The 60948-nt window shown below is 40.1% G+C and overlaps 1 protein-coding gene across 1 annotated transcript; it reads right to left on the minus strand.

Moving 5' to 3' along the window:
- Positions 1 to 10376: 10376 nt before the first annotated feature.
- On the minus strand, positions 10377 to 60456 carry sdc2 (syndecan 2). Its single transcript, XM_053335005.1, has 5 exons — positions 60002 to 60456; positions 19680 to 19794; positions 18743 to 18915; positions 16656 to 16782; positions 10377 to 12947 (listed from the first exon to the last, which is right to left on the minus strand). The coding sequence occupies exons 1-5, from the start codon at positions 60059 to 60061 to the stop codon at positions 12784 to 12786; spliced, it is 639 nt and encodes a 212-aa protein (XP_053190980.1). The 5' UTR covers positions 60062 to 60456; the 3' UTR covers positions 10377 to 12783.
- Between the last annotated feature and the right edge of the window lie 492 nt (positions 60457 to 60948).

Raw genomic sequence — 60948 nt, forward strand, 5'->3', positions numbered from 1 at the left:
CATTATCAGTCAACGTTTAATCAAGGAACTCAAGTGATTAAGTGGAAAACTGAGCAGCTTGTCGTTTCTCTAAATTGAGTTTGTCGTGTGCGTGTGGAAGGTTATATTAACCATTTCTAAATTGTGCCAATCAGAGTTTTGTAACATGCATTGTTCCCCTTGCGACTCTACAGTTTTATAGACATCATCTTTTGTTTCTGGTGTATTCTGAGAGCACGTACTTTTAGCTACACTGGTGTGTTTTGCTCTAGGGATGACAGTTTTGGTCGGTTGGTCCACCACTCTTGTCCAGACTGAAGTAATACAACTTTTGAATGGATTAATATGAAATTTGGTACAAATAGCCATGGTTACTGGAGGATGAATAATTATGAGAGCAGGAGGTAAAAGCATTGACAATAACTGGAGTGGAAGAAGGACCAGAGCTGTCTCTACTTACTGGCTGAGGTCCTTAAACATTTTCCAGACTATGCTGCGGATGTGTTATGAGTCTGTGATGATCAGTGCTGTCCTGTTTACTGTTGCTGTTAACCTTCGTGTCGTCCTCAAATTGACCCCATCTGTTTTGACTGTTCCTTCCTTCCTCCCTTCCTTCCTTCCTTCCGTCTGTCCTTCCTCCCTCCCTCCTTCTCTCTTTCTTTCCTTCCTTCCTTCCTCCCTCCTTTCCTTCTTCCTTCCTCCTTTCCTTCCTTTCTTTCCTCCCCTTCATTCCTCCTTTCCTTCCTCCAACCCTCTTTCTTCCCTCCTTCTCTCTTTCTTTCCTCCCCTACCTTCCTCCCTTCCTTCTTCCCTTCCTTCCTTCCTTCTTCCGTCCTTCCTTCTTTCTCCCTTCATTCATCCTTTTCCTTCCTCCATCCCTCTTTCTTCCCTCCTTCTCTCTTTCTTTCCTCTCCTACCTTCCTCCCTTCCTTCTTTCCTGCCTTCCTCTTTTCATTTCTCCCTCCCTCATTCTCTATTTCTTTCCTTCCTCTCTCTTTCCTCCCTTCCTTCCTCCATCCCCCTTTCTTCCCTCCTGTTCTTTCCTCCTTTCCTCCCTCCCTCCTTCTCTTTCTTTCCTCCCCCCTCCTTTCTCCCCTCCTTCTTTCCTCCCTTCCTCCCTCCTTTCCTTCCTTCTTCTTCCCTTCCATCCTTCCTACCTCCCTTCCTTCTTTGACTCAAGAACAACAGGAGGGTTAAAGATAGTAAACGCCAACAGACTCCACAAACTGATCTTCAAGGGCAGTGACATTGTGGGGCTGAGGCTGTACCCTCTGGTGGTGCTTTCAGAGAGGATCATATTATGTGTCATCTTGGACAATGTCTCCAACCCACACCATGATGTGCTGGTCAAACACAGGAGTACATTCAGTGCAAGGCTCACTCCACTGAGATGCACCACGGGGCGCCACAGGAAATCGGTCCTGCCTGTAACTATAAAAGCTTTCAACTCCTCCCTCAGAGTGTCAGACACTGAGTCAATAGACTGGCCCTTGGACTTATTTCACCCTTGTCAGCAGCTTCATTACCCCATAATTGATATTTTACAACTGTGCAATACTGACTCAACAGTACAATCATTTGTGTGAGACTCTGCTCCTGTTTTAGTGTTGTATGGTTTGTTTGTTTGTTTTTGAATTATTGTTTTATTGTTCTGAATTTGTTTTAAAAACAATAAACAATAATTTTAGTATGTATTTCCTGTTAATTGTTTTATGTTCCTGTGTTGTGTTTATATATTTATGTACAGCACGCTGTTTCAGCTGTGGTTGTTTTAAAGTGCTGTATAAATAAAGTTGAAGTTGAAGTTGAAGAAGTAATAATTCAGCTGTGCAATACTGTATAATTTTATATCATATTTCTTACTTACTCTATCTCTATCTTGCATTGTATTGTATTCAAACATCCTATTTCTCACAATTATTATTATTATTATTATTATTATTATTATTATTATTATTATTATTTACATTGTTATATATTGTATTTTGGTGCACTTTTATTTTTTACTTTTTATTTTTTATTTTTTCATTGACATTTAGCACAACTAAAAACAATTTATGATTTACAGTATCTTATGGTTTTGAGTTAAATACTTGGACGAGTATTGGATGGATTATCTTCAGATTGAACACAGCCTTTAAGTCCCCAGAGTAAAGGATCACTAAATCAAGATAGTAAACATAATAAACAACATACCTACTAAACCTCAGCATGATAGCATCTTCATTGTGTGCCTGTTAGCGTGGTAACATTAGCATTTTGTAGAGACTCAGAGCCATCAGCATGACTGTAGACACATATTCATTTTGCTATATCTGACGAAACAGTAAGAGTTAATATTAGATTGAAGGTTTATGATGGCGTTTAGAGATTGAATGTCTATCTGGGAGTGTTTGTTGGGAGCGTTCCAGCATTCACGTAACATCTGTATTTTATGTTTACTTGAATCAACAAAATATAAGGTTAATAAAATAAATAAGAGCAACTGTGAGATTCAATAGAGTTTGACATGAATGAAATCTATTTTTAATTTCATTGAATAGGCTTAGCTTTTATAAAACACTTAAATTTAAAAAAGAAAAAAAGAAAAGAGGTCACAAGGCCAGTGGTGTGCTCACAATGCAATCTTGTTCTCTCAATCCCTTATCTAGTCTGTCAAATTGCCCTGACCTACATGAAAATGGATCAAAAATTGGATGAAGCCGGATCAAGACACAATTCTGCTCTTTGAAAATGGTGCTTATTAAACAACGTTAAGTTAGTTATAAGTGTCTGTGTTCTTTTACAAAGCTCAGTCAAATCTAATTTGTTATCAGTCCAGAGAGAAAAAAAAATTCATCAGCACATGTATTTTCTTAAACAAAAGTGAGAACTGTTTTGAGAGAAAGAGAAGTCTTAAACAGTTATTCTGTGATTGTTGCATTAACAGGGCGTTGAAACCCTCTTTTCTCCTGTCGAGAATGAGGCTATCAGTTCCCTTAGCAAAAAGTAGTATACCTGAAGTTCATGCTTGAGTGTAAGTATATATAGCAAGTATACTACAGACCATGTACTTGTAGTGTACTAGAAAGTTTACTAATTTAATACCTCTTCGGACTGAATGGGAACATTTTTAAGTTTATAAAAGTATACTTTAAGTATATATACTAGTGTACTAGGTATATACTTCTAGTTCACATTTTAGTTTTTTGAAGTATACTTAAAGTATACCACAAATACACTCTTCTATATACTGCCATTGTACTAGTTCTATATGATATGATCTTGAACATTTAAGTTTATAACAGGGGTAATACCTCAAAGCAAATGTGTGTAGTGAAAAACATTATTATTCTGCTAAATTAAATGTAAGCACGAGTCAATGACTTGACCTTATTCTGTACTTGGATCAAGATATACTAAGTATTAGTACTTTGTGGCAGAAAGAAGTAAAAAGTATACTAAAGTACAAGTATAAGCTTTAGTATTAAAGTGTAGTATAAGTGTAAGTCTTAGTATTAATGTACTTAGTCTCAGTATAAGCCAAGTATACTTCACTATACTATTCTTAAGTATATAAAATATAGTATATAAAAAGTAAACTTCAAGTATACTGCTTCAGTTTTAGTATAAAATAAGTATACACATAGCACACTTGAGAAAACTACTTTTTTCTAAGGGTTATTACAGTTATTACATTCTTCTTTCATCCCACTGTTTGAAATATACTTAACAACTAACCTGGACCTGCTTCATTTATATTTAAAACCAAGGAATTAAAATTGTTCAAATTCCCCAATGGATCATCCAAACTAAGCAATAATTTTGCATATTTAGTTCATGCTTCCCTCCCTAATGTAAAAAGCATCATTACGCTCTAAAACCTCAAGACTAATTTCACCTTCTTTTTTTAAATAAACGACTCAGAATATGAAGAGCTCTTTAAAAAGTGGAAAGATAATAAATGAGATGGAGAGTAATCCTGCACAAAAAATGGGTACAAATTCAATAGCAGTTCCTTCACAACATTTCATGATTTACCTCTTAAGCATCTCCCAGCATTAAAACCTCTGATCCTAAGAAGTACTCAGCTGAGCTCACCTCCCTCACAGGAGTGGATTACACCAGCTCTGAGACATTTTTGCCTGTAGGAAAAAAGAAGAAATACAGCTCATACTTATAGCTCCTCTGTCCTCTTTGACCACTCAAATCCTTAAATCCAGTAAAAAAAAAGATGAAGAAATCAACAAAAGAATGGTTAACATCATCATTTTAGGCATGACAAAGACAGAAGAGGCATGGAGAATGGGCTTTATTTTACAACACGACAGTCAAATGTATCAGCTAATGTGACATATGATGTAAAAATGTCCTCCCGTCTTGGCTGGATCCAGATTTATTTCTTCTTACACCATCCCACTCCTGCCACAATTGCCTCTGCCTTCTCTTTTACTCTGCCTTCTCTAATTATACTCAATGTTGAGCTGGACCAGAAGAGCTTACTTCCAATGAATTTGTGTGTAAATCCATTTATTTCAAGTGTTGAGGTGCAAATTGGCACTCACTAATCTGTACTGATCTTGCACTAATGGGTGAAAACAGACCTATACACAAATAATCATATACATACATACATTATCACACTTCTATAACATATAATACAACCGCGATAGGTATGTGTGTATGAATATGTGGGTTTGTATGTGTGTATATATGTAAGTATGTGTGTATGTATATGCATATATATATATATATATATTTATATGTCCCTTTTCAATTATTACTTATTATGATTTTATTTTGTCTGTTTATTTTTTTATTTTTTTATTCTATTTTATTTTTATTTTTTATCAATCTATTAATTTTATCTTATTTTATTTTGGGAGAAGGTGTGGGTTAACACATCCATCAATGACATACTAAATCTTAAATTACCTAGGGAGGGGGGAAGGGTGGGTGGGGTGGGGGCGTTCATTGAATGTTATAAAAGGAAAAAGAAGAATGCTTACAAAAAAAACAAAAAAAAAAAACATAATACAACCGTATTATATGGACTGCTTGCTTTGACTTTTAAAGTTGGGTTTTCTCCTGTGGCTCTGATGAATGTAACGGCATTCCTGCATCTAATCTGCGTCATCATGCTCTCCACAAACACTTGACCTGTATCTTTGGTGTGAATGTTTATTTTTTCTGTAAGCTAACAGGAATTTTTGCACATTGAGTGGCTTTTAATTTGAATATTTGATGTGTTGGTCTTTGCTCAGTATTTCTTTATAATACTGCAGGGCATACTTTGAAGTGATAAAAAAAAAGCTAAATAAAAACGCATTCTTGATTTCCATGTTAATTGTGGTGGTGTGTCATTGAAGTTTTCCCTTCGGACAGCGAGGCACAGATACTATGTAGGTTAGTGTACATGCAGGAAGGTAAACCACTTCGACTTTTTGTTTTTGTTTCCAGTCAAACTTTTAAGAGTTATCTTGCAGCTGTCTTCTCAGCCAGGTATGTGTTTTGCTATCTCACTTCCACTTCAGTGCACTGCAATAAAATAAGTTGTCAAGACAGAGCACTGGCTTTCTTTGAGGCTATGAAGCATCATTATGCGTCAGTGGCTGTATAGCTGCAGCTGGTAGAATTGAGGCTTAGGCTTGTGGCAACGACATAAGACCAAAGTCAGCCCTAGGAAATATAAAGCTGAGGTTTGGAATGGAGGTTGGATCTTGGACTTCAAGACTTCAAGCGTCATCATCGTACTGTAATTATCACTGTTTTCTTTGCCAGGCGTGGGCTTGGACCGGGTGCATTGGCCTGATGCAGTCCAGTGTTGTGTCTGCTTGCTATGCTGCTGTACTCTCTGTTTGGGTCAGTGAGGTGCTACGTGTCCACCCTAGTCAGTCCCGGGCTTAGTCTCCAGCCATGAGCTCTTATGAGGCCTGACAGTCTGTTTACCTTGGACGCCATTTCCTTGACGTTTCTGCATGGTTTGGCGCTGACGACGAGTTGATGGCCGACAGCTTTATTGAATTAGCTCTGCAGTTACAAAGAGAGAGAAAAGAACTGAAAAGAAAGAGACAAAGGAAAAGATAGAAAAATGAAAAAATAGGGTGATGAATAGGGGAATATTACGAAGTGGTCTAAAAGCTACACACCTGTAAAAATCTCTCTCTCTCTCTCTCTCTCTCTCTCTCTCTCTCTCTCTCTCTCTCTCTCTCTCTCTCTCTCTCTCTCTCCTGAAGTAAACGCATGATACTGACCCCTTCACATAAACCTAAACAAAACACAAACAACATATAAATCCTGGCTGCACTTTGCCACAAACTGGAGACTTAGAAGGGCAAACACATGCAACACAGCTGCACAGAGTGTAACAGACAGATTGGGAAATGTTTGTGACTGCAACAACTTCCATAGAAATGTCTTTTTCCTATTGGTTCTCTGCTTCACCACCTCCCCCTATATTGGTCCTATCCTGGTGGGATGTCTTGTACAAACTGCCCCTGGGCAAATATCACATATCATATTAGAACATACTGACCCGATTCCTTAGAAAAAGTGCAGAAAGAGGAGTATTCACTTAAAACAACATATCGAGAACGCAGGGGTCACTTTATCTTGTCCCCTGTGAACCATGCAGACACTTTTAGGAATTAGCATTGATGCATGAACCTTCAGCTCCCCTGTTCCTTTCTCATCCTCAAAGAGAACATCACAGAGTGGCCCTTTTCATATAGCATGCAGGTCTTTTAGGGCTCTCTTCAGTATGAATAACCCCATTGTGATTAAGTAGCCCATAAAATCACAAGCCAATAGATAATCAATGCTACAACACAATTTAAAGGAATAATTCAACATTATGGTGTGTGCACTTATTTGAGATCAATACCATTCTTTTGTTTGTACAGTAAATTTAAAGCTGCAGCAGCCATTGTTAGCTTAGCTTAGCACAGACTATAAACAGTGGGAGGCAGCTAGTATGGTATTTTCTAAAGGTAACAAAACCCACCTCCCAGCATCTCAGAAGCTCTCTAACATATTATATCTTGTTTGTTTGGTGTGTATGTAAGAACGTCACGTTTTGGTTTACAGGGAGGGTATGTGCTGTATTATTTCTTGGTGGGGTGTAGTGACTCCCTTGAATCTTGTTGTCACAGTGCGGTCTGTTAATCTCAGCTGTGTCTTCCTGTTTCCTGGCTTCATATTTACTCTATAGGCACGCATGTGGTCTTTACAAAAAACATATAACCATATTTTTTATTTTTAGTGTCTCTATTCCTTTAATCTTAATTTGATTTAGATGAAATTAGATGCCTTTCCACTTCTCCCACAGTTTTTTAAACAATTGCTACATTGGTGTTGTTTTAAAGTATACCATGCAGGATTTTCCTAAAAACAAAACAGAACAAAATAAAACAGAAAAACAAAAATAATCCCTCTCAATCATCACTTCAACTAGAAGTGTGTATTTATTGCTAGAGACTTTGCTCTCCGCATGTATTTCCTTATTATTTTGCTGTGCTCCAGATGCTTCTGTGCATCAGCCTTTGGGCAGTGGGTGTGTAGCCCCCAGCCAATAACAGCGCACAGTGTGCATGGTCAGGACTCGTAGCATAGAGACCATGCTGGATATATAGCTCCATTTATATTTGATTCAGTGCTTCTCTTTCTCTCTCTCCTCTGCTGCTCCTCTGCTGCTGTGAAACAATCACAAAATAATGTTTTATTTATCTGATTCGCAACTTTGTTCTTGCCAGCGCCGCTCCCTCTCTCTCTCTTCATTCACGCTCTAGCTCGCTCTCTCGCCCTCGCTCGTTGGACCGAGGAGGAGGAGGGGCCAACTCTGAATGCAGCGTGTTTACAAACACCAACCGAGAATTCCTGCATAATTTACCATCTAATGAACATAAAGTGAAAAAGAGAAATGTTGCTTTTTCTTGATGAGCAGCACTGCAACTGTAAACACGGATAATCTAAATCCTGACGTGTTTAATGTGATGTGACGAGAAAAAAACTTGCGCTGCCCCTCGACAGTTTAGTCAGAGTTCACTGGATTCTCATTCCACTCAAGATGTGCAACCCTGTGTGAGATTAATCCTCACTGTTACTCTAATCTCCCTCTGTAACAGGGTCAGATTAGGGCACTAAAATGACATGGTGGAGCACATAACCACATAAAGATTACTCATCTGCACATTGATAATCCCCTTTGACTTTAAGTAATGGTAAGGGAGCAAGAGTATTAATGGCAGTGCTACATTTTAAATATTTTACTTCTGTATTCTATATATAGTTACAAACCAGGGCGCTGTAAATTGGAGGTCCAGGGGGGCCACTGGCTCCCCCAGTTGACCTCCTCCTACATCCTTTTTAAAAGTGGAGTGTAGTTAGAAGCATGTAGCGAAATGGACTTGGCAGAAATGGAATATGATATTTATAAGTACAGTATGTTTTAAGTGTATAATTACATGAAAATAAGAATAATTCATGTTAGAACATTGCATTGACTTACATTCATGGTCGACAGCCATAACCGTGACCTTAACCATCACCAATTCATTGCTTACCCAAACCTGAACATAACCTTACGTCACATTTGGTCCATAGCCTTAACCAGGACTTTAATAATGATGTATTGCCTAATTAGGACTGGGCTTTGGTCCCCATGAGGACTACTGGTCCCAACAAGGTTGGTGTTTATACTGGAAACGGTCCCTAAGGAGAAACAAAAACACGCACACACACATGCACACACACATATACACTTTTCGGCCCCTGCACTTCTGAAATGAATCTGGTGCCTCTGGATACAGGACACCCTTTTTTTGAGGGCAGCTTTGCTCTGGGGTATTTTTGGCTTTAGGGTAACATAGTAAGAAAGGCTTACACTTGAATAATTAGCCAAATGAGCACAAAAGTAGATAATGAGGCATTTGTCTCAACTTTTTTACACAGTAACACTTGGTAATAGATCCCAGCAGGAAAATTTGCTCAAAGATATAAAAATAGATAACATATAAACGGAAAGCAAAGAATCTTCCTTAATTACAACAGAGCAGCATGACTGATACAATAATTGATAGTAATACTAATGTGGTTCTGTATTTTAAAGAAACATTTTGTGTGAGTTGTTTTTGCAAAGAGTAAAATGAGAAGATACCACTCTTATAGCACAGAGCTGGAGAAAGGCGGCAATTAGATTAGTTTAGCATAAAAACTGTGAGCATAAAATCAGGCAGAAACTGTGAGACTAGTTCTGTCCAAAGCGAGCAACAAATACCACAGTTTGAGGCTGAAGCCAATTTAGATGTACCTTTAAGTGCAATGCCAATGACTGATGCTTGCTCCAAAAAACATCCTTGGCTCAAACTGACTCTCATTTAAAAAGCATCAAATTCTCTCTAGGAAAACTTTTGGAAACTTTTGCTCTGTTGATCAGATTTGAAGATTTGTAATAAGCTGTGATATCTACTGCATGGTCATTGATTGAAAGCTGTGATTGACAGTTCGCTAACCTGTTCTTCCTGGCTCTGATTCAATGTTACTACTTGCCCTGTTAGCACAATTTGGCTAAAGTAGCTCCCTTTAGGCTATGCCAAGTAGGTCTACCTATGTGTTCAGAGTAGGATAGTGTTAACCTCAATCTGAGGTAGTGATGCGTGTTTCCAGAGCATGAAATGAAACACCTGGCACTTCTTTTATGGAAGTCAATCATAAGCAGCATCTCAGGGTTTCAAACCAATTGGTGCTACTTCCATTTTTATATACACTCCATGGTCCAAAGGTAAAGAAATCCTATTACCAGCACTTCTAAAGCTCATATTATATTTAATTAGTCACTTTGACAGAAGGGCAAGAACTGATAATGAGCCAAGGTATCTGCTCTCAATATTTTTTTTACACAAATATACTTTATAGAGTTGAAAAAAAAGCCTTCCAGCAACCCTAAAGCTTACTAATTAACACATTACATCTTGTTTATCTAACCTGTACACTAACAGAATATAAAAAGGTCAAGTTGTGATTTTACAGTAATGTGGTGTAACTATTTCTTAGCAAAAACAACCTCTGAAATCTTGTTGCCATGGTTACCTGGGTGCCATATAACCAGTGGAAATAAGTTAATTTGTGAAGTTTACTGATGCTGGAGGTAAGCCATTTTTGTTACCTTTTGAAAGCTGGGCTAGCTGTTTCAAGTCTTTATGCTAAGATAAGCTAATCACCGCCTAGCTCCTGCGTCGTAGCCAAGGCTAAAGTATGAGTGATATCGATCTTCTCATTTAACTCTGCAAGTGAATAAGTGAATTTCACAAAAAGGTCAAACTGGAGCAATCACAGAAATACTTTAAAAAAGGTAAATCTACAAGTGAGGAAGAAAAAAAAAACAATTGGGATTTTAAACAAAGAAAACCACAACCAGTTGGATATTAGGCCACAATGTTTATTCAGTAGTGTTGTTTCAACTTATAGATACAATACTGTCAGCTTTTGTAAGACTAAAAAAAAGTTACCATTACAGTCATCCATGCACACAGAATGCCAGTCAAGTCGTTTACACCCCTCCTTTGTGTACACACCCGCCACATGCTCACCTTGAGCAAGTACATCTCCAAATGGTAGGCACTTTGAAGGTTTAAAACATTTGTGAATATACATTTATATATATTTATATATCTTTTCATATACTAATAAGCAATTGGACTCAAAGGTCAGGTCTCTAATAGAGAGAAAGAGAGAAAAAACTAAAAAAGAGTGAAGAAGAAAAAGAGGAAACAACATGATGTGGCCATGGTGGAGGGTGATGGGTATGAGAAGATGGTGGGAGTAGAAATACTGTGTGTCTTTGGGTTTTCAGTATAGTTCAGTACCGTAGGTCCTATGACATGAAAGGATAACAGAGATGGTAAAAAAAGAGGATAGAAGTGGACAACAAAAGGATCAGACTGAAAGGAGAGAAGAGGAACACGAGGGATGTTTGGAGTTTAGACAATGTGACAGCATCAAGCTACCGTATCTACTTCACATTACTGTACAGCTGAAAAAGGCAACTTCACAACCGGCCGGACAAAACGCACGTGTGTCTCTTCAGACCAAGTTAATGCCGACATAAAAATAAGAAGGTGACAGACAATATCTTCTTTTTATCATGTAACTTTTGCTTTCATTTGATGTAGCCATTTCACTGTAGCTATTTAATCATTTGAATTCATTTTGGAATACAGAGTGGCATGGAAACATTGTGCAGGTTTTAAACCAAGTAAACAACCACATTTTTTCAACAGGCAGCAAACCACAAGCACAACTAAAACTTTTTTGAAATGCCTTCACTGACCACTAAAAAAAACGCGAATCGCCCTCAATGTGAGTGTCTTGTCAAAGACTAATTGTAACACTGGAGTCTTACATTTTCTGTGCAGTCAATAGGTAGTCATGCTAGTTTTTGTAAAGAGGGGGTTCTGCTGTTGTTTGCTGCAGAGGTATTTGCTCTGCGTGTGGGGATTCAGCCCAGGCCTGGCGTGTTTGTGTCCGAGCAGTAGCAGGCCTTCACTGAGCAGATCTTTGGGCCTAAAGCATCAACACTGGGACACAGACAAAAACAGCAGGCTACCCGGGTGGCTGCATACAGTTGAGTGAGAAAAAGAGAGAGCTGTTTAGGGGGGCAGGATTGACAGCTCAACTGGCTGTGGTCCAATCTGACTTAAAAGAAGGTGGGAGTGAGAAAGGGTTAGGGTAAACAGAGAGAAAGGGAGGAGGGGGAAGGAGATGTAAGGGTGCTAGCAGAGGGTTGGTGCAGTCAGTAAACTCGAGGGACACAGTGGGGAGGTGGCTGGAAAAAAAAAATGTAAAAAACACAAGCCACAGAGAAGGAACTTCACCCCAAAACACTACATACAAGCTGCATGACAGCAGTGGGAAGCAAGAGCAGTGAATGTGCAATGTGAAAGAGAATGCATTTAAATAGAGACATAGAAAAGAAACGAGATTTGTGATTTTTCTCGAGCCCTGACACACTTTTTTTTGTCATCTTCTGAAGACCAATTCCTGGGTATGAAAATAAAATGGAGAGAGAGAGAGAGAAAAAAGGCTACACTGAGAATAAAAACAAAACAAATAAAAACAAGACAAAATGAAACGCTCACGTTTTGACTAAAAACTGATGTGAGAGCAAAAAATAAACATTGTAACCTGAAGGGAGAACATTTACATTGACCGTTAACAGCATTAATATGAAGACCAAAGAGCTTCATCAAAACTACAAAGGCATTTTTTTTAACATCAGAGAAAAGATAAATTAATGTAATACACCTTTAGAGATCAACATCAGACATGCTAAGACAAAATAAAAAGAAAAAAAATGAAAGTAGGATTGATACAGAATAATTATATTCAATTATTTCCACTTTTAAATTTTTTTCTTTACAAATAACATACTGCTACAGTTAAAAGTAGTCAGCGACTAAAAACAAGCTCCTTTGACAGAAGACAGATGCGATCAGATTCCTCGCCTTTACAGATCCTGTTTTCATTGGGTTTTTTCATGAGCCTTTTCAAATAATACACAAAATGTTTAAATACACTGAGATTTGCCGTAAAACGAGAAATGCTTGGTTTTCTTTTTTTTTTTTTTTTAAAGAAGAAAGAAAAGGTCTTAATTACAATACTCTATGCAAAAGCTTTCCTTTATGCTATTTTTCCTTAATCAACTTTGTAAGATTTTGTTGTAGTTTCTTGTTGTGTTTGAGCAGGTTTACTGTTTTGCCATGGACCGCATTTTTTTGGCAGTCACTCGCGATTTGTCTATCTGGTGACGGGGGGAGGTGCAGGGTTTTTTTATGCATAAAACTCCTTGGTTGGGGCCTTCTGATAGGCTGCGCCAGAGGGTTTCCTCTCTCCCAGGTCATAGCTGCCCTCATCCTTCTTCCTCATGCGGTAGACCAGGAGGAGGATGAGGAAGATGGCGAACAGGAAGCCGATCACGCCACCTGCAATAACGGCTGAGAAAGACAAAAAAAAAAGAGAAGGTAACGATCAGCGAGTTCAAATCAATATGTTCTGTCAGTCCTCATGGAGAATGATCACTTCTCAAGAATTCAATGTCTTCATTTTTAACAACTGTTTCTTCTGTTATTATTGCAACAAATTTCAACACTTATGTAATGCCACAGCAAAAAATCAAACTGGTGGGCTTAAATGTGGTGAAACAAGACACCATTAGAGCTGAATGTCGAAATCAATGCAGTTACTTAATGCCATTGGGAAAATCCTCAATCTATCTCAAGAAAGGGCTTTTTTTCAACGGATAATTTCACCTGTGCTAATGTGTGCACTGTTGATGATTTTAGACGTTAATGTTGCGTTAAGGGGATGTTAAGACTCATACCCTTGATATTGGTTATACAGTACTGAGCCTTGTTGCTCCAAGTGTGGCTGATTCAACATTGTCTGTATTCTAGTCAGACATCGTGACTGCTGACTGGGGCTTTAGAGGAAGAAAAACTGGTGGTATTGGCTCCGTGCTTAACAGTTGGTCAAATAAATCCAGTTGAGACAAACAAACAAGTAAAGATAAGCCATTAATATTAACTAGCGCAGCATGACTTGATCTGAATCCCGTTCCTATACTGATGAGTCTCAGCAAGTTAAAACATGGACAGCTGTAACCGACTGACACTAAGCCAAAAGGTCCTTCATTTTTGATGAGTTCTTGTGTTTTGTGTTTTAGGAAAAAAAGGTTCCCAGATTATATTTGTTGAGCTTGTGGCAAAAACCCCCAAAACAACAGTTGCTTGTTTGTGTTGCTATGTTACAGTAAGAAGTCACATTTTTGTTTCACCACTGAAACAGTGTCTTGTAAGTTCATGCAGTTTACTTGCATGATCCAATAAATAAAATAATTAACCGGCTAAGTAACCCCTGTTCACAAAATAAGATGTTTAAAAGAAATAACATATCAGAAATAGTAAGTAGGTCCTTGGTAACACTACTACTATTTTTTCTTCTTAATTTGTTTTTGTAGTGCTGAATGGTTGCATGTTAGACTTTCTACAAGAGAAACTCCTGTGATTTAGTATTGAGCTTCCATGAGGAGTTTGTACACAGTGCCTTGTTTTTACAGGCTAAGTGGTACTAACTCTGATTAGTACACTGATTGCTGGAGTGCCTCTTTAAAGGTGCAGTGTGTAGAAATTAGTGGCATCTAGTGGAACAAACTTAGCAGATATAATATGTTTAAGTATGTTTTAATTAGTATGTAATCACCTCAAGATAAGAATTGTTATGTTTTTGTTAGATTAGAGTGAGTCCACCATGTCTCTACGGTAGCCCAGAATGAACAAACTAAACTAAAGGGTGCCTTTTGTATTTTTTAAGGCCACTGTCGGTTCTCCTACATGCTTGAAAGGTATGGATGAGGGAAAGAGGTTGTAATGTGCAACCTCACTGCTAGATGCCACAAAACCCTACACACTGTTCCTTTAATTCATAATTCTGTTACCGTGACAACACTTGTTTCAAGCTAAACTATGTGCATTGCAGCAACTTTTAATGTGGTCAAACATGTCTTGGAGGACATAATAATATACAAGAATGCATACTGAGCTTGACCCTGGTGAGACTGAAACAGAAGGAAGGTTAAACTTTCTGTAAAGGGCACATTATGAATGAACAGTCGTGTAACATCAAGGGAAATCTGAACAAAATCCACCCAGACCGTATTAAAAAACGGCCCCCCTCCAGCTTTGACCCTGACTCTCCTCGCTAATGCTCCTAACTCACCACATGGGTTTATTTCACTTCCCCATCCCAATTACGCCTGTATGAGGTTCTTTATAGCTTCCTAATCTGTTTAGGGTCTCTCTGGTGCTACAACCTGCCCTCTGCGCCACTTTATGTTTCCACATATTGACTGGCCCCCCATGGCCCCATGGGTAAAGAGCCTGGCACATACCCAGCTGCTGAGCTGCAAGAAGCAGTAACGCGATGCAGAGCGAATAAGTGAAAATTAGATTATGGGCAATTATTTTTATAGGAGTCATACAGCAGATGAAGAGTAATGGGTATAATCTGGAAGAAAGGTAAAGGAGATGAGGTGGACTGGAGGAGAAGGGGAGGGAGTGAGGGGTGGAGATGACCAAGGTATATACACACACACTACATTTCAAACTTTAAAGACCTCATTTAGATTTTACAATGGCAAAACGCTTTTTTCTATCACGATTCTTCATCAACAGCCTATCGAAAGGAGAGAGATGTGAAGGGAGTCTAAGGGAGGCGGCCCTGATTTGTCTTTGCTGAAGTTGTTTGGTTTTTTTTGCATATTGCCAACACCTAATGGATATCACAACAAACGTAAAAGTGAAGAGCCGATCAATGCGTGCCTCCAACACACAGAAAAAAGAGAGACGGCATCAGAGAGGACAATGATTTTGAGTCAGATCATTTAATTTTCGCTCTCTTTCATGTATTCAAGGTGAACAACTCACTCACTTGAAACACCCACAATGCTGTGAACTCTTCAGAGGTCCCACAGAGGGCCACAGACAGAGTTTATTAAAAGTAATTATTTTGAGAGGCAGATCTCAAAATAATAGTAGGTGGGAGACAGTTTCACAGAAATATGCTGACATTTTTAACATGTAACAATTTGAGAAATAAACAAAAAAATACATCAAAGAATTTATTGGAGGAGCATCAAACTGAGTGGTTACTTTCATTATAGTGTTTTAAATATTGGAAGGAAGGAATGAGCTCACATTTTTGGGAAAAGGCTTATTCACTGTCTTGACCAGAGTTAATACAACTCACATGTCTGTGCAGTAAATATGAAGCTACTGCCAGTAGCCGGTTAGCTTACCACAATGATTTGAAGCAGGGGAAACAGCTAGCCTGACTAAGATATTAAAAGCAAGGCTAGTTTCCAGCTAAGCTAACAAGCTAGTGGTACCTTCATATACACTGTGGTATCACAGTTGCCTCATCTGACTCACTGCAAGACAGCACATGAGTAGATTCCCGAAAATGTAGGACTATTCCTTTAAGCTAGCTCTTGTGATATACGCTTAGCTTCACAGAAAGCAGATCTGAGCACTTACATGGTGTCAAATTAAAGGAGAGACAGACTTATCAGCGTCAGTCAGGTGCCCAAATGAACACTGGCACTTTTTATTTTGCTGGCATCATTCCTCCTGTTCATACTGGTCATTAAGAGATCCCTCTATATGCCCTTTCAATGTAAGTGATAGGGGACAAAGTGTAAAAAAAATATTTGAAAGTTTACTTTAAGATAATATCAGTTTCAGTCATCTCTTTAGTGCCAAATTCCCTCTTTTTGGTACAGTCCTTCCTCTGCAGCTGAGCAGGAAAACACTGTCCATCTTAACACAAAGAGTCAGTTTTTTACTAAAGAAGTATGTAAATGTGGAAAATATCCACTTCATTCCGCTACCTCAGACAGATGAACCTTGCATTATCTTCAAATAAATGTTTTCTGAAAACAAGGACTGTGAGTTTGATTTTGTCTCCCATTGCTTGCATTGTAAACAAATTTGGAGGAGATCCTCTAATGATCAGTATAAACAGGAGGAATAATTACAGCAACTTGAAAAATCATTAACCTTTCCTAATAGCACATATATGTTACTCTTTGTATCAAAGTAGTTTTTCAAAGAACTGTTTTGACATCTGCGGCTTACTATGACACATACCTGCCAACACCTCTGTCCTCTGGAAGAGGTTTTCAGTGCGAACCTGGACCTCCTGGGGCGATCCGGGGGCGCCAGTCGTACTAGTCATCTGGTCCCTCTGCATGTCCTCTGTAACTGGCACTGGTGCCTGGGTTTTGGAGGAAGATGGTGGAAAAGAGGGAGAAGGTTTGAGGTTGCTTTATTGACAGAAACCCAGCTGCATTTCACATCCTATCCTCCATTTCTCTATGTCTGTGTGTTTCGAGGACTCTGGGACATTCGGGTCTAACGGCATGATCACTAAATTCCTCCCTGATGTGATCACAACTATGAATAGTAAGAAAAAAAGTGAAGATTTCACTGATCTACTTCTCAGTGCCTTAGTAAAAGAGGGGATCAAAATGGAACCTGGCCAGTGAAACCTATAGTGGTTGGCTTGAGAAGAAAATGGAGCAAACCCAGATTGCCCAAAAAGATTAGTGCAAGTATCTTGTGAAATAGGCAATGGAAACAGAGCCAGTGAATCTAAGGGTTTGCTGAGATTATGGTAGAGGAAGTGTCTGGAATGTGTCCAGGCCCACATATACTATGCTTTTTTTTCCCAAATAACACTAAAGAAGGGTGCAGAGGACCAAAGTGGGAACCAAGCCAGTGTGTTTGGCCAAGGGAGCAGCGACAGGCACAAGAGGGGAGAAAATGGAACAGGGCCAGTTAGGCTTGGCTTGGGGAGTTGAGACCCTGCAGATTAATCCCAAACAGATGTAGTATCCAGAACAGTACAGTAAGAGTGCAACACACAAGTGAGATCTAGGATAGTTCCCGTATATGTGATTATGCCCAAGGGAGATGTAATCCGCCATGATTTGCAATTGAGCAAAAACACTGAGAATTGACGTGGGTGCTAAATCTTTATCCTGAAAGCCACCTCACAACTCTAGGGGGATTTGGTGACATATTGGGTCATGCTAAGGCACAGCGACACTGAGTGAGGATGGGTACAAGTGACACTAGGCTGCAGAATGTCAGAATATGATACACTTTGAGTGACTTTAAACTTCATATATTTTACATTTTTTGACTGTGGACTTTTTATCCTGCTTCGATCACAAATATGCCAGATGTGGTGCAAAATACATCGGGGGAAATCAGTGGCAGGCCTGGGCAATATATAGCAAAGCTTTTTATCAGATCATTTTTCTTTATCAGTCAGTATCAGTACAATATAAATAAAGTCACTATGCTTGTTGAGTTTAAAGATTTGCATGAGCCTATAATTCCCAAATAGATTCAGAAGAAAATCTGTCTCATATCTTCTGTTCAGCAGTTTATATCCCTAATTTTCAACCTACAGTACCATCACCTTTTTATTCACTGGAAAAGTAACAGGTGTGATGTCTCTGTTAGAGGGGGCACATAGTAATGTTACAGTTTATTGCAGGGTTGCATTGTTTCTCTGAGAGCCATGCTACTTTCCAGTGGATGGATCCAGTTGCTGAAAATATGCACTTGCACCCTGCATGCCTTCTGATGCTTCGAATGATGTTGAAATATCCTACATTTGTTGGTTCATTTTATGTGACATTGCCCATCATCACTCTGTTTTATGTCAGATTTAAAATAGTATTGTCCTGTATGGGACTGTCTCATTCACTGTCTCATTGCGGCGCCTAACAGGGTTTTAAATTGCCAAAGTTTAGTCTGACAAAGTGAACTACTCTCCGGGTTTTCTCTGCAACTTTTGATAGCTTTGTTCGGCTAAATCAACCAACCCCAGGTGCCTATTTTGGGAAGCAGGCTCTCCTCTCCTGAACATATCTCAGTCAGAAACAGTTTCACTTTTGTGATGTGAAGCAATGTACCTTAAAAACACTACATCAGCGTTTATTGGGGAATTCTTTTTACCATGGCTAATGTTTATATCATTTTTATCATTAGGCTCTGATCAGTGATATCGGACTAGGTGTCGAACTTTTCGGCCATTTCTTGTCTGTTTATATCTCCAGCCATGTGATTACCCAAGCTGGTTAAAACAATACGCCATTTATCTTCTGTTGTACTACAGGTAATGCATTCACATCATAACACTTTTATCTTGATTTTGTTCTTACCTCTGTTCTGAATGGTTTCTTGGGTGTGCTGGTCCTGGCCTTTTCTCTGACCGTGGCTGTCTCCACCCGGGGGGTGAAATCTTTGGTGGAGTCCTGGGTGGGTTCTGCTGCATTGGGCTCGATATAAACCATACTGACAGTCACCGTTTCCTCAATCTCTACTTCACCTCCACCTAGAAGAGAACGACGAGAATAATGTTTTAATGAAGAGACAACGTATGAAAAATATGCTCAGTATCTGTAATGTAATGGAACAAGAAATATGTTTCATATATGTGCAAATGGGTAAAAAATTGGGCATGCATTTTATCAATGTTTTATACCTGCAGTCGTGTAGTTTGTCTTACTTAACTTCACACTCTGTGGAGTTCATTTTATGTATTATTAACAGTTTAAATCTACCATAGATTACAGAGTGGCAGAGAGGAGTAATAGTTTTCAGTATATTCATTATTGGAAGGGTTATTGATCATACTCCTGTCTCCTTTTACCTCACGTGACCCTCTCTGCAGTTATACGACCCTCTCAGAAAGAGGAGTCACTTTTGACCAATGAATGAACATTGTAAAAGGTGCTTACAGCAAGTACAGCAGAGGAGGTAATAAAAAAAGACATGTAAAATTTGCACACTTGCCCACGGCAGTCTGGGTGACAAGGCAATCTCAATTCAAATCGAGTGAGAGAAAGAGAGGGAGAGAGAGAGAGAGGGGGAGAGGCGGTGAAAGATGGAAGAGACAAAGAAATGAGAGAGATAAATAGAGAAGAAGAAGAAAGTGATGGCACAACTTAAGTCTGCTGGTGAAATAAGGGAGAAAAACTTCATAAAACGTACCTGAAGCAGACTTGAAAATGGATGGCATCACACTTCTGGGTAATTGCCTACTGAGTTTGCATATGTGTGTGTGTGTGTGTGTCACTGTGTGTATATGATTCTTACCTGAGCCAGACCCTGAGTTAAAGTCATCATCATCTTCAGGGTAGTAACCTCCTGAGCCTGTTTCATCCAGGTACAAGTCATCAACCTGAGAGGAAGTCTTAGCTGCTTCTGCTATCTGTAAAACAAGAAAGCAAAAGCAATGAGGACTTACTTCATTTTTATTGCACATATCTGTTTATAAAACACCAAGTGAAGATTCATTCTGCACCACAATCCACCAACAAAGTGGAGAGACCTTGACTATTTCCAGACCACACACATTCATTATTTCAGTGTGCCAACAACAGCTAAATCAAAAAGTCTAAGTTATTATTCTGGCTTTTAAATCATTAAGCACAATAACTTTGCTTTGAGAACAACACTTCAGTTAGTCATTATTTCCTTAATTGGCAAACATAAAATCCTCTTGGGTAGCAATTCAAAGCTTGTATCATTAGTACATTTTAAATAGCACAAATCATTTGAAACCTCTGAGATTTCTAAGTGCTGTCAAAACAGACTAAATAACAATCTGTCCCTTGTATCAGCTAAAAAGTGGGAATGGATGCACAGTGTACACACAAATGTGCTGCTGAGCTTAACAGATGAATAATATCTGATTTGGCAAGAAACCTTTTTCTGATTCTGATCTTTCAAATAAGACTACATGTATATCTACAGCCATGCCAACAGCTCTGTGAGGCTTTAATAAAGCACAGTGGTGTTTTGAGCTAATTGCTAACATCAGTATGTTAACACGTTCACAATTACAAATATGTACCTCATAGTCATGCTAGAGAAAAAGTCAGGGGATCATAAAAGTCAGTAAGATTCATCATGTGGGAAGCATGAATGTTAAAATGTGCAAAATTGTATGACAATCCATCCACAGGAGATGTTGAGGCACTAGTCAGTGGATCACCTCACATTCATCCTCTGGGTACAACACCGTCATCGCTATAAGCAAATGTCGACATTTTATGACTCAAATGAAGTCAGACAGGTAAGTGTCCTGTTGCAACATCTAGCCACTCCCACAGCAATGCTGCTTAACAACTGGTTGAATGGTGGGAATGTTTGTCTTCCGGCTTAATGGTGTGATTGGCTGAAAACACCACAGTTTAACAGTGCCTCCTCCTCACATGGTGTGTAAGTTGAGATTTTAGTAAGCAATAAGATAAGGAGACAGACTTTTAAAGTAGCTTGCAGCACCTGATGTATGTTGGATACTTAAACATTACTGCTGATGTAAGTGTGCGTATGGTAACTGTATATGGGTTGCGTTGAGTGTGTATGTGACTGGAATAGCTATAAACGCATCCATGGCAACATCTATTCAACTCCTATTCACCAGTTTGTGGTCGGCTGTACAACCCCTTCTCTATACTGATAGCCCTGCTCTAGAGAAAAAAAAAGAGTACAAAAGAAAGACCCCACAATATATCATCCCTGTGTGTGTGTGTGTGTGTGTGTGTGTGTCTATTGCGACCATTAAGCTTGTTGCTACAGTTCCAGGTCTGCTCTTAGGATGTTGTGCTGATAAACCTTCAGCTGAATGAAGTTGGATTAGAGGAAGCAATCAATTGGCCCGACAGGAGAGACCAATAAGAAGGGTTCTTTTGTTAACAGGAAAGAATAGGCATGCTGTGAGAAAGCTAAGAAAAAGGCTAATGAGAAATTATCTCACATTCAAGCCTGTCTTCAACATTCTCTGTTTGGAGCGATAAAAAGCAAAGAGGGCTGAAATGCATGATTATTGTCATTATTAATTATTCTGTCAATTATATCTTTAACTAATTGTTTAGTCAATTAAATGTCAGAAGTATTATATTTTACAAGAGCCCAAAAATGATGTCTTCAAAATTGCTTGTTTTATACACCAACACTCCAAAGTCAACTATATTCAATTTATAGTGATAGAAAATCAGCATACCCTCACATTGAAAAAGCTGGAACTAGCAAATGTTTGGCATTTTTGCTTGATAAGTGACTTGGGGACTTGTTGCCAACTGATCTTCTGATGAGCAAGAAATAGGTTAATGCGCTAAAAGCAAGAACAGGCCAAGCAGATAGAGAAATGCTTTTTTTTTTTTTCCTTCTTTTTCTGGAACACCCCGGCTGTAGTTCAGCCTTTCCAATTACTCTCAGTATTCTAATGTGAGTATGTTCAGTGTGGCTTTTAAGTCATTGTGTGTTCATGTGTATTTGTGTAGAGTCTTGAAAGAGAGGCCTGGCACTCTCCATAACAAAGAAGCTGGGAGTACACACAGCTAACAGCAGTGTGAAAGACAGAAAAAAAAAGAGAGATGAAACAGAACAATGTGTATCTCCATCTCAACTGGCTCTGACTTCTGGAAGAAAGGCCTTTCACTGCTGAGCCGGCTGATCAAAGAGCGAATTTGTTCAAAGCAACTTTATCTTAACCTTTCTTGCCTTTTTCTCCTTCAAACACAGCCCACCCCCCTCTGTACTGCCACAGCCTGGCAAACCAATTCACTGGTCCATGCGGTCCACGGGTCTTTATACATTGGAGATATGAACACAATGGACCAAGAAGAAGGCAAGCCACAGTTCAATTGATGACAAAGGGCACTAATGAGATAGAGGCCACACACACATGCATGCATGAGTAGACATGTTTTACAAATGTATGCAAGCATTTCATTGATTCATTGATTATAGATGCACACACATTAGACTGAGAAATTGAGCATATAAACTGACACCACAGAGACAACACATGGGCAAATGCTTACAGAGCTGAAGTATTAACAATGAAGCCTTAACTCCCTTCCCTCCATACGAGGATCCTAAAGACATTATAATTATAATGCAAACACTTCCACCTGACTTGTTAAATGAATCAACGGATGAATAATATGCAAAGTGCTGCACAAGTCGGAAGCTGATTATAGTTTTATGCAAAACCCATTCAAGCAGAGTTTTAGGGGTGAGAAGATGAGTCAGATTTTTACTTTTACATACCACCACCACTATAATAGTAGTATTTTTACATGGTGATTAAACAGAGTTAATGAAGTAAAAAAAATGATAATTAGGGCAAGCGATAGGCAAACCTTTCTCGAGCAGGGTAGCGAAATCTTTTAATGGGTGACAAAAGATGGAAAGTGTCATGCAAGAGACGCCCTTTCATATACTTTCATGTACTTTAACTGGTGGGCAGCAAGAAAAAAGGTTGTCACTGGAATTAAACATGAATATAAATGTAGCAGTAATATGTAAAATGCCAAATACAATCGAGGGTTGAAGTATCTTTCAGGTGAGGACTGAGGTATGCAAGTGTAGGGAGGCTCTGTTTATTTCACTCATAGGTACACCAGCACTCAGACTCCTGTGTAATCTTCATGTTTCCGCAGTTTGAACAACGGGTTTGGATTAGAGAGGTCCAACTGTACAAGCGCCGCTGCAACACCAAATCACTACACATCTGAGAGGAGGAAATAGTCTGTTTGACCATGATAAACTTCGCTGACTTTATCTGACACACGGGAACGCACACAAACCGGACGAGCGCGTGTACTTGCAAGCGCGCACAATATAAACTTGATAAAACCGCCTTTCTCTATCGCTAACGCACACGTGTGTGCACTGACACAGCAGTCCCGATAAACTCTGCTCTCTTTATCAATTCAGTGACATTTACAGGTAGTCTCTTCTTTCAGCTCTTATCACAAACTGGGAGCTGAACCAGACATTAATCTGAGAGTGGACAGCAAAAACCAGTTAACTAGCAGAAGTCTCACTTTTTTATATGGCTGGACCACTATGACATGGCGGCTCCAGCCTAAAGAGCAGTTATTTGTTACTTTGAGAACAGGTCCAAGGCAGAAAAAGCTTAAAAACTGGATGGTGTATATAGTTTAGCAATAATATAATGTATTGTTCTCTTTTTGGCTGTAAATGTAAGGTTTCCATTGGTGGAGGACAAAGTCTGAATCCCATCTATTACACAGCAAAGACCTATAAACCAAAACAGTCCTCCTCTCTTGATAGCCCATGGTATCATCCATGCCCTCATCCACTAAATCTGAAAGCTAATGTGATGTAAAGTTTTGTGAAGCCATTAAAATGAAAGCTTTAAGACCTGCAGAAATTCAGTATTGAATCTTAAATAGTAAACCATTTTTATAGCAGCCCATATCCAACACAATGTGATTACTGTAGCTTCAGTAAGTTTTCTGAAAGCTTACTGTTTTTTTTGCTAAGGTTAAACATTGGTGTATGCAGTTCGTGAGGTTATATGTACAGTATACTAATCATGTTTTCGCAAAATGTAGGTTATGGTTTTGGAAAAAGTGTGGGTTGTTAATAAATGTTTTGCAACTACTGATTTCCACTGGTTTGCGTCTGTGTGAAATCATTTTGAAACCACACTGTACTATTTGAGACTCATAATACTTCACTATGACAACCGGTCTCAATAGCACACTTTCTGGAAATGACACATATCAAAGACATTCATATTTAGTCGCTCTTCATAAACAAGGCTCAACTTTTCACTCGCCCCGCTTTGACAAGTGTCATTCTTTGAGCTCACGCCACACACACCTTGAAGTGGGCTAAAAAAAGACCTATGTTTCAGAAAGAAGAGGCCTTGGAGCACTGTATAAGAGGGGGGGGGGGGAGACACATCAATGCTCTAGAGTAGAACAGTTAGCGTGTAGCACAGCATACATGCACAAAGGCTCACATTCTCAAAGCAACATGACGCTTTTGTGCACAGGAAAACAAGAAAGAAGGTCAAAAGCATACGTATACTGCAGAATAACACAGACTCTCATCACACCTGAAGACACACACAACTTCTTAAGATTTATTTACTTCTGTTTACAGCAGTTGATAAAATCTTGTCTCCTGGCATTATATAAAACTGATGTGAAGTGTTTTGGCGTCTGATAAACATTCAAACTCTATCTCATGGGATCTATAGTTCAAGTAGGACTGGATTATATTGCATTATGTCACCAGTATCTGAAACATCCTTCCTCCACTGATTTAACTCCCTGCATTATCTTACCCCTTTTCCACCGAGCTGGAGCCAGTACTGGTTCGGAGCTAGTGCTAGAGCCAGTGCTCAGTTGGTGCTAACCCAAGCACCTCTTACGAACCTGTTGCTTTTCTACCGGCAAGGAGCCACGCGATTACGTCACTTTAAAACGTAGCCCCGCTAGTCTGCTAATAAACGTTAGCCCCGCCAGTCTGCTAATAAACGTTAGCCCCGCTAGCCGGCTAATAAACGTTAACCCCCCTAGCCGGCTAATAAACGTTAGCCCCGCCCCCAGTCTGCTGACGTAATCGGTTCTTGCTTTAGACCAGCAAAGAGTTGGTGCTCGCTCTGGCTCCCGTTCTGAGGCTCGGGGCTGGAGCTTTGGCGGTGGAAAAGCAAAGAACCAGTGCTTAGTCAGGCTCTGGCTCTGAACCAGCACCAGCTCCAGCTCGGTGGAAAAGGGGTATCTGAATGCTGCCAGAAACAGTCACAACACTGATCATTTGATCACTGATGGCCCAAACGCACTGAAAGCATCTGATGTGAACATTTTGAAGTACATCTATTGTGTTTATTGGTCGCATTATGAAATGTGTTTTACTGCTGTGACGCCCCCTAACACCAACCTTGTTTCGATTTTGGAGCGTCAAATGAGTCACAAATGCTGTTTATTTCTGCAGCCGAAAAAGAGAGATAGCATGAGCACCAGCGAGCGAGCGAGCGAGAGAACACTCAGTGGTGGTTGATTGAGATCGAGTGGTGGTTAAGTGAACAAGAGAAAAAAAATGTTATTTTCTGAGTGTTTCATGGCGGTTATATTTCTAAAGCACAAATAAGCTTAATAACACTTAGATTGCAATTTACCATAGTTTTGTTACTTCCTCTTCATTTTGTCCTTTTCATTCATTCATTACATCTAACTCATGTAGCAGTAAATACAAAGAACAACAGGGCAAATCTGTGTTGATTCTGTGGTTTTGGCATTTCCAATCTGAGGCCTGCAGTGCACCACAGGAGCATCAAATGACGCACGTCAAATGAGGTTGGTCAATTTTCTCTTTCAGTGCGTTTTGGCCTTTAAAAAGGGAGACAATGTAACTTAATGCATGAAATAATAAACAACACAATCATTCAGATACAAATGAAAAAGTTAGCAAACTTTGCAAAGTAAATATTGCTGTTTAACTGATTTTACTGAGTTAGCTCTCTGTTTATATGACTCTCCTATCTGTGTTACAACATTTTAGCATTCGATGTGATCCAATAATTAATACATAGATTTGTTTTAAAGCAGGTAAATCTGAATTGATTTAAGTTGCTTAATTGACCATGATCCTAGAGCAAACATTAGAGTTCCTGGCTTTTATTTTTATTTCTAGTTTAGTTGCACTCATCTCTAGCATGGCCTTGTTGAAACTATACTCTTTTCATCATTTGTTGGGGTTGGGTAGAGCTTTGTGCCTTTCCCATGCACAGTCACACACAGGGAGAAATATGGGCTTTTCATCCTCGCAGACACACATTTAGACACCTTAACAAGCAGATCCTACAGTCTGAACAACATTCAGAGAGTAAGCAGAAGCAAGCAAGGAGGGCAAGCTGCCTCAGCCGGTAGATAGCGATATATGCCATCTATGAGTGGTGAGAAGAGCTGCTGTTACTGGCAGCTCTTCTCACTAATGAACTAATAAGCCAGCAGGAGGACAGCTTCTACACCGTCTGTCTGTCTGTCTACATGTCCATGTCACTCCATCTGTTTGACCTGTAAAACCAGAGAAGGATTGGACAAAACATAGATAACAAAAGATACAGAGAAGGAGAGACTGAGAGGGGAGAGGTTGTTTTTTTCATGCTCAAGTCTGAGGTTAGGATGTTTTACTGCAAGCCACATAAAAGATTTAATGCTGACTCGTTTGATAATGATGTTTAAGATTTAAAGTGGTCTGATGTAGCCTATGTCAGGAAAATGATGCAAACATTGCTTTGAAAAATTTCATGGATAAATTAGTGAGGTTGTTGGACGAGCATGCTCCACTTAGAAAAAAAGTCTGTAAAGGGAAGTAGTGCAACACGGACTGTTGATGAGTTGAGACCTTTCATGCCAACATAGCTGTTCATAAATCAAGGTGCTTTTTAGATAGAAGTTTGTATTGTAAGCTGAGAAGTAATCTTACCAAGCTAAATTACATCATGAAAAAGAAAAATATGAAAAGAAAATATTTTAAATTATAAAAATGTGCAACTCTGACAATAATGATAAAACTGTGTAAGAAGTCACACAGTTCTCTAAAGTATGTCTAAAGTGAAGTTCAGTCCCTAATGAAAGTACACAGCTTATGATCGTGCATGCACTTAGCTGGTGTCAATTTAACATGCAACATTTTTAAAAATACTACAAGGGATGAAACAGATTGTTTTGTATGTGGTTAACCAAGACACAGTTGAGATGAGAAATGTTGCTGTCTTCATCAGATGACACATATACTGGTATTGATATTCTGGATGGAACATTTTTAAAGATAGCAGCTAGGCTTCTTTCCAAACCAATTTGTCCTATTTCTAATAGATGCCTACTCAGTGGGACCTGCCTGCAGCCATGGAAAGAGTCTAAAATCATAACCTTACCCAAAGATGGAATAGCAGTATACTCCCTGTGCTGAGTAAGATACTTGAGAAAATCATTTCTAATCAAATGCTGAATTATTTTAGTAGAAATGGATTACTTACAAAAGCACAGCATGCTTATAGACCGGAGCACTGCATTAGTACCATGACTAATCAATGATTATCATATTTGGATGACAAGACACTAGCTGGAGCTATGATTTTTCTTGGATGTCACTTCAGCGCTTGATGTCATTGACCGCAGTATTCAAATTGCAAAGCTAAACTGTCATGGTTTTTCACCCTTAGCTCTTGCAAGGAGTTACTGCTCTGGCAGAACACATCAAGAATTTCAATGGCAGTTTTTTAAAGAACAGAAAGTTATGTTGTGGTGTTCCACAAGGGAGTTGCTTGGGTTGCTTTTATTTTCAATTTTCATAAATGATTTTCCATGTTCTGCTAAAAAAAAAAAAAGGCTTATGTATTTATGTATGCTGATGACTCAGCTTTGTTCTGTGTACCAAAGAGGGGGAAATGAAAAAAATACTGTAGTACAAAACTTGCCAAAGCTAAAGGTATGGTACTTGGTAGTAGGAAGTGAAGCATACACATAATCAAATAACTGCGTGCCTTGGCCATATGCATAAACAATATTATCAATACTAACTGTGGAGGCTAAATAAGAGCTGTGTCTTCTGTTATTCATGCAAAATGTTACTTGGAATAATACACCAAGCTTCTTTGTGGAAAAACTAGTGTATACTGTTTTTTATCATGGGTATAATACACGTCAAGTGAACACTGAACATCTGGCAGTGCCAAATCCATGAGCAAATTGCATAATGAGAGCTATTGTTTATAGAGCTTTTCTGCTTGGGAAATGCTCCCACTCAACATCATATAGACAAAAAAAGTTTAAAAAGTTACTGATACAAAAGTTATTATGGTTTTTGCCATTTTGGAACCTTTAATTGTTTTTATTTTCTTTGTGTTGTGTTTTTATGACTATTTTGTTTTTGCTTTCATTTCAAGTTGGTTATTGTTTCATATGTCATTTCACTTATTTTCTTTATATTTGGCTTGTTTACTTTTTCTTTGTTTTATTGATACAGTGTGATTTTAATTATTGGTTTTAAGTGAACCCAAGGAAGACTAGCGACCAGTTTGTGAAAGCTAATAGGTATCCAAATAAAGAATAAAGTATAAATAAAGAATAAAGTTTGGGATAAAAGAGAGTGTGGGGGTGGACAAATGGTTGGGGGGGACAAAAAGAGAGAAGAAGGGAAAGAGGAAGGGGGGCATAACCCACTGCTGCAGACAATCCTGTAGCCTGGAGGTTGCTCTGCTAAAAGCCTGTCAAAATCACTGTGTCCATGCCTAGCAGTGCTTGAAAGGCACTGGGTCTGTATGTGCTTTACAGTATGTATGTGTCAGTGTAATATTTGCATCTCTCCCCACTTCTTATATGAGCGACTGAGGGGATACATATGTGCTGTGGCTCTTGCGTTTCTACTGTTGACGCACCACTCTCACTCCTAACACAACAAATATTAGCTCTACTCCAAGTCAGGCCAGGGGAAATAGTGTTTCTCAAAGGAATGCACACACACACACACAAACACACACGAACATCTGCGTGTCCATGGGACACACATGGCAACACAGACACACACACACAAACTCTTATCCGGCTCTCACATCTCAAAGGCGTGAGATGAATACACAGACACACATCATAACACTGACTTCAGAGAGGAGAAAAAGTGGAAAACAAGTGCACGGGGGCTGGCAGACAGACAGCGATTCACATCCTCCTCCGTCGGTCTGCTGCTCTCTGATTTCCAACTATTTCCTTAAATCTACCTCAGAACTGCTGGGAGCTTAGACATAACATATCTCTGCTTTCCAAACGCAGTCACTTACAGTATATAAGGCCTATATTTTTGCCTCACAGTAACCCTGGCCCTTCTCTTTATATAATGAGAATATGTACAGTAAATGCACTTACATTAGCAATGTCACTTCCAAATATGCCTTTTCTTTTTATATTTCATTTAAAACATTAGCAAACTAATTAAGCACGTATGAATAAACTAGACTAGGTTACATCAGAAGTTGGCGAATAAACAAAGTAGGAGGAGCAGAGGCTGCAAACCGGAAACAAAACCAGTTGGCTTGACCATCTACTAGAGACAAATGGAGAGTCTTCAGGAATTGGGCAAATTGTAATTGTTCTTCCATGTCAGCTAGTATGGGCAAACAGCTGATCATTCATGCGAGTTAAATGTTTGCTAGGACATAACTTATTCGGCAGAGGCATGTCCAAAAAAGGCGATATTTCAAAAGCTAATGTTTCAGGTAGTAAATTTACAGTGGGTACTAGTTGAGTAGCAGTACTGCTGAAACAGGTCGATTCATTGCCGAGTAATCGACAGAGCTTCGTTTAACTCATTTATTAAGCAAGAATGCCGAACAGTCTCTGCCTACTCTGGTTAGCCTTGCTCTATTGTCTGCTTTGTTCTGTCCAATGAATTAAATCAGTTTTCATTATCACTACCAGGCAAACAAATGTCTGCATCTGAAGAACTCAATAATATGGGGAGGGTGTGTGTGCATGTGTGTGTGAGTGAGAGATAGATAGAGAGAGAGAGAGAGAGAGAGAGAGACAAAGAGAGAGGGAGGGAGGGTGAGGGAGAGAATGAGTGTTAATCCCTAATTAACAAAGTAAAGGTGGCAGATTGGCCTGCTGGCTTTCACTTTATCTGTTCTACTTGGCCTGCTGCAGATCCATACAGAGGGTCAATACAGCAACACAGTCTGTCAGGCAGCAAATGTGCTCTGCCCTGTTTCACTCTGAAGCTGCCCGAAGAAACCGAACTCTCTCCAAAAGCCCACTCCCTTCTTCTTCTTCCCTGTGCCTCCTTCATGACCTGGACTTTATCACTGCCCAACAGGCAGGACACCGAAAAAGACCACAGAAAAGAGGAGGGGAGGCATGAAATGTGTTCTCCTACTCCACCCTGCAGGCATTATGAAGGAGTCCAGGGTACTGGAAGTAAAAATCCTGCAGCCTGTTGCACCAGTTGAACATATATTTGACTAATTTGAGTGTAGTCACCACTAATGGCTATGTTATAACTAGTTAGTTTCACAATCACCACTTTGTTTTTTCACCAATTGCATCATCCCTTCTTGCACTATAATCATTTGGATTAAAGCCAAGAGGAAGCTACAATTAACTTTTAACATAACACAACTTTGGTAGTATTAGTGGCTTCGTTGTCATTATATTGAGGGTCAGACAACAATATAGCTAAATTCAGACGGCACTCCCTGAGGCGTAAATACAGTAGCTTCAGGGAGCACTGACCTGCTGCATCCATGCTCATCACCATATTGGATTCATAATTCATAATATTATAACATGCATGGCTGTATTATGTATAAATATGGTCATAAATAATAAAAAAGGCAATTAAAGCCAGTGGAAATCTTCCATTTTGGTTAAAAGATTCTTCCAAAGTTGACACCTAAACCGCCTGTTACAAACGACCAAGTGGTGCAACATGTAGTTCCCATCTGAAGTAAATGCAGCACAAAAATCACACTTGTGCTACCATCTAATCCAAGTAAATGAAAAAGCACAATACAGAACAACACCATGAGGTCATTCATTATAAATGTAAAGAGATGTAGTGCTACAGACATCTATACCAACAAATGTGCTCCCAGTGTAAATCTTCCCCATGAAAATCCCAACTTCCCAACTATTCTGCACCGCTCATGGCAGTTGATTTTAACTTTACTGGTCCAACCCATTGTTAGTAAGTTATAGTGTTACACCCACACTATGTTCTAAGTAAGCAGAGTTTCAAGTAGCTTTAGGGTGCAGTTCATTTTCTACATCAGGAAACTTCAGTTGGAGCACTTTCGAGGCTTGTATGAGCATGAATCACTCCCGTGTTTAATCATCAGTACAGAAAGATGAGCAACTATCTGGTTCTTTGATGAGAAATCAAAGAAAAGCATTTAGCACGTAGCATTTAGCATATCTGCCATCAGCAGTTGGGTTCAGATGGGTGCTCTGTTGCTGTTAGCAACCACTACTGTTATAATTTCATAGCAGTTATAGTTTAATCTTTGATCTCCTTAAAGTGCCCTTGTTAAGTTAATTATCTGTAGACACTTTATACATATATATAATTTTACTGCTATCCAGTTAATCATTAGCTTTCTGAAGCTAATGTGTTGCTAATAAAAGCAGAATTCTAAGCAACTTAAATTAGTGTTGTACTTTCGGTTGTGTATTTGAATCTGTTTAAGTGCATCTATGTACATGTTTAATTGATAAATTACTATGTTATATTTAGTATAGGTGCTTAATGTTCTTACTGATCTTTCCTTAGCAATTATTCCTGGCAAGAGGGGCAATTCATTTGACAGCTAATGTTAATCTAGTTTTCATGTTTCTGTGCTCTTATGTTTCACAGTTTCACAATTTCAGTAAAACTTCAAAGGCAAACTCTGATGGAAATGTTAAGTTGCCATCTACACACATAGTAAAGGCAGAAGAAGAAACATTCAATCAACAGGCTTAAAAAGTCTGTTAGGTGCAAGCTAATGTCTAAAGCCAAACATACATACATTAGACTACGTACAAACCTTATAATGCATTCATAAGTTTAAAATCAATTAAATCTCAGACTCTTGTTCTGTGCAAGATGACTTCAGATGGACTTTGTTCCCATTATGCAAGTTGTTCTTCTGTCTATAGCTGACTTCTCCATAGCTATATAAAGCCTTAATACTAATATGAATGTGAAAAAGCACAATTTCTCAGAATCACCAACTCAACTTTCCACGAACATTGAGTATATCATGAAGAGAAAACTGGAAGTGGAATCTAAAGTGGTAAAAAAAAATAACTTTGCCACCTCTGCAGTGTAGGAGAGGATGAAAAGAAGTCAAAAAGAGCCTCCTTGATGACTGGAGAAGTGGACAGTGAGGAGAGAAGTGACAGACGAAGAAGAGGCTGTGTGTCTATACAGGGCGACAAATTGGCTCCCCTGAATTCATGGAGCACCAGGCATAAGCAGAGCTGACAGCTGCTGCCTTCATGGAAGAAGCATGAATAACAGCTGGATTGGTGATAGTGTTGTTATTAGAGAGAGAAAAAACAGGACAGGAGGAGTTGGCGACATCCAAACATTCAATTAGTCCCACCAACACCTGCTGATGACTGGAACAAACTGCTGGCAAGTCAGAGAAAAAGGTCTCTGTGAGTCATGTATGTGGGTGGTAAGCATTGTTTGGCAAATGTAAATAGGAAGGAGAGGCAGTAACAGCCACCTACAGGACTGCAGGAGAGGATGTCCACACTGTAACTCTGACAGGCCAAAAAAAAAGTTAGTGTGTGTATGTGTATGTACATGTCTGCCTTTGTGCTCTTTGAACCCACTCTAACTTTTATTGCCCTCCCAGGGATCATAATAAGGAACTAATTGATAGTCTTTGAGCCGTAGGCTGAGGAGAGGGGGAGTTCCTGCAGGAAGTCAACACAAATCAAACTCTCTCTGAGCCCTTAAGGTCTGGAGCTACTCCAGCTGAGATGTGGTGGGTAACGGACACTGTGTACATCTGTGTGTATGTGTGTGTGTGTGTGGGTGGGAGAGAGACAGAGACAGCAAGAGGAAATGCGAAAGAGAGTGAGACTGAGATAAAGAGAGAGCAGATAGTCTGGAGTTGACATTTACAGGTTACACATATACTTCTTTGGATGTCACCTACTCACTTAAGCGCATGAGTTTCCACTTTTGATCTAATAACTCTAAAAAGGTCATAAAACGCATTTCAGATGTAAGAGATTGACACATGTTAATATCATAAAACTCTTACGTGTAAACCTTTTAAAAAGCTAAAAGATTATAAGTGCGGTTATGCGGTTCTGAAGTGTATAAAACTTCAAGTGACTCACAGAACATAATCTTAGAAAGTACATTACATAAAATCCACATAACTTGGTATTTTTTACATAACTTTGGTGACAAGTTGATGTCTAGGGGATACATTTATTTCCAGAGACTCTACAGTGTACAATGTCCCATAGAAAATCCCCCCCTTCAGCACCCTCAGCACAAGCCGAACTTGTGGGTGCGTTCGGCTCAGATTCATATCGTCTCCTATTCCAAAACAAACGGCCGTCTGACACAGAAAGGCATACGCCACATTCCTCAGTGCTCAAACCCCTTCCATAAGGGGGATGGCAGGAGAGGGAGGGGTTTCAAGCTTAAAAAACTTCCACAACGCACTATGCTGTGATGTGTGCAGCTTGTGGCCCCTCCTGAAACTGAAGGTGGGCCACAGTTATGAAGGTGCAAAGTTTAGTGATATTCTTATTTCTTATATTGTAGATATGAATTGACTACAACTCAAAAGCTTCTTTGTCATTCACCTTGTTGTCAAAACATTATTAGAAACAGTCGGTGAGTCACATTGTTGTGCCTGAAGATATGGTTCTGTACTTATAAACGTGGGTACTGTATTTTATTTTGAGTCCATCTCAAATACACCATCTTGCTGCTGAGCTCAGAATAGTTTTACCCCTGTTTGAGCTACATTCAGGTCCAGTACTTTAAGATAATGATCTGAGTATATATTAGAGACCTTTTTTTTTTTTCGTTAGCAAGAAGTTGGATTAACCACAGACAATAGGCACAAATTAGTGACAGATGGAGTAACACATTGTAGGTCTGAATTTCAACAATAGTTCAGCTTATTGTCAATACGTTTCCAAACACTTTGCTCATTGTTACTCACACGTCCATCAGACTTGCACACTGCGACACGGGCTTCCTGTTGGAATCCTCTTTCATTTCCTGTCAAATGCGAGTCCAATAATAACTAGTTCTGATTTGGCGCCAGCTCCTGTGGAAAAACATCTGGGTCTCTTTAATTGCTGGATGTTTAAATGTCTTCACCAGCTACTCGGTTACTTTGGCTTCCCGCTGCTTTGCACTGAGCAGGTAGCGCTCACTCAGCCTGTGTGTGAGCTCCACTGGAAGCTGTGGTTTTATAACAGTAACAGCTGTTGCAACTGCAAATTACCTAATTACCTCATTTGTTATAATCTACATTAATCAAAGCCCTTAGAATATATTTGTAATTATGAACTTTGTATATAACTCAAAGGACACAGTATGAGACTTTCTTTTAAGGATGAGAGAGCAACAAGATGTTCACATGGGTGTGGGAATGCAGGTGAAAGAAATGAGTTACCGTTTCATTCTGACAACGCCCTGCACACTATTATTAAAAGGATGAGATCACCCATTTTACAGGTGCATTAGCTCAGTTACGTTCCCATAAAGATTAACTAAATGGTCTAAGACTGCAGGACAGTCAAATGCAGCAGACCTTTCTGAAAAGTGCTCTCTGCTCAACAGATGTGCCGGCTGACTGGTTCAAGCCCGATACTGCTGAGCAAATATACTGACTTTCTGAAATATATGACAGATCAGCTACCCCTTCACTGCACAACTGTAACATTTGCTGCCCAAAGAGAGACTAAAAACTAATGTATACTGGAGGGATTTTGGCTCATGGACAGAAATGAACCATCCACCTTATATTTTTAGGGCACTAGCAGCGGGATGCTGGGGATGGTAATGCCAGTCGGTACATCACTTTGGTCTCGAAATTTTACAGACAGTCAAGGCCTCTTCAGGATGAATCGTAATAACTTTGGTGATCCCTTAAAGATCCCCTCTAGACATGTTTGACATATGAAAATACTCTGCTTTGATGAATAATTTCTGTCTGATATAGCCTGTCCTCATATCATCATCAAGTTTGATTACTTCCTTAAAATGACATTTAGTCCCTCTCCCTCATTAAAAATCATGAATGTATGAATATGTAAATGTTGTTACTTTTAAGATTTTATCTGCTGGACACAGATTGCCTCTTATTTCACTTTAAGGTCCATTCTCAGTGTATGTGCACTGGAGACTTCAATTTTCCATATAATATTTGTGTAACTTGCATAATGTACTATAATTGGCCCCCAAAATTGTTGCAATGTCACAAATCGTGCCTGTAAGTACAAGCCTTAAAGCCAGACTTTAGGTGAGCACAGAGAAACTTTTCACTTTCAGCAGATGAATGTGAATGCAGCCTTGAAGTGTCAAACTCTGCACATGCATCATTCTGCACAGTGAAGCTCAAATATCCGACTGAATGAACAAGAGGAAAAGCACATTTCTCAGTGGAGGGGGACTTTAAACTTTCCATATAGATACATATTCAAGTAAAAATGAATTATTCCAAAACTTGACGACTAAATGTCTGCAAAACTAATGATAGCCCTGCCATCAGCACTCAGCTGCACTTTGTGTTTATCGCTAATTAGCAAATGTTAGCATTATCATTATGAGCATGTTAGCTTGCAGAGCCACGCCTTTTGTTTTTCAATCTTTCAAAAGAAAAAAGCAGTCCAGAGTCCAGTTTGAGAATTCAAACTAAATCCATATGGAGGTGAACATTTAAGGGCTGTAGGGTTGGACCGGGGATTTAATTGTTACTTCCAAGCTAACTAATACGAGTAAAAACAATTTGAGAGAACTGACTTGAGTCAAATTTTTGTATATTACTCAAGCTTGAATATCACGTAAACAGCACCCGTAGGGAGAATCATAATCTTGCCTTTTGAACCGGCACCACATGCTCCACTGTTTCTTCCTTCCCGCAGACCCACAGACACAACATGGAGTGGCTATGATTTCCTCCCTTGCAGTATTGCTTCCCAACAGGAAGAAAGTCAATTTCATGGTTTCCAAGAAAAACAGACACACGCTGACAGACCACTGACAGGAAAGCAGGAACAATGGTGCCCGCCTCACTCTCACTCCTACCTGTCCAGTTCTGTTTAGAGGCTGATTTAAGTAACAATGCAAAATGTAACCATCTCTCCAATTGCCTCAAAAATGAAGAATAATCAAGTCAAAAACCAAGCCTAACATTCTGACCTCATTGCAGTCAGTGTAAGAATATGGATTCTCTCACATCCTGCTACACTAAATATTTCACCACACTAATTAAAGGCTGTCTGATTCTGTCAAAGGGCTCTCTGGAGGCCCCCATCAGACTTTATGTAAACTTAATCTAAACCCTCTCCCTGTGAAATTTCTCACTCAAGGCCGCCAGAACTCATAAAGAGGGGGGAACAATGTGGAGCTCATGTGGCTTCAACATGGACCTATTTAGAGAATACCTCAGTGCTGTGGTATCCAGCCTCATGGACCGTGACCGGCTTTCTTTCTGCGTTCTGCACAAGAAGGAGCTCTGCTGATTCCCAGGCCTCGCAAGCACTGCTGCTCCCACTGTCGAATCCTGACCTCCTCCACTCATATACGCCTCCCTGCTTGCCTGTCCACCGGTTGGGAATTGGGGAAATTCCTCAGCTCCGTTAAACGGCTTCTGATATGCAAGGGAAAGCCTAGATTCTTTGTCAGCTGTGAAACCCTAGACACTGGGAAATGGGCTTCACCTGCTGCAGCACGGCAGCTTTCTTCCCTCCAGACAGGGAAGAAATATGAAGCTTAAGAGAAAAGCTTGAGCTTGAGCAGTGTAGAGAGGAGCAAACGCAGTGAGGGAGAGATTTAAGTGCGTTATATAAAACAGGTTTCATATTCTGTGCTTCAAACTCCAATAACCCGAAAGCACTAACGCGCAGCATGGGAACAATCTGGAGGTTCTCCATTTAGCTGGAAGTGATAGCACGTCCCATATCATGAATACCACATATCAGAGGCTCAAAGCACTCGCAGGGACTCAAAATGGAGTCGAGCCATATACACACAGCAGCTGTATGAATAAGAGACAGTGCTTGTTTAACAAGAGCTGATAAATGGAAAGAAGTTGCATCAACAGTTCGAACGTCTCTCACACTGACTTTCAATTCAGTAGTTGAATGATAAATGACACTCCCTCACTGTCCTTTTACTCTGAAACTGAGTCATTAATGCACTAATTTAACAAAGGACCTTTTTCTCACATCATACCTGTAGACCTCAGCCTCTTTCACAAGTTTGATCTCGTAAACTTGAAATATTTTGAGGTCACTCGTGTGGTAAAATTCAAGGACTTTCATTTTCTTGTGTAAGGTGTTGGTGAGAATAGGTCATCATGGAGGCTATATAAAATTCAAATCAAAATGTATGTTTTTTTTAAATTATTATTATTCATTAATTTCTTGACAAATTAGTTTTAGTCTATGAAAATCTCTTACACCTACATTTTTGCTTTAAAAAATGATATTAATATACTTTAAATATTTAATTGTTTAATTGACCCATGTAGGTCCACTTTGATTAATTTACTTATGCTGTGCTTATATCATGGCCACTCATTCAAATTTCCAAGGACTCTGCAAGCCTAAGGTAACCTGCGAGTGTACGAATGTCCTTCCCCAACGCAGCACACGGTTTCTGTTGTGAAGAAAAGCACACTGACACAAAAAAGAGAGGATGCTGGAAAGCCCCAGGTAAAGGCAATTACAGCTGACACAAACAAAAACATACAAAAACAGCCAGACTAAATTTCATAGGCATCATGAGTTCCCTCCGTTAATTAATAGCCACCTCTGGCTCTCATGGCAACCTTTGGCTAGACTAAAGTGGTCCTCTATTTCCAATCCTGCCTTTCTCTCTGTCTCTCTCTCTCTCTGTCTGTCCATCTCTCTCACATATCCCACCCAATCATGGTTGAAAATGACTCAGCCTTCAATGCCCACTTGACCTGTGGAGAAAATTTGCATTGAACAAAAGCATATTCTCTGAAAAGGTCTCCGTGACCCACCTCCATTCAGTCATTCTTAATACAGCATGATATAACATGTCTCTTAGCCTCCAAACTACACATTTCCAGTCCTTCACCTGCATTATATTAATACTTGCTTAGCTAAACATTTAGCCCACAGGTCCACACTATATGAGACCGTATCCTTTCGTCTATGCAAGAGCAGGAAATTAATAGTTATGCTGCTAACTTAGTAGGTATTCTCCAAGGAGCTGTAGCATATATTAGAGAAAGAAGAATATAGAGCCTGTATGACATTGCCCTCACTGCCTGTACAAGGGTTCTCATCTTTCAGGCCTGCTATGTAATACTTGGCTCAGTGGGCAGGAATGTGTGCGTATACATCCACCTCTATTTAAATGCATGTGTGACTATGTTATCTACCTCTCTGCGCCAACATGCGTCTTGCTCCCTTGATGCAGGCGTATGAGGTTTGGTTGAGTAGCATGTGGCCCCAGAACTGAAGCTCTGCTGTGTTCAGCTGCTGTTAGCGGCCGACAGACAGACAGACTCTCCTGGTTTAAAAAAGCTGGGAAGGAGGAATACTTACAGAGGGTGCCAAGACCATCTGTAGGGGAGTGCAGGAGAGAAAACAGGTCTCTCTTTATCTCATGTCCTTGGAGCAGGCTGCCAAAAGGACAGGGGTGGATGAATGGAAAATCTTTCTGCAATTATCTGAGGAAGTTGGAAGCATCTTAACCTGCAGGCTTATGGTGTACTGTGGACTATATATTGCTGCACTAATGATTAATTCTAGATTTTCACATATATTCCTCAATTAAGACATTCATTGAGCAAAAATGCCAAACAATCATTGGATGCAGTTTCTCAAATGTTAGGATTTGTTGCTTTTCTCTGTTTTACTGTTGAATAGCAAATTCATCTTTGGACTGTTGGAACAGCAAAATAAGCTATTTAAAGACGTCACCTTGGGCTCTGGAAAGTAGTGAATGACATCTCTCATCCTTTCACATCAGTTTTTATTGGTTAAGAGATAACACAACAACACCCCTGCAGTAAATGCTAGTTATGCAGAAATATCAGGAGCATCATTTTATATCCAATATGTGCAAAAAAAAAAAAAAAAAATCCATCGCTTAACAAAAGGCAGGATTTGACGAGTAAATGTGCACACCTCTACAGAAACTCTAACCAAACACAACTATAGCCATATTCATAGTCCTCACACAGTTGTAATTAGTAATGTACATATCTATGCCTCCTATCATGATGAGGAAGTATCCTATTTTAGAGGCTGGATGCCTGTCAAGGGGACTGGGCCCCGGTGTCCACTGACCCCCATCGCTGGCAGTGATGCTTCCCTAGGGCACACTGCTGCACTTCTTGGCATCCGATTTTGATATCTGACCACTTCCTCTTTATTTCTGGAAACGCTCATCTCTACAAGCTGACATCATTCACGACTGCTAATGTGACATGCTGCCAAAATAAGCCTTTAAAGGGGTAGTTTGGAGTTTTTTTGAAGAGGAACTGTATGAGGTACTTATTCATACTCAGTGTATTACCTACAGCAGATGGAGGGTCAGCACATTGCCAGTTTAGAAAAGCAGGCAGGAGTACTAGCATGGAAGCTAAGCACTGTGCTGCTGTGGATGGGAAACAAGTAAAAAGGCTGATTGTTAAACACTATATTTAGAAAGTTTTCACTGCTTTATCGTGCCATTGGGCAGCCCCGTCTACATTTTCTCATCCATAGAAGTCCTACGCATGTCGCGCACTGTGTTCAGCACGGATCAGCTTTCTGGGCTCGCAGCACTTTCTGAACTAAACAGTTTAGTTCTACGGTTGAGAAAATGTAGTGCCAAAGTAAAAGGCTGTCTGATGGCAAAACAGTGAAAATCTTGAACCTACACTTTTTTTTCTTTTTTTTTTTACATGGATAAAATATGTTTTGCTGCTTCCCCCGTCCACAGCAGTACACTACTTAGCTTCCATGTTTTTACTTCTGCCTGTTTCTCCACACTGAAGGAGTGCAGACCCCCATCTACTGTAGGTAATACACTGTGTGGATAACTACCTTATAAAATCCCTCTTAAAAAATCCAAACTATTCCTTTAATGGTCACATCAAATAATTTATTATGCATTTTGCCTCAGCCTTTGTAACAACTATCCTTATTTCACAGTTTGGTGTCTTTGGATTTAAGGTCTGACCATTTTCCCAACAAATGATTAAATTACATGCTGATTTATATCCATATAGTTATGAAAATGTCAGTTTTAGTAACCATTTATAGTAAATGTGTTGGTAAAAAAAAGGCTGGATACCAGGCTCATGTATGTTTGTGCAACATTTCAAGCTTGGTGTGATTGATGAAAGGAAAATTGCACATAGGAGTGTGTGCATGCATTTATAAGTTTTTATTATGTGGAGCACTTTATATGTTTTTATGTCTAAAAGCACCTTCAGCTACAGCTTTTTAATTTCATTGTTCAGGTGTACAATGGCAATAAAAGTCTCTCTATATCAGGTGGACTGACAGATGAATGGAATTATATTACACTTGCATTAGAAGACATTTTCCTAAATAAATATAGCCACCATTATTCAACTGCAGTGAAGACTTCAAAAGCTCCACATGGCTCCCAGCTGAGATCTATCATGCTGTCTGTTATATAAACCTCTGCTGTGCATACACACACACCTGTGCCACAGGCAAACACACATTTTCAGTACAGTACCTTAGGTACATAAACACACACACACACACACACACACACACACACACACACACACCTCAAACATGTATATACACATTACTGTGACACATGAACCGCCACATGATTAAGTGGCACATGTCTGCTATAGACTGTGTTGCTTCGACCTTTGCAGTGACCCATCTTCATACAGTATGCACATACATGGCCCTCTCTCTAACACACACATACATACACACACACACACACACATCAGGTAGTCAGTGTGTCAGTCAGTGCTCTGGAAAGGGATGAATGCCGTCTTTCAAGCAGCAGCAGGCCGGCTATATCAACCATTCCTGCAGTAACACAGGTGCTGCGGCTGGATGACTCAATTGAAATGGATATTTGTGTGCACATGCAAATATAGTAGATATATGTGTGTAGGTGTGTTTCCTTGCTCTGTACGACACATTATAAATACAAACAAACACCATATAGAACTATTAGAATCACCTGAGATGTGCATGGGGTCAGTCGGAGCACCGTGTTCTGCACTGCTGACTGCTCTTTGTCAACAAAGCACACACTGGAATGTGCTCTGTTTGAACCCTATCACTATAATTAGGCTTTGTGTATGTGTGTGCCGTTGTCCCATGATGCCTTTGCATGCTTTGTACTTGTACTCTTTGTTCTCGAGCTGAGCAGTTGCTCAAGTATTGCCAAATGCTGGTCATGTAAATTATACGCTAAAAACTCCATACGTCGTCTTTGTACTCTCGAGTTCAGAAAAAAACTAAAACAGAGTGCTACTTCAGAGATTTTGCGCCCTCAGTCTTCTATTAGCAGTTATACTTCTGGCATGCACATAACTTCTAACATAAAGGGGGTCTGCTAAGTGTTTTAAGTGCCCTTAATCTTTGAAACAATGGCATGCACATAGCTCCTGGCTTGGGAGGAGGTCAATGTCATTAATCACTAATCATGTGCTCCAGACTTAGAGCTAAGCTAATCAACGTGTCTTATACCAATCAGGTTGCAGGGTCAATTCACTTTCAGCTAAGTCAAATGACGGTGTAAATAAGAAACTATTACTTCAATACAAGTAAGACCAATTAGTCATTTGTCCAGGAACTGAATTTGAAAAGAACATTTTTACCTATAGATAACCTACAATAAAAACTATAGCTGGGTTGTCAATGGTTTCTAGCTTTGCCTGCTGCCAGCTACACAACCCTTTAGTGCTTAGTGTCATGAAACACGTCTCTCTCACCTCACAGAGTCTGGTTTCCTCTGTCACTTTGACGATGGAACGGCATGGTTTCCATCAACTCTGCCTTTTAAAAGTCTGTGTGGGTGTGTGTGTGTGTGGGTGTGTGTGTGTGTGTGTTTTGCTGGTGTTATAAAAATCTCCCCAGGCAAGATGTGTGTATGAGATTATGTGCCTGCATCGTTTGTGTTCGCAAACTGTACGTTGCATGCGTTTGCTTGATGGATGAACCACCCTACCAGTTTAATATGATCCAGCATTGAGGAGGTTTTTTTTGTGCATCTGTGTCTGTGTGTGTGTGTGTGTCTCCGACCAAACTGTTACCAAAAAAGAAAAGCAGAAACCTTGAACCTTTTCATTGCCAGATCATTAACACCACAACATGAAAGCTCTCTTGAGGATTGTAGGGGTCAAAGTTTGCTTGATGTCCTCCTCACTACATAAAACACTATAAATATAGAGGATGGATGGATGGGTGGATGGATGGATGAGGAGGATGAGGAGGAGGAATATGCAGGGGTGAAGTGAGTTAAAAATGTGTTCTGGTTTATTTTACTCTACTGAAAAGTTGTTTTCCTGCTTCTAGCAACAATCTAGCCTTATCTGTTTAACCTCAAAGTTTATAATCATATACTCACTATTTTCTTGACTGTTAATACATATGGCAATTTATGACAAAGTGCAGAAAAAATGATGATGTGCCACATTCCTCCACCCGGGACGCCAATCTCTCACCGCCGCCAGCTCTGACAAATAGGCCTTTATCACCTGAGATGAAAGCCAGAGGGGTAGAGAGAGAGAGAGAGAGAGAGAGAGAGAGCGACAGAGGGAGAGAGAAGCAGATGGGGCAGAAGCATGTGAGGAGGGAGAAGAGGGAGAAAAGGGGAGAGGGGAGGAGAAGATTTTGCCGCTTTGTTGGCTGATCTGGTTCAATCCTTGTGGTGCAGCAATTGAATTCCCATCCAAGCCTTTCCTTAAGAGGATTTGGACTCAAGGGAGTCAGCAGGCCACAGGACTACAGTGTGAGGGGAGGAATCCGTGATGGGGATGATGGGGAGGGATGGATGAGAAAAGGCATGGGCGTGAGAGGAAATGAAGAGGAGGATTGGGAAATTGCAGAAAAAATAAGTAAGAAGCAGGGGCTGTTAAAAAGGTCAAGGATAAATTCTGTTCCCTGTCGAGGCTGACGTGTTATCACTCCACAGATGCATAATGTTTTTTTTTTAGCTATTTAAAAAGACAGGAAAGGAAGAAAAGATGGTGAGGAACTTTAATGAAAGAACTCAGGCACACATTTTAACTGTCAACTGAAAGAGAAAGGGGGGACAGTAACGATTGAAGAAACTGACAAACTGAAAGAAAAGAGAGACACACGGGGAGGGAGAGATGACGGGAGAGGAGCGGCAGGTGGTGATCTCTGATCCCATTATCCAGGACTAATCCAGCAGAGTGTGTTTGTAAGTGTGCTTTCGCAAGAGTGTGTGTGTGCGTGTGTGTGTGCTGTTGTTGTTGGCATGATGCTAACTGAAGCATCGGGTCAGTCTGTCAACCTGTACGAGGAAAAGCTGCCCACAAAATTGAAGTGTGAGATGTGTGGATTTCTTTTAAATAAGATAAAAAGCTGGAAAATTAATAGTTCAAACAGTTTTGTTATATAATTGTTCAAAAATCTACTACAGTGGTCTATTCAGGGACACAAATAACTGTAAATCTTGACAAAAGTTTAGCTGTCAATTCTCAACAACATCAATTTGTCTGACGTTTTAACAAGCTGTTTCTCTGTCTGACTCTCGCTACTTTTTTCTCTTGTGCGTGTCTGCTCTCCATCTCGACCTCACTCGCGAACAAAAAAAAGCAACAGACTTCTGACAGCTCGCCGCCTTTCAGATGAAAACACCCGTGGACTTCTAGCGGATGACTCAGCTTGGGTTTTCAAAATAATAAAACTCAGGTAAACTTTTTCAGGGTTTTTGGAGGAACAACGAGGCACGGTGTGATTGAAGGTCTGCTGTGAGTCTGAAAAAGTGCTGGCTCCTTGTGCCGCCACCTTACAGTACACACAGGGTTTTAATAATAGTCAGCTAGCCAGTGAGTCTGGGGCACCATGTGTTTGTATTCAAGCACACAATGTTCAAATTAAGAGCTGCAGAATTTATTGTAGATAATCTTCAATTGCATTTTTATGATTTCATGAATAATTCCAGATTGAATTAAAGCATTTTTGTAATACCTAGGTCAGAAGATAACACATAGAGTTTTGTACAACGTGACCTAACGCTATAGTAGCTCATATATCACCTCAGTTTAAAAGGCAGTTCATTACCTAGCAACAATGTTGATATTACTTTAGCGATCACTGCCATCGGTGCATTGTCATGTTTGAAGAGGGGTTTTATCTTCTGGCTTTAATCCAGTCTGGGCCACTGGGTCACATGATGATGTCGTATGACTGTTGCAGATGTTAAGCCTCAGAAAAAAAAAGAAAAACAATCTGTCCAAAGTCACTGTAATCCTCCCTCATTCAAACCAGAGACAATATGTGACAAGATGTAACTACCGACAATGAAATAAGTGAGATATTACATCCTGTATCACAAAAAAAAAAAAAAATCTATTTGTATTAGTATTATAAAGTCGGGAGCAATGTTCATTCATTCATTTTAAACATTACGCAAGAGATAATGGATGATGATGATCTCTATATTTAATCTTTGTCAAAACTACCCTTGTAGAGATGTTAAAAACAGGCCACATGTCCTCTTGGAGAGCGCTCTGAATAGAAACAGAGCTAGAAGTGCTAAAGAATGTTATGCCCTCAAATAGTTTGGATTTCCTAGACGATGAAACAACAAGCAGACCTCGAGACTCGAGCAGTGATTAATGGATTGCAGGGTCTGCTTGACAATTTTAGCCTTTTTAATCAGGGAAAGTCTCTCAGAAGAGGTTTGAAGTCAGAGTTGGAGAACATACTGTATAATTGGGCACTGAAACCTTCATAAGAGAGGTATTCTGAAGAGAAGAGGGGAGAGAGGAGAATTCCCATCTTTGCAAGCAGGACATCTCTCACCATAGACGGGCAAAATGGAAATCATGGCAAAAGAGAGAGGGGAAAAAAAAAAAAAGGTGTCTCGGTGGGCTCCAGTATGAACAGTGACTAGATCCAACGTGGGCTAAGCATGACTCATGTAATTGCACATTAATGAGACTGTGTAATTATGCTTGCATGAGCTAACTGCATGCCAGACTCAATGAAAGATTCACAATCACATAGGCGTTTTTTTTTTTTTTTTTTTTTTTTAAATCTCTAGTGTGCATCAATCCTGAAACTTCAAACTGAAATATCTTCAAACGCTGACAGAGGAATCCTTTCAAAGCCTTTTATTCTTGGCAGGTCCATCAAAATATTAAGCGTGGTTCAGAAGTGCAATCATTTTAAAGTAAGGTCCACCAACGCTGAACTCATGAACCAAATACTGGTGTCGATTATTGGGGCTGATAATGTACATCCTGATGCAACTGATCATACTGTTCCCTCAAATCACACCACATCATTACAAAACTGAAAAGCTGTCTCAGAGAGGTCCATTTTCTTCACCACTTATCCTCGGCTGACATTAGGAGAGAGGCGGGGTACACCCTGTACATGTTTCCAGTCAATCACAGAGCTAACATATAATATAGAGACAGATAATCATTCACACTCACACCTACGGGGCAATTTCGACTCACCAATTAACCTAACCTGCATGTTTTTGGTCTGTGGGAGGAAGCTGGAGTACCCAAAGAGAACCCACGCAGGTACAGGGAAAATATGCCAACTCCACACAGTAAGGCCCCACCCAGCCCAGAACAAACCCAAAAACTCTCAGTGCTAACTACTGTACCAGCTGTAAATGTACAGACTAATGTCCTGCAGCCACAGACCATGTTTCCACCGTGGCACACTTACCTGTGTGGATTAACAGTGCTGGAAAGTCACCTGAGCTCCGGCTGGCACATGCTGCAGATTAGCCTGCTGCTGCTAGAAAGCGCTTCAGACCTCATGCTCTTAATAATGTAGTCGAACGTGGCATGCAAATATCAGTACACTCGCCACAGCTCCAAGTCTGTTCATTTAATGGTGTCAATACCAGTTCAGACTGCCTCTAGGTTACAGTAGACGGGAGGCATGAATTTGCAAGTCCTTTAAACTTACTAAAAGTAGTACAGATATATGAAATAAAACTAACATGGGTGGCCTGCAGCAGTCAACTTATCCAGTTAAAGATTATGGTAAACAAAGTTGTGAATGAATATCAAGAGGCTCAACTTTCCAAAACTCTAGTACTTCCTTTTGTTCATAAACCTGCCATTTGAGATGTGAAACAACAGATTAGATTTTGTTTGGAGAATACAAACCAATCACAGAAAGGGGGAAGCCATTGGTATGTACAATCTGTGTGTGTCTCTGTGTATGAGTGATGTTTGACAGACCACCGCAGCTCCATCCGCTCAGTTCCTGCGCTTGTTGAAACAACCTGCGCCACAACAAAAAAGGGAAAAAAAAATCCTTCCATGTTTAACATATGCAAGCCAGCTGCTTGATGCTAGATGTGCTCCTCTCTTATCAACCAAACAACAGAGAACCCACAAGTACATAAGCTCACAAATATGAGTAAACAACTCACATCATTTTGGATGATACCCTCCAGGTTGCATTACATCTTTCAATTTAGCTTTGATTAGCCCCTGGATGGAAAATAAAAGAACTCTTGTGTGGATTGTCTGCTTTTCATATTCTAGTTAAAATCAGATCACACTTCCCTCAAAATACTGCACTTTCTAAGACGAGGTGTGCATCCCTAATGTTGCAACAAAAACCATCTTGTTTTGGCTTCTTGGGGATATTTTTCATGACTGAAGTGTTGTAGCCTCTGGCACATATTTGGAAATGATGAGGTAAAATTCTCATTCATGTTCCATCCTATGTAAATAATTGAATTCTGGCAACCAAAATAGGCCCAGTGCTGCTACCACAGCTAGGCTGCATTTTCAATCTTTAATGATTTAGTGGAAGAGTAAGCTGGGACTTTGAAAGGGTGCCAATTTATCAAGACAGAAAACACACTTTCAACTGAAAGAACACACAATTAGCAAGAGCCCAGTCTTTCACAGAGGAGAGTGTTTTTTTGTGCTCCCCTCCTTTGGATTCGGGACAAAGATCACTAACAAAACTGTAGCTAAAAATGGCTTCTAATGTGTCTGCCAAACCTCTGCTCCCTCGCTCGCTACATAGCCTTTTCCAATTCTTTCCCTGTGCTGTAATTCTGCAAGAATGTGTGGTTTATGAAGACTGCAGACTGGCTCTCCTGAAAGGTCCTGAAACAACACAACATGCTGGCCGACTGGCGCTCCACCCAGTGCTCCGGGTTTTAAGACCTCCTTCACTGATGGGCTGAGGGTGCCGGGGGTCTCGAGAGAAAGCAGCATCAGTGGTTGTAAGAAAAAAACAAAAACATCAAAAGCCAAGTCAAGAGACGCCATTTGTGCAGCTCTCACAGTACCCTTTGAAAAGAATAAAAGAGGCATAGCAGTAGGCTCTAATCGATGGTAGAGTATGTGCATGAGGAAACAAAGGCAGACAAAGATATGCTGTGAAAGCTGGGGGGCAGAAGTTGTGGTGGATCAGCCCACACTAAAGAGCAGCCAGAATCAAAACCCACCAGGCAACAGATGTCTCCAGCAGCTTTTTGCACTGTAGGTCTAACAAAACATGTCATAAGGCCTCTTGTGGTCACTCAGTCGCACACAGCGAGTGCAACCAAGCTAAATAAAACCAGAAGATGCAACAGCAAGCAATCATCTTCAAAAAAGGCATCTTCAATACGCCCCCTTCAGAGCTGTGTATATGCTGATGCAGCGGATGTGTAGGAAATTCTGTCTGTCATATGTCAGATGTGAGGTCAGTGCAGTTCATTAGTTGCACGCTGTAAAAGCAGGCTGTCACTTTAAAAACAGAAGTGTGAGAAGCAGAAGTCACTAGTTAACAGTATTGGAGAAAAAAACATCTGAAACTCTGGAGGACTCAGCAGACGGAATGAAAAAAGAAGGTTGAATCACTACAGCGGAGGCCGACATGTACGTTGTTCTAGTAATTTGCGAGGATCCAGCTCCAAAAACAATGGATGCTACACTGAAGTACAAAATACTTGTTTTTGTTCGAAGCAAGGCCTGCACTAGGTTCTTTCAAACCTCATGGCCAAAGTTTGTAGCCTAGACTTTCTGTTAAATAGCTGATGTCTTAAAAACCAAACTGAGATATTGTCCCTCCAGAGGCAAAGACATTAGACAACTATTTCTAATCCCAGGCTGGTTAGTTCTCTCAATGACTAGTAAACTGATTTTAATGTGTGATAAAGCCTATAGGGCTCTTAGAACACTTAGCTTATGCTGCTATAGGCTTAGACTGCCGGGGGACTCCCATGATGCACTGAACTCCTCTCTCCTCCTCCCTCTCTTTCTCTATCCATCCATCTATACCCATTAACATTCATGTTCTATTAATTGCATTCAATAACCTAAACTTCTTCCCCGGAGTTGTCTGTGCTTTCTGGTCTCACAGGTAATCTGGGCCTGTAGACGTCCGGATGACAGATTCCAGTCCCAGACCTTCTAGCTTCATTGTTGATTTTCATTGTGCTTCTCTCCTTTATCCTTCCTTTCTCTCCTCTCAACCCCAACCGGTCGAGGCAGATGGCCGCCCACTCTGAGTCTGGTTCTGAGGTTTCTTCCTGTTAAAATCGAGTTTTTTCTTGCCACTGTTGCTCATGTGGGGATGTTGGGTCTCTTTAAAGTTAAAACCTGAAGAGTTCGGTTTAGAACCTGCTCTATGTGTAAAGAGCCTTGAGATGACTTTGTTGAGATTTGGCGCTATACAAATAAAGATTGATTGAGTGTAAAATCAGTAGAGTTACTCTTTAAATTTGGCTGGGTCCAACATCACGCTAGCCGCAGTCTATGTCATACCCCTCTCTCTACCTCTACTTCCTGTCTTCATGCACTTGCAACTTTCAAATAAAAGCAATTTGTTAAAAAAAAGAGTTAATTGAACAGAACTAGTTGGCCACTAAGGCATGAGGCTATAAGGCAGCTTTAACAATCAACAGGATATGAAGCCCATTCTCTTCTTCTTCACTGTGTAATTAATTGCGATGAATCTGACAAACCCCTACAGAGACTGTGTTGGAAATCCAGGAGGCTCCCCACAGTCTGTTGCCTACCCCTACTGAAAAGATACCCAGCTGAGTCTTGGGGGGGTAAGCAGTCATGGAGCCATTCCACTCAGCCACCCAATCATTCGATTAAACAAATTATTATTATTATCAAAGTAATCAAGCTTTGCACCCTGCCTGCCAGCCTGCCTCCAATATAGCATGAAAACCGGTTTAACCATAGCATGGAGACGATACGGATTATAAGTGAAGCAGTGACCTTGGCTGCTGTCACTGTCAAAAAAAAAGAGGCTTATATTTTTGGGGAGGGATGGAAGTAAGAAGGAGCTGGAGACAGAGAAGGGAAAATGAGAGAGAAAAGCCCTCGAAAGTACTTACGTTTCAGTTTTTAATTAGAAAATATGATGTGTTTAGTATTTTGGGGCATATTCAGTTTCAAAACCCCTGCAAGCTAAACACCATGGCAAAGGTAGACTCCTAGTAAAAGGGGTCAAAAGGTCAACCATGTACCTGACTGTGTGGACATGAAACCTTCTGACTGGCAGCTTCTGTTTGTTTAGAGACCTCTCTCTAAAATTTTCCACCCATCAAGAGGGCTGTGTGGTCACAGAGCGCTTGGCAATGAGCATGTCAGCGGTATTTGCATTTAAAATCAAAATGGATTCCATCTGACACGCTTTCTCTGGTCTAAAGCCTCTCTGGGCTGAATAATAAACCCAATCCCTGGCTGTAATGGAGGGACTGACTGCTGGGACACTGAATGCAACGTGGGGGCTCTGCTGAAAGGGTTTACAGTCGGCGCTGAGAGCACAGATGGCCGTTAACAGAGTGCATTAGTAAAGATTAACTCGCCTGGTAAAATCAACCACATTAGTGCCTCTGATCATGTTAACAACCGTGGCAGAGAGACAGTGTGTGGTATGATCAGGCTTGCGATTTGACCTTTGGCTGCACAGTTAATTGTGGATGTCAAGTAGACTATCTGCAGTATCAAAATTTCATAAAGTAGAATATTCACTGGAGCTGCAAAGAGTCAAGATGCTGACAAAGATGCCAACTGTGTGAATAAGTACATAATATAAGATTATAATAGAGTTCACACATGCATTTCATACTTAGATGCCGATTATTTTCCATTCTTGTAAGAAAATGAATGAATTAAGGCTGATAATCATGATCCCAATACCATTAATATTAATTAAAATACAGCCTTAAAGCGAGATTATGTAACTTCTGGAAAAAAAACACTTTTCTGCTACACTCTTATTTAGTCTGGTATGACCAGTCACTTATGGAGCCTTGTATTAGCTATAATGTTAACATAATCTGACAATAACTAACATTAAGTTGCCAGTTGCCAGTTTTATGATGGTTGAGCATTGAAGTTCAGTCTTGACCAAATGATTGTATTTTCTAGCTTTCTTTAAAAACCACATCTTACTGTATAATCTTCATCAGCAATTAGGATTTACAATGACTTTACTCAGTTGCAAGTAAGATTATTTAGTGAAATTTAGGATTCTTCACCACTTTGCTACCAATACAATACTTTTTAAAATTGACCATCATACTATACTTGCCTATTGTGGTAACAGAGTTAGGGATCTATGACTTCTGTGTTGCAGAAAGCATGGATGAAATCATAGAATCATAGAAATTGGGTAAAATGTGGATGCTAGTATTAAAAATCAGGGTTTTCCCAACCATCATAAGACATTAAGCCGAATTAACAGCTATAAAACGGTATGCTCTGTTATGTTTTGGTTTAATTTATGGGTGCGTGGCTTCTGTCCTCTGCCGTCCATGTTGGAGTTTGACGGAGTACAAGGCTCAGTTCCTCTATAGAAACACACACCTACATGCATATACTCTGAACAGCCAGCAGAAAAGATGAACCAGGTGAAGTGAAAGATAACGTTTTACTTGAGTCGTTGATAACTACGCTTGTTACTGAAAGCGCAATAAAAGCTTTGCTAGGGAAAAGCCAATAAGAGTAATTTATCAAAACACCTGTTGAACATAAACAACATAAACATGTAGAAAATTGATAGTTTTAACCTCTTTGTCCATAAACGCATACAATAATTGAACTGCAGGTAATTTCTGACAGTATAAGAAGCTCTGTGCAGAAAAGGTTAAAAGATTAGTTTAAACAAAAAAACTCTCCACCCCTATAGGTCTATCTGGAGAGAAAGATACTAAAACCATGGTAGCAGGAAGGAATGTAGGAGCAACTTTATTAAGGCTATAAGGTTTCTGGCTCAATTCACACAGCAGAGGGAAAGCTATGCTCACAGGTTTGACTTTTTTCCACTGCAAATCATCTTAGAAAAAAAAAAGACTCATGTACATAAAAACCACATCTGTTCTTTTAGATTTCAGACCATAAATGTATATAACTTGGTGTGAAAAGGTCCCTATTTTGATCTGCAGTAGCAAAATGAAATTCCACTCCAAGTAAATCTTATTTTTAGATTTCTTGCTTAGCTATGTCCTTTCATATATTTACACTTCTTTTCACCACTGTTAGCTCATCCAGTCTTACAGTGTGAGTCACTGTCTGGATTGATTTGATGATGTAGTCACAGCTTGGAGTTTCAAACATCGTCTGTCTGCCGCAACAGTACACAGAAACATCTGGATATGAATCTGGGGTCTTGACATCACGGTTCCTCCAAATCAAAACAAGGAAATGAAACAAAACCTCAACAAAAATCAGCAGTGACCATTGCCTTGAAAATTGGATGAAAAAAAACAAAAAACTAGGATATGAAAATATAACTGAAGAATGTTTGTTTTCCCCAAGAAATATGGAGTGCTGGAGACAGAGGCACATTTTTTATAAGTGCGGAAAAAGCTGGGATTATTACTAAATTACAGGTTATGTGCTCATAAGGAAATTATTAAAAAGCTGGAGGAATCCAAGGAGTCGACTGAGACTTCCCACATGGAGGCAGGGATGGAAACCCATGTGATCAATTACAATGATGACAAACATATTTCAGTGATGAATATTCATGAGCACTCAATTGGAGCCATTATATTCCCTGCCTTTTTACTAAATGAGACGAGTTTACACATCAGCATGCGTTTTAGAAGAGACAAAGTGCTCTGTGCTATGTGGGGAGTTCACTAATGAATTCTCCTTTCCAGCTCATCAGCCTCCCCAAATACTCTAGCATCGAAGTTTTCTCATGAAAACGGTTCGAAATTAAGTGACTGCATGGAGTGTAATTTGCGGTCGATGATACACCCAGCATAGAAAGCGTGATTTACGCAGTGCTGTTTTGATGCAAGATAGAGGAAATAATGGAAACACCAGACATTATATTAGAAGTACATTTTTCTACTTGGAGGAACGCAAGTGCAGATACCAATTTGGCGCCTTTTAGACACGATAAAAAACGCGCTCGTAAATATGAGTGAGCACAGATGTGTTAAATGTGCCATGCTGTTTTCCACAGTAATCTCAGGAGTTAGATGGGGGAAAAAAAACCTTAGCTGACGTCATGGCTTTAAATATCCGCCATTTTCTTTTTTTTTTTCTTGGATAGAATACAGATGGAACGCATTTTGCCCCTCAGATCATTGTCTATTCAGCAGAACAAAGTAAACCAAGGTGGTTTCACAAGCAGCATTTGATTTCACTTCATCCTTTAACAGAAGGACCAACTAAACCTGAACTAACCACAATCTACACTAATGACATTTAATACATCCCTAAAGACAAAAACTCCAAAACGTTTAGGTCATCTGGAGAAATAGGCCCGAGTTGGCTAGTGTCAGAATTTCGGCTTTACAGTAAATTGCAGCGACCTATACGATACTAAAGCATTGCTATAAATTCTAAAATGTTCAATAAAGCAATGTCTCCAATTGCTTGATCTCATAACCTCTAAATATAGATATTAGTAGATATTGACATCAGCATTCCTAGTCACAAACTTTGCCATTTGTGATTGAAAAGACATTTTAAATCAAATGCATATTGGAACAAATACGGTACCAATTAAGCAACTTTAATTGTCGCCAAGTGACTTTTCAAACATTCTCCATGGTTCCAGCTTCTCGGATATGACTATTCTCTGCTTTTCTTTGTCTTGTGTGCTAGCTTAAATTATCTTCAGGTTTTTGGACTGTTAGCCAGACAAAACAAGCTAATTCAAAACTTCAGGGAAATCGTGACATTCTTGTGTATTTTCTGATAGTTTACCCCCCCCCCCCCCCCCCCCCAAAAAAAGAATCTACTAATTGGGAAAAAATGAAAATAACCATTAGTTGCCAAACACTGAAAAAGAAATCCTATAAAGTTACACCAAATACTCTTAATCTTGTCCACCAGTGTCTGGCATTTATGAGTAAAACGCTTCTTTTCTGTCACTAATAGGGTTTGTTCTGATGTATTTTTATTCATTTTAAAATAAAAAGCATGAGTTCAGAATTATATCAATTTTCAGCTCTGGTAATACACTCGTTTTGGCTAGAGTGCAGTCTGCGGTGTCTAAAATTAACTTTGTGACTGACCTGCTTAGAGGACTGGTAATTTTTTTTTTTTTTTTTTAAATCCACCAGCCAAGCATCTTTTTTTTAACCAGCTAAAATAATACATTGCCTTTTTGTGTCACATATACATTGATTTCAGTACATTTCATTGGAGATGCTAAGTCGGCAGCAGGAAGTGACAGTTTAGAGCTGCGATGTCGAGGAGCTGATGTCCCGTACCGTAAACAGTGCGTGAAACTATCAGCGCTCTAGACAGTCTGTGGCTCTAGACAGTCTTGGCGACTGGCTCCAACTGTTTAGACATGCATAAAAAACACATATGGTGCATGTGTCTACACTGTATGAGGGCAAAACATGAGTAATATCCTCTGAGCCATCATGTCAGATATTGTATTACATGACTATTTTGGTATAAACATTCCAACATTTACTCACCAAACAGAAAATATACCCCACATTCGGTGCTTTGGTGGAAGTTAATTTCATACCCTGGTAGTCTGACCAAAATAGAAATAATGATGATACTTTGATAACAGCATGCTACATTAGTTCAAAAGAACTAGATCTTCTTCTTTTTTTCTTTTTTTTAATAATTACATAAGAAAACTGTGAAAGTGCAAAATATCTCTCACAGAGGTTGGAAAGAAGAAGAGTGTAGACATATTCCTAGAACTCTGTTACCAAAGCAGACTGGTCCAGTGTTAATGCCAGGAACCATTAGTGGCACTCTTGTTTTACCACCCGGGTCTGTCATGTCACCCCCTGCCAAGTTAGACACTTTTCACACCTCACACAGCAAATCCCCAGACAGGTCCTGGCTTGGGAAAACCTGAACACCAAAAGGGAGACAGGGTTCACACTCTCTCTCCCTCCCTCTCTCTCTCTCTCTCCCCCCACCTCTCCTTCTCTTCCTCCCAAACTGGAAGCAGGCAGCAGGCAGTTAAAAAAAAAGAAAGAAAGAAAGGAAGAAAGAAAGAAAGGAAGAAAACAGACATCCTGACACAGGGTTTTCCCCATTTTTCTTTGTCACAACCACAAACCCCTCCACCACAGTCCTGCCAAGGAAGTTTCCATTTGCTAAGCTAATTAAACAGAAGAAATAAAAGAAGAAAAAGGGGGCAGAAAGAGGGTGGGGACAGGAGAAGAAAGAGAAAGATTAATGCTCGAGGTCTACTGTGTGTAAATATTTTCTACCCTAATTGCTATATGCACATGCAGAAAGTTTGGTCCATCGGTGGAGCCTCTGACAGTCTCTTAGGTAAGGGTGGCTGTGGCCCAACGTGAACCAGAGCTGCTGTCATAGGTTTTTGCTGCTACCACATCTAGACCTAATGTGTTTTCCCTATGTCTTGGTAGCTGGAGAGTGACAGTGTATTTCAAACATGTGGCCCATAAACATGGACAAAAAACACGCCCAAAGGGACATAAAGAGGCACCGGTAAATGTACACAAGTGCATGCAGAGTTTGACTATTTGTGAGTCTTTACTAGTATGCACAAGTCACTGCCAAAGCAAGGGCCTCTTCCAACTTGTCAACAACAGAGAGACAGAAAGAGAGAGAGACAGAGACAGAGAGAGAGAGAGAGAGAGAGAGAGAGAGAGAGAGAGAGACAGAGAGAGAGAGAGAGAGAGGAGGGGAGGTGAGTGGGAGAGGAAAGCAGCTCCTTTCAGACACACATACGTCCTGCAGATGTTAGCAAATTCACTGCGAGCTCTCACATCTTAAGAGAAGGGGAAAAGGAGGAGGAAAAAAAAAGGGGTGCATCTTGTGTGTAAGGGGGGAGAAAAAAATGCTTTCCCTTTATTCCTTCCTGCTGCCTGAGAGGCAATATAATGCCACTGTTCTCAGCCTAATCCCAGACACTGTGGTAATGACAGGCAGCATCTTGAACATGCTGGCAGAGGGATGTGAAAAGGGGAAGAGCAATGAAGAGGGACAGAGAAAAAACAACACCGGGGAGGCAAGGGACCATGTGTGCAATATGTGTGTGTTTATCTGCTTTTGTGTGTGCGTGCCTGCATGGTGACAAAACAGGAGTTCATGCGTGGACACAGATGGATTCAGGGAAAAAGGAGGAGGAGGAGGAGGGGAGGAGGGGGGGTTGGTTTCTGTTTTGCTTTCAGTGGTCCAGCAGCCCCTACCTACCTCCTGCCTTCTGTAGAGTCCATTAGCGATTGCATAATGCTTGGCAGACAGGGACCGAATGAATGCACCCCCTGAAGGGTCGGACACTAGCGAGGAGGCAGGTTGCTCTGCACAGTACGAGACTCAGTGTTCCCATGTGTGTCAGTGGCAGATTTATTAGGGGGAGAAAAAAAAAGAAAGCAGTGGCTTTTTTAGTCAGACAAAACACAAGCAGATGCATGCAGGGGGAGCTGGTTGTGTCTTCAGTTTGAGGAATTCTAGGTTAATGCAAAATAAAAGAGCATCATTAAATATACAGCAGGAGAAGCTGCAGTCGTAGCACAGCATCTGGCCTCTGCTTCTATGTGGCAGAGCATCCTTTCATTTCTCTCCTCCATCATTACCCTCTAATACATTAACTTTCATCACATTTATATGGTCGTTTTTATCCTTACATATTATTCCTTGCTGCCCCTTCTTCTTTCATATTTCCTCCTCTTGATCAAAAAGTGATGGAGAGATATATTTTGAAAGGAGATTATTACTTTGTCCGCCCACCACAGACATGGAGTTTACTTATTCATCATGGAGTACATTGGAAATGGAGTGCTTAAGATGAAGCATATTGCTTTTATCACTAACAGAGAGAAAATTTCCAGTGTACACATCCTCGTTGAGGCTCTGAAAGCCCTGGCGCTCTGTAACAAAACGAGTGAAGCATTGTATTCAGTTCAGTAGCCTTGGAAAGGGTGTGAGCTGAATTTTTTTTTAAAGTATATTAAGAGCAGTGGAAAATATGACGCGTTTAGGATTAATAACCCTTCATGTCAATTGATACAAAATAGGAAATTGGAACGTGTGTTATTTGCTCTTGGTGCATCAAAGAGTGACAGATGGGGTGCAAGAGGTGTGAGTCGTCCAGGAAAACGAACAAGCCGGGTTGAGTTGAGAGGAAGGTCAGCGTGTGCCTTGGCGCCGTTCATTTCATTACCACCAAATCAGCAGATACAAAACTAGCATTCGAGCCAGAAAATGTAACTTGAACACTGCCAAGAGACCTAGATAATGCATCTGTCACAATACAGAGGCTGCACCTTACCCCCCCCCCTCCCTCCCTCCCTACAAAAGTCATCAAGGTTTCAAGTTGAAGTTTTTGTATTTGACGCCTTGGCCTTTCCACCTTTGAAATAACACAAGGGATTTTCCCAGGCTTAACGTCTCCTTTCTTTTTTGACTATTTGAAGGCAGTACATAATAGCAATCCAACCTCACTTGCCCTTTTTGAGAGAAAAAGGCTAAGATAGCTTTCGCCCTGTATCATCTTCATGAATGGGGTCAGTCCATAACTAAAGCCTGGGAGGAAAAAAATAAACAGATATGTGAAATCTTCCTTTTGCTGACTCTTTAAATCCCTTGAACTTGTAACATCACAGACAGGCCATGTAATTTTGCTTGCTCTTCCATTTTCTCTTTCTCCCTCACTCCTTCCACCCACCGCCCCGCCCCTCCCCTCCCCTCCTCTCAGCCACATTCCCATTTCCCTCAACCATCCTTCCTTCCTTGGAAGCTCATACCAAAATCCAAGACTCCTCTGAAGTGATTTCTTTGAGTCCAGCGTCAGATTTCTTTGAGTCTGTCCCCCCCATCCCACCCCACCCCACCCCTCCACCACCCCTCCGTAAATCACAGATGTAAAGGGAGGTGAACAACACCCACGCTTCCCACCAAAACATGACACAAATTACAGACCACAACATCTGGTGAGTGGCATGCATTGAAACGTAGCAGGGCTGGGCTGAGAAGACTACCTAGCTTCGTCAAACTCTTCCCTCCTCTTTGGAAGCAGAGAAGCGGAAACCAGTCTCAGAGAGAGATGGAGAGGTTGCGGAGCAGTGCATTAAAATTCCACTTTAACTATTATGACCTCATCTAACGAGAGATACTGCAGCACGTCCCACTGTGCTTCGCAATTCTAAAAACAGTGTTTTCTTTCAGCTGGAAGCTTTAACATGTGCTGAGACCTCACATGTTGCATTGCTGTTAAAGCTTTACTAGCTTAGCGAGCTGGTAAGCAGGCAAGCAACCCCAAAAAAAGCTAAAGTAAAAAAGGTGAATAAATTGTAGCTACATTTTAGGATAACCATTAATATGATCTTATAAGATTGGAGATATATCTAAAAAGAAATCAATTCTCTACCTCGGTGATGAAGTCATTCGTTTCCGAAGCCAGTAGCTGCGAAATGAATTGACTTTTTATCTGGAAGCTTTCAAAAAGTCACCGAGTGATACTGTATCCCTCTGATGTGATGGGGTAATTAAAACACGGACAGATGTGCCTAAAGCAAGTTATCAACCACCTGTCAACACCAGCGCCAATATTGAGAATCAATGTCATGTGTCAAGTTCCAGAGAGGCCTTCAGGGGACGCAGATAAAAGGGAAGGCAGATATCGATCAGCTTAAAGTGTGAGTGTGTGTGTGTGTTTGTGTGCATGACGTCTCCATGTAAAGTAATGTAGATGATGACAGATGGTCACACGTCAATCCTGATATAGTCTAGTAATGGATTACCTCATATTTAGCCAAAATAAGGTGGATTTTTAAAATATGATGGGATATTATGACTGTCCTGCAATCCAGTGTAGTACTATAACAGATGCTAGTTGTGAGAAACTTTTATTGGAGTCAAAAAAGTGTTGGTTGAACATACTTTTGAAGCTGTAATCTGTCGTGGTGTGATATTGCATTCTTACATATACTTCCAACTTTGTAGCCACTGATTCACATGTTCACATTTGAGTATACAGCTAAGAGTTAAATGAAGTGAATCATTGTGTACAGATGCATAGCCTAGTGTAAAAAGAGATAATAGAAAATCATGTAAAAAGTGCACTCTGGGGGTGACCTCATACAAAACAATGAGTCATTAAAACAACAGTGTCTGAATCAGCTAATTGGACAAGCGGCTCTAACAGAGGAGGAGGCACTGCGCCAAGCGACGAGTCACAACCCACAGAGAAACAACAGGAGGGGGGACAATAATGACATGGGCCGCACATTAAAGTGCCAAAATCTGTCATCCCAACAACCGGGCCAATTTGCAGGGTCACGCACGCTCAGTTAGGGTGGCAAAGACACTGACTTGGAAACCTGAAAGTGGATGAAAGAAACAACAAGGATGCAAAAGCAATATAAAGATTAAATATCAGGCTTTTTTTATGAGAAATTGAGAAAAAAAAACTAAAATATTGATCATGTATGCCCTAATTTAAATGTCACAACCATCCAAATGCCTGATAAAACTGATTTATCTGTCTGGTAAGTTTGGATCGCTCCAAAAAAAATGATGGCATTTACTCGATGGTGCATCTAATTCCTGAGAGCATGAACCTGCACAGCTGTCAGAGGAGTAAACATCTTAACAAGAAATCACTGTAGTAGAGCTACACACTCATATACAGGCACTCTATGATCCTCAGTAGTCAGTATGGTGATATCATCCTTCATTTCAGATGTCATATAGAATATTTCCACTTTATGTGATATACTCTTTCTATTACCACTCTGAAAAGTGCATTTTTATTCATTCGACTGATATCTTAAAACATCAAATAAACTTTAAATCATAGACTACATGTTCCTTTAAGATACTGCTTAAACAAATGAAACTGAACACCTATAGGCAACACAAGCACATTGACCTTTTTGAGCTTGCCACCTTGCATTTTGGTGTCTGATAAGATGTTAAGAAAAAAGTGTTACTAGCAGGAGTATTGTGTAAAGTATAGGCAGCAATAGGCCTGTGTGTTTGATTGTCAGACACAGATTCAATGGACACTTTATCGCCATGCTTTAATATTGCAACTTAAAGCATTGGTAGTGTTTATTCCGTCCTAATACAGCATCGTCTTTTGATATAAAACGTAGACTGACCCAGAGGAAAACCACGCAAACGTGTCGAGGGTTTATTGAAACAAACAGCAAAAAGCAGCACCAGCAGCAGCAGCAGCGAGTGAGTGGTCCGTGGACCCAAGTTACATTTCTCCCCCCCACCACACACACACACACAGCTAAATCCCCCCCGTTTTAAGTTGCTTTCCAAAAAAACTTACCCTTTCCCCGGAGAGGAAGACGGACAGCCCGAGGGTCAAAATTATCCAAACGTTCCTCATTATTCCGCTTTATTAATTCAAACGTGTTGTTACGAGCGAAATGTCAAATCTTCCCCCTTCTTCTTCTTCTTCTTCTTCTTCTTTCTTTCTCCCTCTCTTCTTTCGTTGCACCCTTCGCTCCAACTCCAGCCGCTTCTCTCTCTCTCAGGAGTGGGATCCCACCGGATACGTGTTGCGTTTTGGTTATTCCTCCCCCACCTCTTCTTCTTTCTCCAGGCACTTCTTTTCTTTCTCTCTTTCTTTTAGGAAATCTGACCCCCCCCCCAAAAAAAATATATATATATATATTTAAATATATACAAATAAAGCGAGGATTAATTACAAAGTCCTCCACGCGCCTTGTCAGTGAAATCCTGCACGAGACACCTCGCTCGCTCTCCTCTCTCCCTCAGCGCGCGCACTGGAAATAACGAAGACAAAAAAGTGTAAAGCACGACTGACGCTCCGGTGAGTGCGTGCGCTTTTTTTCGGCCATGTCACCGCGAGACCGGGGGTGAGGGGTTGGGAGGGGGGGGGGCGACTTGGCGACAAAGTAGCCAAACCCTCACCACAGCAATCATAATAAACCAATTATGTTGTCTATCTACACACTGTAAATCTTTATCATGATTCAAATTGATTATCACCCCCCACCACCACCTAAAAGAAACAACACAATGGGGAGGTGCACGAGGAAAAAGCCTCAGCCTAATTGATGAGCCATTTATCTCCACATCTAGATAACGATCATTAATTGCACTCTAATGAGTTTCATCCAGTCAAACGCGCTACATTACAATCAAGCCTGCTGTTTAATATACAGCAGCAGTGATATTATGGACACATCTGATTAGTCGTTCATTGCTGCTGTATTTCATCATATAATGAAATGAATACAGCACTTTTTT

Source organism: Scomber japonicus, chromosome 15 (assembly GCF_027409825.1).
Source record: "Scomber japonicus isolate fScoJap1 chromosome 15, fScoJap1.pri, whole genome shotgun sequence".
NCBI classification, from domain to species: Eukaryota; Metazoa; Chordata; class Actinopteri; order Scombriformes; family Scombridae; genus Scomber; species Scomber japonicus.

Coding starts and splice junctions, on each gene's coding strand:
- sdc2 (XM_053335005.1), bottom strand. CDS start 60,061: ATGAGGAACGTTTGGATAATTTTGACCCTCGGGCTGTCCGTCTTCCTC. Junction 19,795..60,001: donor TCTTCCTCTCCGGGGAAAGG/GTAAGTTTTTTT, acceptor CTTGTTTTACAG/ATAGCAGAAGCAGCTAAGAC. Junction 18,916..19,679: donor TAACTCAGGGTCTGGCTCAG/GTAAGAATCATA, acceptor GTTCTCTTCTAG/GTGGAGGTGAAGTAGAGATT.